The sequence below is a fragment of the Melospiza georgiana genome, chromosome 12 (assembly GCF_028018845.1).
Source record: "Melospiza georgiana isolate bMelGeo1 chromosome 12, bMelGeo1.pri, whole genome shotgun sequence".
NCBI classification, from domain to species: Eukaryota; Metazoa; Chordata; class Aves; order Passeriformes; family Passerellidae; genus Melospiza; species Melospiza georgiana.
In genome coordinates, this window is record NC_080441.1 from 12,137,815 (window position 1) to 12,209,903 (window position 72,089).

Below are 72,089 nucleotides of genomic sequence, written 5' to 3' on the forward strand. Positions count from 1 at the left end.
TTTTCCTGTTATCTCTAGGAAATTAACTTTGTGTCTAGGGATTCTACTACATGAAACAAAATAGACACAGCACAGGACCCACCTAATAGAGCATAATAGGTGTGTTCCCCTTGAAGTCAACATCTTAGGCTTCTGTAACATTCATTTTTTCTGCAATTCTCTTCTTGCACCAAATAAACATCTTTATTTCATAAGTGTAACTCCTAATTTATTCTCCACTGTGAATAAGTTAAAAAAAAAAAGCTAAGCTATTGAGCAGGGCTATATATTTGTTTTAAGCTGTACTCTACACGTGGAATATTAAAGACATTCAAAAGGTGTTCAGCACATGTTGTTCACTGGATCTCATATTGCAGGGTAGGTCTTTATTAAAAGGCAATATTTGTTCCACAAGGTACACATCAGACACTGGAGACCAGGAAGCCAATTGCCCATGTACAAACTAACTTTGCACTTCAAGTACTCTGAGAAGATTCTCCAGTTTACCAGCAGCAACCTGACAAGGGGGCTCTGGATGAGGAAAGGTAACACGGCAGAAACAAAGAGTAAAAACTGATTTGCATTAGTGTGCCATGGTGCATATGCTTGTGCACACCTGGGACTGGGGTGGACAGGACAGGCATGAGGCTTGGGGACATAATTCTCAAGCCACTGAGCACAGATAACCAATTTTTGCCTCATTTATACCTAAGTTTTACACAGACACATGCAGCACCAAAACCACGCCAAGCCCTGTATTAAGCAAAAAACTTCCAAGAAAGGCTAAACTAATACAATAAACTGGAGAATTCAAATTAACAGAATGGCCTCAGGCACAGCAGCTTAACAGCCATCATTAGGGTTAAGAAAATTTGCTTTGCTGGAACTTTAGGAAAAATGTTTTAGCCAGAGATTAAATAGCTTGCTAACAACAGCACAACAGTGGAATGAAATTCATGTTATCTTACAGCACAAAAATCTCACTAAGGTTTGACTACAGAAGTTCTACACAAAACCAAGGAAAAAAAGAAAACAATCAACATATTGTACCATTTCACAGTGTACAAGTAAGTAGTTATGAAGAGAAGTCAATTTTCCATGTGGTCATTTTTGTGTCCTCTGCTTCAAAAAGAACACCATTTGCAGACAACTACAGCTTGTTTTCTCTTGCTCCTTCCCCTACCAGCCATTACAGCAGCTTATAACTGCTACTGACATTGCTTTACCACAGGAAATCCAAGTGCACACTTCAGCAAATATCAAGGAGATACATACCTGTCCAAAGACATACAAAAAAATATGCTATGCCCTTTCCTTTGCATTACCAGGATAAACTGTAGAAAAGGAGAAAGATGAGCAATGTGTAATACCAGTCCTCCCAAAAGGAAATTAAAGACTGAATTTTACACTGCAATAAAAATATATTTGAAAAAAAAATTGTACTTCACATTAAAAAGACATCACCTGAGTTTCTAAACAATTCTGGTTTTGAAATTACTTCTAAATACAGAAATACATTAATTATGCCTATCCCACTGTGTTGGTTTGTGCTGGGATAGAGGTAGTTTTCTTCATAATAGCTACTATGGGGCTATGGTTTGAATTTGTACTGAAAACCAGCACACTTACATGTGCAGCTTTTGTTTTACTTATTAAACTATCTTTATCTTGACCCATGAGTTTTCTCACTTTGCTTTCCTGATTCCTGCACTCATCCCACTGAGGGGTCACAGTGAGTGAGCAGCATGCTGGCTGGAGTTAAATCACAACACATATAAATCAGGAAACTATTCACAGCAAAGTGAAATTCCATCTTTTACACTGTAGCTGCATAGTAAGTAGTGTAGCTTTTTTAAACAGCAGTTTAATTCCTCGAAAATGTAATGCTTGCTTCATGCCAATATTATTTTCAGAGCAAGCCAGAAAAATACTAGGCATGGCAAAAGGAGCTACAGGAGTTTTCAAAAGAATATAATTATTCCACTTTAATTGCAAGTTAAGGCCTCCTCTGCTCAACACAGCAGAAGCTGGCTAAAGAACAACTTCCATCGCCATTACAGAAAACACCAGTACACAGTCAAGATGGGCACAAATCTTATTTTAACCACAACTGAGGCACCAGCCTCCTCTTAGTGCATGTGTATTACACATTTGGAAGTTTGGAAGAATGCTTTTCCTTCAGCTCACAAAAAATCTGCTTTCACAGTCTGTGGACAGCAGACACGGAGGATCTTCACTTCAGTCCTGTTTGCCCTCGCGCCACTGCCGCGAGCCCTCGTTCCAGGCCACATAAACAAAGAGAGCAAGCACCACGTGGACAGTGACCACAGCTACTATGGCAGCATAGAAATAGCTGTCCCTGTCAGACATCCCCAAGGAACCTGAGAAAACAAAGAAAGAATATTAGTTATGAGCTAGGAACTCTGACATGGCAAGTCACAATTCTCCCTAAAGACCAAAGTTTCATTTGCTCCTGTATCAAAAGTCTGAGCTCAAAACGATTCACAGGAAACAATTCATTGGGACAGTTAAAGGCCTTGAAACCATTTCTGGAGGGAGCAAAGCATCACTGCAGTATTCAATATTTAAGATAAAATAACCCATCACCAGCTTAGAGGTCTATAACATTCACTTTTTCTGATAGTACCTTCCAGCACCAAACAAACCTCAACATCCTTTTTTCCTAAATGTAACTCTCTTTGTGGGGCAATAACATGGGGGAGGGAGGTGGGAGGAAGAAGGGGGAGAATTCTGTAGTAATTTGCCACTAAAACAGGAGAAAACAGTAGAAGAACAATTAAATTTAGAAGACTATTACCTTCTGTATTTAGACTGTAAAACAATAATGCCCCACCAGCTAAGATTCATGAATGCCTCTCATATAAAATAAGCTTTCAAATATCGAAAGACCAAACACTGAAATATTGTTTCCCTTAATTAATTTAAAAAACCCAACAAAGTCTCCCCAAAAGCAAACAAAACCTACACATAACAGCACTCCAAAACCATCACCCTGAAAAGACAATCCTTTCAGTGCCAACAGATCTTGCCATTAACTGACACAGCAAAGTTAAAGCTCAGCTTGCTGCACCTCGAATTAAGAAAAAAAAGCTAAAAAGGATCTTGAAAGTTACTTAACTACCTTTGAGCCTTCGTGTACTACACACAGCAGTACACACCAAAGGAGAATCATCTCAGAACAACTTGGTTACACACTCATAAACTGCTCATAAAGCAGCTGCTTTCTCCCTTCCTCCTCCCCACCTCTGAGCTTTCTAGAACTGCAGGAGGTGAGTATTAAAGCCTTGCAGAATCAGGACTACAACATGGCTGCTTGTTCAAACAAACAGCCATAATCTCTCTTCCTTTTTTTTTAATTGAAAGAAAGCTCCAGAAGCAACCACATTCAATATTTGAAATTGCATATAACTTGTTTAAATGCACACGTTTCAAAAACAAAATATAAACCTCAGAAACAACATTATTCTGTCTCAAACGCATGCTTAGTTTGCAATACCTGCAGGAAACATAACTCTGATGATTCTGACAAAAGTCTTCTGCACAGTAGTGTTAAACACCTTTTAGGTAAGGGGAATAATGCACTTCTATGCAATATAAATCACTGTATAACAAACAGCAAATTTTGGATTGCAGACCACAATGCAGGGAAAGATACATTGACCATTTATATAATTTTCTGTTCTAATTAAGACATTACAGGATCTTTTGTATATATATGAAAACAAATATTCAAAACAGGAAGAACAAAGATGCTATTAGAGGACTGTGCTTCTCCTGTTTTTTTGTAATAATAATGTTAATTGGCAGAAACAAAATTACCTTCAAATACATAAGCCTTTGATGAAAAATATAGCCCAACAGGTAATGTAATCATCAGAGCTGTGAAGAATAGAAGTGTTCTTAAAGTTGATGTTAATGAACCCTCATTTCTGAAATAAATAAGAGAAGTTATAGACAAAAGAAAATCACAATATATATGCCTGAAACAGGACAAGAACTTATTCCAAACAGAAGCTGATTACTTTTCAAGAACTGAGCAAGTGCATTGTTTGGAAGCAATAAAGACTGAAGTATGTATTTGTTGGCTGCAATAAAAATGAGAGTATTCAAAACAATGTAATGATTCTGCCAGTCTAAGCTCACAAAAAAAAATAACAACTAAAATTAAAAACTAAATCTTTAGACTTTTCCCTGGTACTGTTTTGCAAGCATTATAACATATAGAGGTTATGTTAATATGTTTATCAGTGCATTACTGCATATTTATTAAATATCTAATATTAGTTACACATGCACATGTCATATGACAGTATCCTGCATTAAAACTTGCCAAGTTCCTTTTTTTTGGTAAAGTAACTACAAGTCCAGGAAAATGACAAATCCTACAGGCCAGGATAGAAAGGGAAGTACACTGAATGAATTTAACAGCTTACTACTCCAAGTTCCTTTTTATTAGGTCTTCTTCCTCTATTTAAAAATAATTTCTCAGCTTTTAACTAAGAAACTGGAATAAGCGTAGTTACAGTCACAACACAGACCCACTACACCAAAACTTTGCCTTCACAGACCTAAACCTGGAAGACCTTTGAAAAGAGAGGGCTTATAAAATTTTATGTACTTGGTAGGGTCTCCTTGAACTTGACCTGCTAGAACAGGTGTTGTGTTTACAAAACACCACACACAGCCTGGTTCTGTGTGTTTCCACCAGTTCTCACTCACTCTGCCTGGCTGACTGCATTATTTTATGGTTAAGTAAACATGTAAGCCAAGCAATACCCTTCTGACTTTCAAAGATATGAGTCCTTAGGGGCGTTGAAACACAAATATATATGTTTTTCTTTGGAGAAAAGGTGAAAATGGGGAAAAAATGGTTTTATCCTCTAACAGTTATGTGCAGCCATGCACAGCTTCTACACTGCAGCCAACAGCCCTGCTGGCTGCTCATGTGCTGCCATACATTTAGGCAGCTTTAAAAAAGAAAAACATCCGAATTCTTTTCCTTTATCAGCGTTTGCCTGAAGGACTGTCGGGGTGGAGGACAAAACCTCATTCAAAACTTCCCTGGGGAAATTAGAAACCATTCTATCAACACTTACCCACAGAAGAGTAAGATGACCTCCAGCTTATTAGCAAAGTTAAAAACTCCACTGCTGACAAATACTTTCCTTACACTGACATACTCTCATCGCTTCCCTACGCGGCAAAAACAAACATTCGTGTATAAGCTCAGCCGAGCTCGGCACGTGTCCCCACGGCCGGCGGCCGCCACGCTCGGCATTGGGGGTGGCCCGGGGTTACACGCAGGCCAACCGGGGCCCTCCTCATCCTCATCTTCCTCCTCCCGCTCCCTCCCGCTCCTCCCCGAGGCTGCAGCCCCAGCGCGGCTGATGGAGCCGGGCGCTCGGCCTTCCCCGCGCCCACCGCCCCCGGGCCCTTGTCCCGCCCTCCCCGAGACTCACGGCCTGAACTCGGCCACGGGCACGGCGCTGACGGGGCCCGGCCCGTACCGCTCCATCGCCGCCGCCGCCGCCGCCTCGGCCCGCCGGAAACACCGGCTACGGGCGCGCATGCGCGCGGAGCGCCGCCGCCGTCGCCATAGCAACCGTGGGGCTGGCGCGGCCTAGCGGTGGGAGGTGAATACTGCAGCGGGACCGAGGGACAGAGAGTGAGGGATGGAGGGACAGAGAGAGTGAGGGATGGAGGGACAGAGAGAGTGAGAGATGGAGGGACAGAGAGTGAGGGATGGAGGCACAGAGAAAGGGAGAGTGAGGGATGGAGGGACAGAGGGACGGGGGCATAGAGAGTGAGGGATGGAGGGTCAGAGGGACGGAGAGACTGAGGGATGGAGGGAAAGAGAAATGGAGTGACTGAGGGATGGAGGGAAAGAGGGGTGGAGGGAAGAAGGGACAAGGAGGATGGAGGGAAGAAGGGACAAAATGCATGGAGGGATGGAGAGACTGAGGGATGGAAGGAAAGAGAGACTGAGAGACTGCGGGATGAAGGGAATGAGGAATGAAAGGACCAGAAAAATGGAGGGTTGGAGGGAAGGAGAGATGAATAGCCTGAGGGATGGAGGAAATGAGGAATGAAGGGACAGAGGAATAGAAGGATGCAGGGATGAAAGGACAGAGGGATGGAGGGATGGAAAGATGGAGGGACTAAGGGATGAAGGGACAGAGGGATGGAAAGATGGAGCCACCGAGGGAAGGAGAGACAGAGGGACTGAGGGATGAAGGAACAGAAGGATAGAATGATGGGGGCAAGAGAGATGTGACAATGGAGGGCAGCCTGGGACCTGGACTGCAGCAGTGGCTTCAGCTGGGCTTGAGCAAAGTCATCATCTCTACAGGGAAACTGCCCTGAGCAGGCTCACTGCCAGCTTGGAACAGTGGTGCTGCCTGTGCTGCTTACAGGTGCTTTCCTTGAGAGAAAGAAACCGAGGGCTTGTGTATGGCAAAACTGCTGTCAGATGTCTTGGGTGAAGGCTGAGGCTTTCCAGGAAATGGCTGTGGTCTCAGAGCCAGCAAAACCTGTGGTATTGATGTTTTGATGAACTCATCAGTACAAAACACTTCAAATGAAATAACACAGGCATTCTCTGAAAGGGACACTGCAAATTGTCTCTATGTCATCCTGTTAGGAGGGAGGCTTGTTCACTTAAAGGTTTTCTGCTCTCCTGGCACTAAATTGAAATTCCTTCTCCAGCCAAAGAAAAACATTCTGATCAAAATCTGAAAGAAACCATCCCCATCATAACTAACAGGTTCTGCAAATGAGAGTCCAAGGACTCCTGCAGAGTTCACTCTCCTCCAGCCTGATGAGCACTAAGCATTTCCAAGGTTATGCTCTGTTCAAGCTATTCATTCACATTCCTGCTGAAGCTACTTTGCTTAAATACTCACCAAAGGATGGACTTGAACCCAGCTTTCCAACAGAAGCCCAGAATATTACAGTCTCTGCTGTGCAATCAGTCTCATTTGCAGGGGAATTAATTGTTGACACTCAATGAACAGCTTTTGCAGGAAATAAAGCTTTGCAAGTTTCCAAACAAACACTCTGGAAGCTGTCTAATTGATGCTGCCATTTCATTGAATCTCATATACTACAGTAATTACATATTTGCCCCTTTTATGGTAAAATCATGTTGATATCTTGCCACAGCCACACCAAACTTTAACTGTGTGAGTCACTAACTCCACAGGACTCCTTCCTCATCTTTTCCAGCAGGGTGCAGCCTTCCGGCATTCCTGCAGCCCTGCCCTGCTCCTGGCTGCAGTGCCAAACTGCCCATGGCACGGCACAGAGGCCTCTTCCTTCCTTCCTGGGCCACCTTGGCACCCTGCTACCCTGGGAGAGAGGAAATGTGAGATGGTTCCTTTCCTTGCTGTCGGTAAGATCAGGAAATAAGCACTTTGGTTCTGGTAGTTCCTGCTGTGATATTGCCTCTCAGGGTTTACTCAGAGTTTGAGTTTCCTTCACCTGGGCTGGAGGACACTACATGGGCACCAGCAGCTGTAGTGCAAGGCAAGGAGCAGCACTGTCTGCAGCACTGATTTTCTACACTCTGGTTACAAATACTGAGGCCTTTTATTTTGTTTTCTCCAACATGCGTGAGAAAGAAGGTGAATTTTGTTAAAATCACATTTTTACCCCCAGCAATGAACACAGCTCAGCTGGCAGCTCCCTTGTGTTTGTGAAGATGCAGCACAGTTCAAGCTGTTCAGCACTTATGGGGTTGGGTCTGGCTCTTGGGGTCATGCTGTCACTGTAAACCAACCAATTTCATGTTCTTTTAAAACAGAGGAGCCCTCCTCGTCTTTGAATCCACTGCTACCCGAGCCAGCAAAGGGACAGCTTGCATGAGAGGGGCAGGAGGGGCTGGCATGGGCCTCCCTTACACACCAAGGAAGGTTTGCTGTGTGACTCAAACTTAAAACTGCCAAAGAGTTCTTCAAAACACCCAAAAAAATTTCAGCTAGCCAATCCCAACATTCAACCTAAATGTGGGAACAGGTTTTGTTTACTTATAAACAATTAAAGCAATTACAAATCATTTTAGCAAATCAATGAAGTTAATTTAGAGTTAATTTAAGACAAAGTTAATTTAAGGTAGAAATTGGATTGCTGAAAAATTATGAATGTGGGTACAGAGAACATCTAAACACTAGAGGATGTTCTTTCCACTTTTGGTGGAAAGTTTTTGACTTTCTTGATAGTTTCCCCAGTAGAGAAAGCAATGACATAAGAAAGTTTAATAACAGAACAACAAAACAAGGAAATATAAAAGTGGAATAAGTCTCACATCATATAAACTTACCATAAAGATGCATATCAAGGATTAGGAAATAACAAATAATTTAGACTGAACAGTCCAAGTCATTAACTTTTAATATAAAGTTACTTCATATCTCACCACACTGATGTTTTTATCTCCTTGAATAATAACAATTTTGCTGAATGACTTCCTGCATATTAGCTGCTTTTCTTTTGTGAGCACATAAAGGAAATACAAAACTGTTGAAAAAATTTTACAATTGTGAAAGAAAAAGAAGCCTTTTATTTGCATTTTTGTATTAGCTAAAAGACTCGGAGGATACAAAGTTTTGTTTGTTTGCTTCAGATTTTATACATCAGGTATTCTGAAATTTCAGGATGAACAAAGAAAGACCTTTCTTACCTTGTGGATTATAGAGCAAATATAAAACTTGTCCTTAAGCAGAAATTGAGCTGCAAGCACAAGAAGCTGCCAGCTGTGGGACTAAATATCTGCTATTCTGTGTCCTCAACATTTGCTAGGAGATGCCTGAAGAACATTAAAAACACAGGCAGCCCCTGCTTTTCTGGGGCCTGTGTCTCAAGGGTGCAGAAGAGGCAGGAAAGTGCCTGTTAAAGCAATACCATCTAGTGGCAGATGCAGAAAGAGAATCCAATCTCCCAACAGGAGCAGAGCTGGAAAGGTGAAAGTTGAAAAAATAATATTTGAAAACAAAACCACTTGCTTGAGAGTATTTTTTTTCATTACTTGTTTCCATGGTAATGTATCAAAAAGGATGATATACAAATAAATATTTATCTGTTCTGTGAACCTCTACGCCCCAGAAAAGATATTTCAAGAAAAATGAGATGATGGATTGGCTAACTCTGGAATTCTCCATGATAGTCCAGGCTGAAAGCCCAACAACCACAGAGCATGTTACACAGCTGGCCACCCATCTTCTGTGGGAATAGAACCACAGGGACATGAATGCTTGGGTTGGCAAAGAGAGCATTTATCTGGGCATTATAGGGCTGTACTCCCTGTTACTGCACAGCCCAAGATAAGTTAGAGCAAAGAGCTCAGACACCTCTATTAGCTAATGGAACTTGGAAGTATCACAGAGTAATTTTCACCTCTCTCTAATATTGCTGTCATTTTGCAATGAAAACATAGAGCTGCCTTCCACATGCATTGTGTAACACCTGTGGCACCTTCAAAAACAAAGTGGGAAAGGCTTCATTCCCTCAGCTGATACAAGTCAACCAGTACTTACCAATTTCAGGTGAAACTCTAGACACTGAAAGGAAACAGATGCTTTTTCTGTAGAGGCAAAAGTAAACAAAGTCTTACAAGTTATATGCAGTTTAACCAGTATGTGACATTCTATACCCCTGCCCAGACAAATGGTGCTGACTACAAAGTGGGTAGAGTCAAATTTTTTTGCAGGTTTGGAGGAGTACTTTTCCAAAAACTAGAGTATGTTAGCACAAATGCATGGAAAGCATATCCCCTTCCCAGTGCTATTTGGGCTGTAGTTAGCTGCAGAAAGTGCAGAAGGTTTTTGTGAGGATGGGGGTGGTGTTTATGGGGATGGTGTTTCTGATGGCCTCATCCTCAACCAGTGATGGGTTCATTTTGTTGCCAGTGACATTGACTTTGTCCGACAAAGGGGAGGCTTCTGGTGTCTTCACCAAAGCCTTGCCACAAAACCCAATACAGTACAGAATTATTTAAACTCCAGTACAGTGGCCATTAAACAATTTAAAAACAGTCATGACAATCAGCTTTGACATTAGCAGGAATATCCAATACATGAAAGGAAAACTCACAGCCTAAAGGAGACCACAACAAAGCTCTTGAAACAGAAGAAATCTTAGTATTGGTAAGGCATGACAGGAGTTTCAGTGGGGTCTTTAACTAGTGGATTCTTTATATTGCATGGCCACAGTTTCTGTTTTTGAGCTCTCTAGACATGACCTCATTCCACTAGTTCATGGGCTGTTTTCATTGCACCCTTTCCCTGAGGGATTGCTCCCATCTGAAGCGCAGAAACATCAAATCAGCACCTGGCCCTGGCTGTGCAGGGACTCAGGTGGTGCCTCTTTTCTCACCAGGAATGTTGTTATGGATCAAAGCATTCTCTTCAAGGATCTTCCAATGGATGGACTAAGGCTCAGCTCATTACCCCCAGCTTCTGGCTATATTTATCCTTTTGCCATAAGTGTAACTCTCTTTGTGGGGCAGAAAAAGGGGGTGGGTGGACTGTGGATAATTCTCTAACTTATTTGCCACCATAGCAGGATAGAAGAGTGCAATGACAAATAAATTTAGAGAAATTCTATCTGTTCATTTACTGAAAGTATATTCCTTGATTGCAAGTTGATCACAAGGGCAAAAATGTCACATCTGACTAATTTCACACTAGATGATTAGATAAAATTTCACATTATTGTTTTAGTTGAGGCAGACCACAAACACTTTCCGCCTTAGCCAAAAGGGTCACAAAAGGGAGATTGTTTTCTAGTTTACAACAGAAATTTTGTAAGAAAAAAAAATTCAATGAAGACAGAACATTGGACTGCCCTTAGAGGAAAACCATAAAAACCTGGGGATGCTTCTACTTTTCTATACCAACACAGAAGCACTAAACTGTTAATCTAGGGTTATGTGGTGTCTTCTGCATTTATTCTATGTTTGGTATTTATTTTCCTTATCTGACTCTCTAAGGAATACTACCTGAACCTATATTAGAAAACCAGTTAGGGTTGAAGCACAGGCATGAGCTCTACCTGCCACCCTGCCCATTCCCCCTTTTCTGGCTTGCTCCTGGAGTGGGTTTGTCCTGTGGCAGCCAGGGCTCTGCAGGCTCTGAGTGGGGACAGCTGGGTAGCACCAGACCCCAGCAGGAGACAGAGAAAAAGCCCTGTTCTCATTCTGAGCTCACAGGCACCACTGGAAGCAAGAGAGCAGCTAGAGCAAATGCAACAAGGCAATAACCTGGGTCAGCAGACCAGGTTTTGGGGTTGGCACAATAACCTCTAGAGCAGGAAGGGCTCAGTGCACTGGGAGTAGCAGGGGAAGAGCAATCCCTCAGCCACAGTAGCAGAGGATTGTGCAACAAACATTGAAAGCATTCCTCAACTCCACCCATACAAATAAACTGGAAAAGCTGTTGTTCCCTGGACAGATCTAAAGAACACATTTTACAGAGTACAGAAACATCCATGGATTTTATGGCTTGCATACTGTCAGCTCATAAAAGGATGCTGTTCAATGCAATGGGAACTGTAATACTTTATGCCTGCTGGCTCTGGGCTGACAGCCCTTTTCCTTCAAAAGATGCCCTCAGCAGCAGAATTGTCCTCAGCAGCAGGATTGTCCTCAGCAGCAGGATTGCCCTCAGCTGTTTCTTGCTTGCAGGTGAGAAGAAGCACAAAGAAACTTGGGTCTCAAATAAGTTCTTCAGTAGGGCCTGGTGTGAAGCATTCCCCTTTGGCTTTCAGATCAATATTTGTGGAGAATAAGAGGGAAAGGGTCCTTTGCAGAGGCAGGGTCATAGCCATGACCATGTGGCTTTCCTTTTGTTGTAGAGGAAAATTCCTGGCAGTCAGGTTGACCAAGTGGTTACATTACCACCTCAGCACTTGGGGTCAGATGAAAACAGGGTGATGCTGTTTGGAGACAGAAAGCAGAAAGTTTTGGTTTAGAAGGAAGATTGATAGATATGAACACATACATACACATGTACTTTAAACCAGCAATAAGAAAGACAGTGCTTGGGAGTAAATAATACTATAGTACAACAATTAGTGATACTACTATATGATTGCATTGTGTGGGAGGATTTAAAAACCTGTCATTTCATTGTTGAAACAGCCCTAAAAGTGAAGAATTTCTGATGAGCTTCATAACATCAGTTACATGAAAATTGCTTCCCCTTCCCACTGCTCCTGAAAACCTCTATTTTATGTTCATTGCAGCTGACACAAGAAATAGTCCCCGTTCATCCTGTGTCCTGGAAAGCATTGCAGAGATCCAGCACATTGGGCCATCCACACAACAAAATTTATACTTTTATAAAATTATCAGTTTTTCCACCATCCTGTTACATACTAAGCCATCCATCAGTATTACAGTGATGTCATTTGCATTCTCCATAAAATTAATGGTAATATGCTTATAGCCATAAAGGATACCAGCAGCTTAGGATGTAAGCAAGACTTAATTAATAGAGTAGCTAATTTTTAACTGACATTGTGGCTTCAGTTTTGTTCTTTGCATTTGGCATCTTCACTAACTAATAAAACTCTCCAAGGTGAGCTACAGTGACAGGAGTTATTTGTTTGGATCCAGTACTCACCCAAAAGACATCTGAATGCAGCCAGAGCCTTAGTTTGGCTTTCAGGTGAATGAACACTGTTTAAAGGACACTATGAATATACAGATTTAATTTACTGAGCAGCATGCTTCATATTTTCTCCACCAAGAAGGATGGAGAGCTGCAAATCAGGCTTTTCTCTTTGCCCAGCTTTCCCACTAGGCACAAGGAGGAGAAAATCACCAGGAGATGCTGCAGAGTGAATCAACAGAGCATCCTCACTCAGGGAAGGCTGTCAGTGAAGAGCTTTGCTTTATCCAAAGCACCATGGCAGCTTTGCTCTGGGAAAATGGGCAGTGCAGCACGTGTCACTGAGCAGCAGTTGCTGTTCAACTGTGTAATCAAATATCTATGAGGATGGTTCATTTCTACACCTTAAAAATGCAAATAGAGATCTGTTTTGTCTTTACCTACAGGAAGGGTGTGGAATATGAAAATCTGGAGCTTTGGAGATTTTCATATCTGAAGATATCAAAAAGACTGGAGAAAGTCACCAGCTCCTCTGCAGACCAAAACTGGTGATCCTCTTCTAAGGCATGTGGAAACCCTGCCTGAAGCTCCTCTGAGACCCCACCAGGGCCACAAGTTACAGCCTTTAAAACTCACATGGGTAAACAGCTGAGGATTTTGAAGGTTTTCAGGACTTAGGCTTATTTTTTTTTCTGATTTTTTACATAAACTAGCAACAAAGAGACAAAAAAACCCTCAAGCCTGCCACTGAAGACCCCTTGGTGAACATAGGGACAGATAGGGATTCTTGTAGGGCTCTCTGGCAGGCAGTGAAGGACCCAGCTTCACAGAGCCTGGCTGGATGGGATGCAGCCACAGGGAGACATGAAGGGTGCAAAGCCCCCTGTGAGCTACAGAGACCAGTGTTTCTCAGCCTTTCCTTTGGACAGGATGGCCCCTGCTTTCAGACTTCTTATTACCTCCAGTCTTTTCAGGAAAACACATCAGTGCTGTTCTAATTAGTCTGCATGTAGGTACTTGTGTGTTGTGAGAAGCTGCTGGAGAACAGGGAGCCTTGGAGGATCTGAAGGTGCAGAAGTCTGGGCAAGGTTCTACTTCTTTCCATTGTCATAACTTTCCATTACCTCATGTCTCTGCCCCATGACTGCTCTCCCCACACATGCACACATTCCTGTTCTCTGTGTGAAAATGAGAAAACACCACTTTCCCTCTGTCAGGCTTTTCACCATTGCACCAAAGGATTGCATTCCCTTCTTCTCCCTCACCCAGAGCTGAACTGGCTGCCCAGCAGCAGTGGCAGGCCCACAGCAGTTATTCATTTCGTGCTGTGTGAAAGGTCTCTGCTCTATCATCCCCTCATGGTGAAATTTATAGACAACTACTAAAGCTGCTAATTAAGCATGTTGGAAAATATAAAACACTTAAAGCTCTGCTTCAAGACTGCAGCAAATGTCATACACTAATTACATGGAGGACAGAATATGGGCATGGGAGCATTAGCTCCAGGCCAGGTGACAGATGTTCCTGTTTTACTGTCATCCACAGTAAATGATGGCAATGATATGGCAATCACTCTTTAAATAAATAATATTCACATTTCATTGAATCATGCTGCGTCTTTATCGCCAGAAGATGTTTCATTTGCTGGTCTTCCCTTTGCTTGTTACTGTTTCTGCTGAGGTTAGTAGAAATTTGGCCTTTAATGAAATGTCATGTTAAGACACGTTGACTGTTGAATACAGAGCAGGAAAAGTCTGGTTTTGTGGCCAATTCTTCTTCAGCTTAGAAGGACCCCCCCTCAAAATGATTCTGATTATTTTGATTCTGATTATTCTGATATTAGAAAATGGCTAAGTATGATGTAACTGTGATTACCTGTAAACTCAGTTAATGATTAGGGTGTACTTTTCACTGCTGTGGCAAAACTGTGATCTTTCCCCTGGGATCATTAACTAGCAAATACTTATGAGACTTGACTTCATGAGCTGGCTCTCTCTGCTGCTGATGTGCTTCTGAATATGCATCAGACGGAGCCAGCAGGTTCCCTGTCAGCTGGCCTGGAGCTGGTTTTCCTCTTATTTGAAGGCAATTAGTGTTTGATCATACATTACCACTCATCAGATCCCCAGCAAGCCTGGAGCAGAGCACCTTCACTCACAGTTTGATTTCCCCTGTCCTTTCCCTATGTTAGGCACTCAGAATCTGCATGCTTTTAGGTTTACCTCTTCTGTAAAGGATAATGCATAATGTACAGGGTCAGCCTTCTTTGTTTACCCTCCTTCATGCCACATGTGAAGGCTGCAATGCCCCAGTCCTTCCCAGAGCACATTGTTCATGTGCTTTCCTCCTTCCTGAGGGGCTTCATGGGATATGAGCCATGCAGATCCTCCTGAGGAGCTGGAAAACAAGGTCCTCCTCAGAGAACCTCACCAAAGTCCTTTCTGTGTAGCTCAACACAGAAAACCATACCAGAAACTTGCCCTGTCAGCATCCCAAGCCTTATTAACTGTAGATCCCATCCCGTCTGATTAACTGTAGGTCACTACTGCCTGCAGAGAGGTGGCCCAGGAGACAGCAGAGCTCCCTCTCATCCTGAGCTCAGAGAGGCACAGTGGTGCCTGGCTGCTGTGCTCTCCCAGCCCAGCTGCTGCTCTTCCCTTCCTCCCTGTGAGCAATGCCTCCACTGAGGGGGAACTGCAAGGGTCCTGAGCCTGCTCCCAGCCCTGGAGTTCACAGCACCTTTCACCGCAGGGATGAGGATCAGTGAACCAGAGTGAATTGCACCAAATTGGGCTTAAATCGAGGTAAGCCTGAGTTGATTCAGAAGTGCAGAATCATTAAGGTTGAAAGAACCCTCTAAGACCAGCAAGTCCAACCATTAACCCAACACTGCCAGGTCCTTGAGTAAACCATGTCCCCACACACCACATCTGCACGTTTTTTAACTTCCAGGCATGGTGATTCCATTACTTTCCTGGCCAGCCTCTTCCAATGTTTGACCACCCTTTCACTGAAGAAATGTAATCAGATTAAGCTCGAGGAGGCACCCGATGAAAAGTGGATGTTTCTAAGAGCCTCGTGTCCAGTGCCATCGCAAACATCGCAAAGAGGACTCACCTCTGCCTGCCCAAGGCACCGAATCCTTTTTGCACTGACCAGGCTCAGTCCCTGCTGGTCCAGGACTTCTCTCCCCGCGCTGCCCAGTAGGGCTGGGAGCAGCTCCGGAGATGGCACAGGCTGGGGCTCCTGCATCCCCGGCATGTCCCTGCTAGGGTCAGCCCATTTCCCGGGATCGTGCCCGGCGATGCCCGGCTCCGGCTGCTCCCGGGCAGGAGCAGCCCCTAGATGGAGCTGCACAGCAGGGAATGGGCACCAGCACCATCCAACGCCATCCCACCCACCCTGTCGCGACCCCCGGCTGCGGGCTCCGCGTTCAGCATCGCTGTGCTGAGCCCCACATCTGCCTCGGGGTGCTGGGAAAGCTCAGCCGACCCCACAGCCCTGGAAGGATGGCTGGCTCTGGAGGTTTTTAAACTCTGTTTCATTAAATCCCATGTTTTAAGCCTTTTCTAGAAGCTGGCTGCACTTTTCTGAAATTATTTCAGTATAGAAGGAATCATAGCTAAGCCCTCATCAAAGAAGTTTATTTCTGGCTTTAAAGGGAGCTGTTATTTTACTTGCATAATATTTTATAACCCAGCATCTATTTCTCATTTCCAGACTGCAGCTTTGTAGTCTTTACTTGCTCTGCTCATCAGTGAGCTGTGAGATACCTGAACAGAGGCTCAAACCACAGCAGCACCTGTGAGGAGCCAGCAGCAGCAGAGCCCCCAGCACATGGCTGTCCTTGCACTGGGACCTCTGGTGCACATCACAGCCCTTTCTGCGGGCCCAGGGGTGCAAAAAAAGGCTGGACATGAGTTCAGAAAGAGCAGGAGCTGGTGATGCTCACACCAATCCAACCCTCACTATAGGTAATTACCCTAAAATTCTACCTAAATTATAATTTTTACTATGTGTTTTGCTGGGATACAAATACTTTTCTTTCATTAAGAAGTCAATGGTATATAGCAGAAATCACAGACTGAGCTCTGGAGAATCTACATTAGCACTTTTTGTCAGGCCAGAGTCTGACCTAAAGGCTATGGAAGCAGAGAAAACTGCTGTAGCCTTGGGTGAACACTGGCAGGTTGCTACAACTACACTGCAGGGAAAAATTGTGCTCTGCATTAGCTATGTGAGGGCAGCCACCCTGAAGGTGACAATTTCCCAAGACAGAACATCTCATCTACCCAGAGGCTGGGTCAGGTGTAAACACCCTTTTCCTTTGATACACAAAAACATAGTTACAGCTCCTGAAACTGCTCTGGGAAGAGCACTGGTAACTTTTCCCTGCTAAGAAAATGAATCTCACAGGAATGTCTTTTTCTTCTCCCTTTCATCCATAAAATGATGGCCAGGAACTCCCTCAGATATATATTTTTTCACTCAGCACATGCCACTTCTGATCAGTTGGGCTAGATCCATCCACAAAAGATGGTGAACAGTTGGTGTTTAGCCCACACAAAATCCCATCCACATCCACAAAACAAGGTTTTCCTTTACTTTCCTCACCTACAGCACTTGATTCAGCTGATATTTACAGAGCATGCAGAAGCCAGAGAAGCAACTATTGTCCTCAGCCCATTTACCCAGTTTCAGTGGTTGTGTGGTCATCCCAGACTGAGGAGAAATGGGCTTTACTTCTGGGATGCACCTTTAAAGTTTAATTCAGGTCTGCCTCCCAGGGTACTGCCCCCAACTATCTAGCATCAGATGAATCTGGGATGGCTACTTTCTTAGTCTGTTGACTTTACACAATGAAAAGTCTTTATTGCTTTCCAACTTTTAGCATATCACAAAACCCAAACTAGTCTCCAACACACTCAAAGATTTTTTTGAGAAATAAGATTCATCTTACAAGTGTGAGTGTCTAAATATCACCCAGAATGCAGAAACATCTTCTCAGCCCTGCTTGGTGCCACAAGCACCCCAGCCCTCCGTAGCCAGCTCCAGGATGAGATCAGAGCAGGGAGTTGTAGGGGATGGTTGCACATCTGGATGGAACACAGCGGAAACCACTCCTGAAAATAGAAAAAGCAGGATGTGTTATCTGCTAGTGAGGGAAATGAACCCTTACTTTTCCCCCCAGTATATGGTGGTTGTGAAATTTTTCACAATCACAAGTAAACAAGGTGGTGTTGTGCCTCACTCCACACACCATGTCCCAAAATACCTTGGATTGCTCCTCTCACAGCAGGCAAAAACCCACAGTGCTCTGCAATTTGGGCTTTAATTCTGCAGCCTTGTATCCCTGTACAAGTCTGGGCTGGTTTTATGAATTCTGATGTGTTGCAGCCTAATGTGGCAGCCTGATAGATGCAGACTGAAGGAAGGGAAGGGAAGGGGGGATTTAATAACCCTGGCCTGGGCACTGAGCTGGTAATGAAGAAGGGTTGTTATTAGTCATTTGCATAACATAAAAGGAGATCCAGATCGAGGCTTAATAAATTCTTCCTCGTATAGAATAACACAGTTATAGCCATTTCTATAAAAATGTCAAAGCCTTTATGTGAAGTAAGTGTTCCTTCAGAGCATAAAATACAGTCCTACAACTCAATAAAATCACTTGTATCACTACACTGATTTCTTTGAAGTGTCACTAAGAAGGGCAGGGTTATGAACTGAAGCATCATTCTTCTTCTCACCTGGGATGTGACAGCACAACGAAAAGGAGAACTCAGGGTGCAAGAGCTAAACTGGGGACACTGAGGAGTAAGCATAGGTAAGCAAGGCCCTGGGTGTGCATCTACTCTAAAATCACACTGTCTTTTCTGTTCAGGTGATGTTTTGGCCCTGAGAAACTCATCACCCCAAATTAGGAGGTAACAATTGGCTCAGAGAGGTGGGTCAAACCCCCAGGCAATGGCAGGTGGATGGACTGGGCAGCAAACAGCAAGCCAGCACTGTGCAGTCTGTTTTGGTACCAGGCACAACTTGCAGAAGGCAGATTCAGGTTCTCAGAGACAACTGGTGATGCTCCATGTGGAAAAAATTACTGCAGCAGTGGGGAAGGTGCAGCTGTGAGCACCTGACTGTGGGGAGATGGAGGTGGGGTTGCAGGAGCCTCAGCCACTTGCTCCATGTATTTTCCTGACTGGCTTTGTCCCCTGGGAGAGCTGCACGTGCCCCATACCTGGATCAGTGCCTGTCTGAGTTGGTACAAAATGCTCTGATCCCTCCAAGCACTGCAATATGGAATCATTTATGGATGTGCAGAGACATGCAGTAAAACATGTATTTACTGCTCCACACAGTCCTGAGTGGAGAACAAGCCTTTCATCCTTACAGAGCAGTGCCTCAGGGCTGTTTGCTTGAAAGCCCTAAACTTGGACTGGTCTAAGAGAGACAGGCTTATTGAAAAGCAGTGGCTAGTAAATTCCTTTCACAACTGTGTGTGTTAGATTTGTGTTCCAGGCAGCCTAAAAAGCATCTGTGCACCTTCATTTTTAAAACTGTGACAGCTCATACCAAGCAAAGCAGTTTTCAGGGCTCACACTGACCACGCTGCACCTCTACAGCCTGGAAGCACTCTGAACTCAACATGTCTGCAGAGAAACATTTGAGGTATCAACTTTGCATCCTCAGCTCTTCCAGTCAGCATTTTCCCCTGAGGGCATCTTCTAAAACCCATGGAGCTTCTGGGCAATAAGCATCCATATTCATTAAAACAATCTTTTATTAACTTTGCTAGAAAAAACTTTTACCAAAGGGAAAAATAGACCACCTGTAATTTTAAAAGTAATTTTCTTAAGTCCCATCAGTTATTCTCAGAGGTATGAATACTCCAATAGCAACAAGATTCTCCTGCACTACTACAGAGCCTTTCCTCCCCAAGTGCTTTTAAACCTGCTTCACTCTTCTCTGTCCCACAGAATTTCAGCAGTTTTAGGCCACACAAGGGGAACATGGTTATCTCATCCAGCTCAGAGCCAAGACCATGGCTAGGATGTGACCAAAAAGTCATGATTTTGTTTGTAAAGGGGCAGACTGAGCCCAGCTGTTTGCCTTGCACAGAGACCTGTTACTACATTCACAAATATTCAGACACCATAGGGGATTTGGGTTGTAGTTCTGCGAGATGTGAGAAATTTGTTTTTAGGCTCAGAGCACTCAATCAAAAACATCACAGTCACACAACCCAGCCAGAGTCAGGTACCACCCCAAGCAACCAACTCAGATCTGCTCCAGGCTTTCCAAGGAGTGACTTTGGGGCAGAAATTTCCACCCCAGATGGAACACCAGATGTGCTCTGGCAGCCAGCATAAAGCACACAAGCTAGCATACTCTAGCATGGCTGTGCCTGTGTGTAGACATTTGACCCATTCAGGCAGATGGAATCACATGGATCCAATGCTTAATTAACTGAAATGGTCCAGCATTCTCAGTTCTGCTCCCATGTGCCCCAGAGGGTATCATGCATTGCTGTCTGCTCATCTGGTTGAGTTTAGGCAACCTGAGGAGTAACAGTCCTCAGGATATTTGACACAAATGATCCCATTCTACAAAATGCTGTGAGTCAATGTGAAGATTTTCAGGCTATCCCAAAGCCTGGGAAAACTTCAAAGGCAAATTGCATGGCTCTGCTGAGATACACACTCCTGATTTGACTGAAGGATGGAGAACCAGCAATCCTCTCTCTTGCATTTTTAGAAAGAATATACTTAAAACCACACAAACACATGCATGTAACATACAGCTGTGATTAGCAGCACAATGATTAGCAGAGATTCTTTGCAAGAAAAGAGCAGAATACAGCCAGTTACATACACACCAACTTCCACATGCATATAAGACATTCTCCTTGAAGGGGAAATTATGGTACATGGGGTGAATAAATCATCCCAGGCATATTTGGGGATGTCCCACACTCCCTCACCACTCCCTCAGGAAACAGAATGTGGAGAAGCTAAAATAAATTGGAGAGATGAGCAGTAATTTATTTTCCCGTCTGGAAAAGATAATTTAACTACTCAATTAAACATTGCCTAAAGCCATACTATTAGAGTTGCATTTCCCATCTGTAATACAGATGGATTTTGCTCTCTTATTACTGGTCTTCATGCTGTCTGGTACTTAAAAATTCTGGTTTAATTAGATGACACCTTCCACAAATGCTGAGCTATTGGCACATAATTCAAGCAGTATCTAGGAATTTTTGTCATCCAAGAAACCTTCTGTAGGAATCTTATGTTCTTATATCTCTGGTACAAAAGAGCAGGTTGCAGGCAATACTGATATATTATTTCTTACTTTGTGTTATTTTGAAACACAGGGCTTCAGTCTGGGCTCTTTCATTTTTTCAGTAGTTGTCATCTAAGACCATCCACAAATCAGATGGTTTTACAATCTATTTTTCATTGATTTTTCTTAAATGTTGATTCAATATTGAAACAGATAATTTTAATACTGAATTAAGAAGTGACTAACCTCATTATGAAGATATTTCATTCATTGCTTCCCTCTGGGCGCTGCTACAAGTGGAGCATTTCAGGAGCCTGGAAATGCCTCCAATCTCCCTGTCACCCCCTCACCCCATCTGAGCCCACAGGCAGTTTCCCTGCAGCAAATGCAAAACCTGCAAGTTTAAGGGGCTCAAAGACACAAAGGCGCTCAGTGGTTCCAGCTGAGAGTGGAAAAAACAAAGATCCACAGACTTTGCATGGGAAACTGAGGGACAGGGTGTGTTGGTGAGCAAGGCAGTGCTGGGTTATCAGCTGAACTTGATCACCTTAGAGCTCTTTTCCAGCCTAAATGATTTATGATTCTGTGACTTCTGCCTTAAAAGTTCTGGGGAATTTACCTGTGATTGAGAATTTTGCACCACAACTTCAACTGAATGAGCTGGACTGTTTTGCTTTCTCATGAAGAGCTCTCTGTGTCCAGAAGCACTTTGTGTCTCAGACCCCTACAGCATCCTTCTAGCTCAGTGGGGAGCTAGACAAATACCACTTTGTTACCCCATATATGGTATTTTCCAAAATCCTTTTTGTCTAACAACTTTTTCCAGTATGGGAGATTCCTTAATTTACTTCACTCCTCTGCTGCTTGCTTGGCAGCAGTGGCTAATGGAAAAGTTTGGGACAACTCACTCAGCCTTCAGACATCCCTGGGGATGGAAGGAGTATTGGTAACTCTTCAACAAACAACTGCAAGCACCTTCTATGTTCACTGCACCCTGCAAGTACCATGAAATCCCACCAAGACAAAACCAGGAGGCTGACTTCCTTCCAAGAGCCTTAGAGATAGTTTTAAAAAATTAATTTAAAAAAAATCCAAAAGATAATTTCTTCACTGTTAGATTTGTAGCAGAAGCTCATCACATATATCAGATCCCTGGGTACATATGCAGATGTTTCAGCCATATGCAGCAGCATATGGCACGTTTCTCTCAATAACTAGTCTTTTTTTTCTGTGCAAGGCTATGAAAACAAACATGAAGTGTCTCAGCCAGCTTAGGACAGAGGGGGTGCCTCTGATGGCTTCATCTCCCCCTGTCAGGCCAATTTCCCCCCAGCCAAACACTGCTTCAACTTCCTCTTATTCTCAAGTCATCCTGGTACAAGTCAAGCTCTGCAGTCACCCCCAAGCTGTACTGGTGGCTGGGGTTATTCCTCCCCAGGTGCAGGACCTGCATTTCCCTTTGCTGAGCTTGGGACAGTTCTCTGCCATCTCTCCAGCCTGTTCAGGTCCCTCTGAAGGGCTGCCCTGCCCTCTGGGCTATTGGCCACTCCTGCCAGCTTTGTGTGGTCAGCAGAGCTGCTGAGGAGGCATCTACCCTTCCTCCAATCTTTATCCACTGATGAACAAGTTAAACAACACCAGGCACAGTACTGAACCTTGGGGACACCAGCAGTGACAGGCCCCCAGCCGGATCCTGTGCCACTGCCCCTCGGGGATCTGCCATTCAGCCTGCTCTCTTTCCATCTCACTGTCCACTCACCCTGAAAACCAGGGGATTCTCCTTTGCCTTCTTCCCACGTCGTGTAGGGTGGGTTTCTCTACCACAATGAGCCCAGCCATGTTGTCAGCAAAGGAAATTAGAAGCAGGTGCCTTTTAACTTGGCCCAAGAGCCGGGTGTTGGATCATGGCATCTGTTGCCTGTGGTGGAAGATCAATAACAGCAAATTAAGTGCTGCTTAAGCTCAACTGATCAATCACCTCCCTGCCCCAGATGCTCCAGCAGCAGCAGAGGCTGGCTGCAAATACCATCTCAGCTCCTTCCTGCTGCCCTTTAACAGCAGTGCACATGTTGGGAGCCACCAGCTTAACGAGTCTCACCAAATGCCAGACGTTTCTCCTGACTGATTAGCAGTGAGTTTTTGCATTTGTGAAAGTTATTTGTAGGGTGAAGAGTTTTTTTTCTGGGTGCTGGAGGAAAAATTGCTAACTCAAATGGAATTCAGTGCAAGCACTTGAGATTGAAAAGGTCATGGCTGTTAGAGTGAGCAAAATTTATTTCTTCGTGGTTATAACAGCCACAAACAGGGAAGGAGAAGCTTGGCAGTTCCAGCCTGACTTGCAATGAAATAAAAACACCCACCTGCAGGATATATTAAGCTAATAAGCAGAAAACCAGATCAGCGTGCTTGATGATATAGGATTACAGAGAGATTCTTCAAATAGTTACAAAATCCCCAAAACACAGAAATTCAGAGCATCTGCTGGGATAGGGAAGGGCCGCATTCAGCATAACCTAAGTGGTGCACAGATCCCATGTATCAGAGAGGATGGAGGACCTTACAGCCAAAAGCCTCTATCAGAAAGGTTCCTCCTCACTACAACAAAACCCTGTGGTGAGTGCAGGAAGCTGCAGTTCCAGAAGGGTGTGGAACACAAGCCTGAGCAGGAGCAGCTAAGGGAGATGGGGGGCTCACAGGAACCTTATTTCAAAGGAGCTTGTAGCCAGGTGATGGTTGGCCTCTTCTCCCAAGTGACAAGCAATAGGACAAGAGGAAATGGCCTCTGGTTGTGCCATTGGAGGTTTAGATTGGACATTAGAGAAAATTTCTTCACCAAAAGGGTTGTAGAGCATTGGAACAGGCTGCCCAGGGCAGTGGTGGAGTCACCATCCCTGGAGGGATTTAAAAGATGTGTAGATGTGGCACTTGGGGATGAGTTAGTGGTGGGCTTGGCAGTGCTGGATCAGTGGTTGGACTCAACAATTTTAAAAGTCTGTTTTGACCTAAATGATTCTATGATTCTGAGCATGGGGCTTCAGTCGGGTAAAAGTGGGTGGTTCTGATGGATGTGCCAATCAAAAAGTGGATTCCTTTGAAATAGAACCTTTCTGGATATTTTGCTTCCCAAACTAGGTAAGTACTTTTACACTTTTCCCACCCCACAACCAATACCAAAACTCTGCCAATTACCCTGTGGTTTAGAGCTTCATTTCCTACTTTCCCTACACAACTTGCAACATCAAAATTTCTCTTGCTATAAACAGTCTGCCAACCCCTTAAACACAGAATTGTAATTTCCAGTAGAAATATGAAAGCAGCATAAGTTCAGCAGTAAAAACACATGAATTTTTGAGAGTCCTAATCTTTGAAACACTGTTTCTTTCACTGTGAAAAGAAGGGGCGCTTTACTCACAGACAATATTGTTTCCTCAATGCCTGTCTGAAGCAGGAATTATTCAAATAATATGACTTTCTGGAGAGACACGGCTATTTCAGACCTCTGCTGGAAGTTTATTGAAGAAAATATTGGTGTTTACATGTAAAAGAGAATGTTTGTTTATGAGGGAAAATAAATCAGATATGAAAGGATAAAACCTGTGTATTTTCAGGTTCTACATCTAAGTTCCTGGTCTGAATGGAAATTCTGCAGCTCTAAAGGAATATGATTGTGAACCCTGAGCCTCTGCTGTCTCTCTCTGACCCTGTGGGAGAAGGAACTGTGGAGGTCCTGGAGCTGTGAGCAGTGCTCTGCTCATCGGAGAGCTGAGGAGGAGCACACTTGGAACCTGGGCCTGTCCAGCTGGCTCCCAGCCCACCCGCCCCATCCACCACAGGACTCAGCCTGGAAGGAGCCCATCCTGCTTGGCTGAGCCTGCCAGCTCCAGCCTTGTTTCCCACCAATCTTTTCAGGGGCCAATTCCTGCTCTGGGTGTTTGTTGGAGAAATGGAGCTCAGGGAGTGCTGGCTCCAGGGCACATGCTGAGATCTCAGAAGCAGGGCTGCAATGCCAGCTCTGGGCCTGCTCTACAAGGATCATTTCATTATTTAAACTATTTATTTTGTTTATGAACTAGAAGCTTAGCAATTTACTGTGCTGGATGAATAATGCCTTCTTGTATTAGAAAACAGAAAAAAACAACCCCCAAACCCATATATTTCACTTTTCTCCTGAGTTCCTCTTGGCAGCTCTACAGCTGCTGCCTCACTGAACATATGTATGAGGGAAAATTAAGTTTATCTCCTTTTTTTCTCCTCAGAAAAAATCTCCCTGGATTCTAGGCCCAAAGTCTGGCCACCTTGTGGGTACCAGCTTGATGCAGGCCACCAAACCATCACCACCCTTCATCCTGGGAGCCAGCATGCCATGGGACAGAGGGCAATGAGAAGGGCAAAAGTGGCTGACTGGCATCCAGGGAAAACATCCAGCCCTCCAGAAGAGGATGATGGCAAACAGAGCAACAGCTGGCAAGAACAGACCAATAAAAATGTGGTGTTGGGGGATGAGACAGGAAAAGATGGATATAACAGTCTGTGTTTTCACAAGTTTGGCAGCTGAACCACATACTTTGGAAAAGATAAGAATACACCCAGGCTTAAAATGTCTCTCTGGGGATCTTATACCTGATGGAATGACAGCAAAGAACTCTCCATCATGGACTCTTCTGAGCACAGTGACAGGAAAAAAATTGAAATACAGGCAAAAAGTAAAAGCTTTTTGTTTACTTTTTTTACTGTGAGGGTAGTCAAACACAAGAATGAGGTTGCCCAGAGAAGTTGTGGACTCTCTGTTCTTGGAGATAGGCAAAGCACAAAGCACTGGACAGCCTGTTCTGGCAGGTTCTGCTGCCAGCAGGGCTGGGCTTTGTGATCTCCAGAGGTGCCTGCTACCCCTGCTGTCCCCTGATGATCAATTAGACAGGAACAGCCAGCCTAAGAACAGCCTGGTGTGTGTGTGCTGTACCACCTTTTGTCAGGGCATGGAGGGCACCCCTCACCTCAAAGAATAAAACAAAGAATAAACTTAGTGAAGGACATAATTTGCATACTAAAAAAGAAACCTTCCACATCTTCTGGGCATACTTTGTTCCTCTCAGTGAGAAAGGCTTCAGAATAACCAGAGCAATCAGGGACCTGATTTCTTCAAACAAAACAGCTCAAATGAGTCATCCCATATTCCTGGCACAAACTGCTGCTAGCTCGGGTGTTAAGTGAGATGGGCAGGATATACCAGGCAGTAGCCTGACTGTACATGAATTGAGAGCTAGATTTCATCATGCCAATTACTTTCAGAGATTAGCCTTTGCAAACACACTTTCTACACAAATCAATCCCTAGCTCTGTTCAGGCACCCTTGTTCTCTCACCTTCTCTGTCACCTACACCCTGCAGCAGAGCCAGGAGCCCCTCTGCATGCTGAGCCACTTCAGCTCTTCTCTCACCTGCAGTTTGGTTTCCATCTGTGTCTTTTTGCAAAACCAGTGCACAGCTAGTGCATAGCTCCTATTTGCTTTTCCATGCTGCTTGCTGTATTTCAATAAACTGAACCCAGAGCACACAAGGGTGAAATCTTCATTCCAGGCAGGACAGAGAAATGACACATTTCTGTGCTTACCATCAACCTTGGCACACTGTTGGTGTAATAATCTGTCATTCTTGAACAAGAACAAAACAAGTCAATGACCCCTGTTTGACTCCAAATTGTTTTCTACATTGTCAAAACACACAGATTTAGAAAGATAATTACCCCAATACCTCTGGGTGACAAACTCAAATTAAACTACAAGAGCTCCATGCTCCATCTCTCTCTTTGCAGCTGAATTCACTCCAGATGAACACAAACCAGAAAGGAAGATTATAAGAAAGGCTTTACAGGCCTTGTGCCTCTGCCTCTCCCTGCAGAGAGAAAGGGCCAAGAAGTGCCCCATTCTCACAGGAGGGTGGGTGTGGAAGCCCCCAGAACAGATTCAGCCTCCCCCAGCTCTGCAGAGCCCACCCACCACAATCAGACCTGTGACAGAGCAGGGAGAGCAAAGCCAAAAAGCAACCCCCTGCGAAGGCCATCTCCATCTGTGGAGGGGAGCTGATTTAACTAGGAGCAATGGGGAATTGGCTGGGTCCCAATTAGGCTAATTGGGGCAGTGGTGTGAGTCAGTGAGGAAGAGCTGGCCAGTTGGAGTCATTTGGGCACCTATCAGAGGCTACTGATGTTGTAATTGAGCATTTGCTTGAAAATCTGTGTGTCTCGCCAGTTCTGTCTTTCCCACAGGGATTTGGGCTGCCCAGAGAACCCAGCCCTTCCTATAAGAACACAGCACAGCTCTTACCATGCCTCTGGCAACACTTACTTACTTGATCCTGCAGTGTCTTTCTGTCGAGTAAAGCCTCTTCAGAGTGGTTTCCACAGTGGGTTTTCACTGAGAACTGTTCATCCAATCGTCCTTTTATCAGTGAGAAATTTGCCCTTGCACTGTTACATGTGGAGCCCAACCTGCACACACTCTGCCTCAGGGTGAGTGCAAGTCCCTGCTAGCCATGGATCCAGCTCAGCATGCCCAAAGCCATGCCCAGATTCCCACCTCCCTGTTTCCTGCACTGCCATGCATCTCACCTGCTGCCCCACTGAAAAGTGCTGAAATTCCAGGTGATAACCCTCCCATGGAACAGCTGTCAGCCCCAAAAGCTGCACCTGACCTGGAGTTCACAGATGTTCAGTGTCATGGTACACTTTTAGCATAGGTATATAGTTATCTTCATTTTTTTTCTACTACAATTACAGAATAACTAAAAAATAATCCAAATATGTTTTATTACATGTAAAAGCCAACAGTTATTAATATGAACAGGTATGATATGCCTTTCAAGGCAAAGCTGATCTTAATTAAGTTTTTTCCAAATCCAAAAATGTATTTAATTTTTTCTGGATCCATGTGGAAACCAATGTGATGTAGTCCTTCCTATTTATGTTCCTAGGTTTAACTTCCACTACTATAATATTAATGTAAGTTGCTACTCAGCCAGGGCCAAGATTTAAGATGTTATTGTGCTCTCCTCAGGATGCTAATTCTTCCCTGAGTGCTCTTGCTGAGTACTGCACAAATCAGGTGGTTAATCACACCTCAGTTAACAGGTCTCAGAGCTCCTAAGGATGAAGCCACTATTTTGTTGTTTTTTGCCCTCATTCCTGTGCTCTTTTTTTATGGTTTAATGTAACATAGCAGAGTTGGAATGTGGGTTACTGCAGAGATAAACTCAGCAATTCACTGTTGGACATGCAGCTAGAGGGAGAACTACTGAAATCCAGCATAATTAACCAGGGGCAATCTCTGGCATAAGATCTGAGACCAAAAGCCAATTCAGGATTTCAGAGAAGGAAGAAATATTTCTCTGACTAATGGGCACAACATTTGTCTGGGCTCTGAAAACATCTGAAGCCCTGTAAGATTTATATTCCAAAAGAAGTATCTGCTCCCAGGTTGTGGAGCAGAAGAGGGCAGAAGGTGAGTCTGTCCCTCTGGTGAGCTGTGCTGGCAGGGCAGGCCATGGGGCAGAGGGGCACTGGGGGCCAGCAGCTCACTGACCCTTCATAGACTGCACCGTGTTTTTTAGTCAGAACATCACTGATATCAGTATTTCCCTGCTGCCCTTAGATAGATAAATAAAACTGTACCTTGCATTATTTTTCTTGGGGTTTTTTTTTTTTGCCATCTCTTAGCTGAAATTTTTTTTGTTGCTGTACAGTGAAACTTTCTGCTTTCTTTCAGTTGCTTCAAAATTGAATTACTTAAACCAGGGAAATGTTTTTGCTTCTCTGTTAAATAATTGGTTGTCTTTGAACCGTGAGGCAATGCAGGAATGCCCTGTGGGGAGCACCAAGAGAGGACAGATCAGATGAAGGCAACAGGTTGTAGTTTTGAGATTTTTTTTCCTGTGATTTGCCCACCATCCTTATCTAAGAGATAAGGACACTGGACAGACCACAGCTCCAGTATCACGTGGGGTTTAGGGACCTTAATGTCACTAACCTTGGAAGTGTTCAAAAAACATTTGGATTTGGCACTTTAGGACATGGTTGAGTGGTGTACATGGTGCTGGGTTGATGGTTGGACTTGATAAATTTAAAGATCTTTTCCAACTTTAATGATTCTGTGATAAGGAATGAGATCCACTTGCTCCTCTAGCAGTACCTGCTGTGCATGCCTTTGTTTTATTTTGGGCTCTAGTTATCTGCTTTGGTTTTACCATTTGTGTTGGTGATGAGTGAAACAAATGTGTGATCATCGTGTTCAAATAAGCTGTCAGCAATTTAGCCCTGATTTAAAAATTCCTGCATTGCAAAACCAGGCTATCACTGAACCAGCATCTCCTTCAGCTCTCAGAAACACAACCAGAAAGTGCCCAAACACAACGGCCCACAGAGAGCCCCTTACCAGCCCAGTAAGGATGAGCATCACCCCCTTGCCCTGGAGCCAGGCATTTAAGCAGTTACTGAACTGCAAATAAAATCCATAATGGCTTTTCAAATGTTGCTCCAATTAGTGCTCAATTATCAACCCTCCTCTGGGAGGTCAGATCTTGTGTTTATTTAACTCATTCCTTCTGCAAGTCTTTGAATGGGCTGGCAGTCCAAGGTTAGTGGGAATTTTGATCTGAGAAAGGGAGGGAGCTGGAACAGGGGTGCCTGGGAGGGGGTGTCCCTCTGTGGCCACCAACCTCCTGGAGGGATTTGGAATCCTCTCCTAGGGAGCCCTGGCCAGGTCTGTCAGGTCCAGCCCTGGCGCCACATCCAGGCACCACAGGATGGGGAAAGGGAGAAATTCCTCTTGTCTTTGCCTGCCTGAGCTGCCTTTTCTGAGAGCTGTGCAGGGCAGCCTCCCTCAGGCCAGTGCTGGCCTTGTCCCTTTCCGGAGGGTGCTGGCCATGCCCCCTTGCTGAGGGTGCTGGCTGTGTCCCCTTGCTGAGGGTGCTGGCCTTGTCCCCTTGCTGAGGGTGCTGGCCATGTCCCTTCCCGAGGGTGCTGGCCGTGTCCCCTTGCTGAGGGTGCTGGCCATGCCCCTTGCTGAGGGTGCTGGCCGTGTCCCCTTGCTGAGGGTGCTGGCCGTGTCCCCTTGCTGAGGGTGCTGGCCTTGTCCCCTTGCTGAGGGTGCTGGCCTTGTCCCTTCCCGAGGGTGCTGGCCATGCCCCTTGCTGAGGGTGCTGGCCGTGTCCCCTTTCCTGAGGGTGCTGGCCGTGTCCCTTTCCTGAGGGTGCTGGCCGTGTCCCCTTCCCGAGGGTGCTGGCTGTGTCCCTTGCTGAGGGTGCTGGCCGTGTCCCTTTCCTGAGGGTGCTGGCCGTGTCCCCTTGCTGAGGGTGCTGGCCATGTCCCTTTCCTGAGGGTGCTGGCCGTGTCCCTTGCTGAGGGTGCTGGCCGTGTCCCCTTGCTGAGGGTGCTGGCCATGTCCCTTTCCTGAGGGTGCTGGCCGTGTCTCTTCCTGAGGGTGCTGGCCGTATCTCTTCCTGAGGGTCCTGGCCATGTCCCCTTGCTGAGGGTGCTGGCTGTGTCCCTTGCTGAGGGTGCTGGCCGTGTCCCTTCCCGAGGGTGCTGGCCATGTCCCTTTCCTGAGGGTGCTGGCCATGTCCCCTTGCTGAGGGTGCTGGCCGTGTCCCTTGCTGAGGGTGCTGGCCATGTCCCCTTGCTGAGGGTGCTGGCCGTGTCCCTTGCTGAGGGTGCTGGCCGTGTCCCTTTCCTGAGGGTGCTGGCCGTGTCCCTTCCTGAGGGTGTGGAAGAGGGTTCTCATGGTCTGCACTTACCCATTCTCACACCTCCTGATCCTCTGTCAGACTCTTCCCCTCCTGGCACCTCTGGAGCTGCTGTGATTCACAGCCAAAGGCAGCGGCTCATCTCCTGGGGTGTCAGCAGAGCAGCCCATGCCTAGGGGACATTCCTTTTGAGGAATATTCTTGAGTTCCCAGCAGAAGTGAAGGAGCTGCAATGCTGTATTAAGCTTCTTGCACCTACCATCAATTCACATTAGATGTAGTCAAGCTATTGACTTAAAACCTCAGTTCCCCTCTTATGAAAGAATGAAGCTGGAATTGGAAGAGGAAAAGAAATTTGCATTTCCATGAGTCAGTGCCTTTGATTTTTCAGTGTGCAGATGAAAATTGAGAGGAATGCAGTGCAATAAACCAGGAGAGGAAAGAGCCCAGACCTGAAGTTGTCACCAGGAAAACCTCAGGCACAAGTTGTGCAGCCTCTACAAATCTGCTGTTACCTCTCCAGTGTGAGACAATTCAAAACAACCCATGAAAAGACTTCAATATGATGACACAGAATTAAAAACAAGTCAGAAAGACTGAGCTAGCTGAGGAAAGAGCTCAGCTGTTCCTGCTGTTGGTGTGTGCCCAGAACCCTGCTCCTGGCAGGGACTCTGCCTGCTCCCTGCCTGGCCTGGCCCTGCTGGGATCCTCAGAGCTCTGAGATGATGGAGTTTCCATGGATGCCAGGACCTGAATCCTTATTCCTCTTTTCTCCAGAATGTGGGAAGTTTTAGTAGTTGTGGCAGCATCTGGGGAATTAATCTTTGGGGAATTATCACCCTGTAGCACTTGCAAAGTCCACCAGAGCTACCCATTCACTTCAATAGATTACTCCTTAAAAAACCCCTTTAAACTGCATTCCTGTTTTATGTTACACCTCTATTGATGTAGCTAAAGTGTCTGCAGAATAACTGCTATCATTATTCCGCATACTGGTTATAGAACGTTATATTTGCTTAATATAAAACTGAAAAATGTTCCAAGAAGAGCTAAGTGGAGATATGTCTCCCAGCAAACTGAGGTGTGACGAAGATTTATTCAAATTGTATAAAGAAATAAAGTCAAGAAAGTAATCAAAAGCATATTTAGTGGACTCTCAGATGATTTAACGAACATGTTCACAGAGCCAAACCTCTGTATCTGTCTTTTTACTGGTTCATTAATTTCTCTTGGCATGAACTAATTTAAAAACATCTAGATGACCTTGACATTTGAGAAAAGTGGATTCTGACAATTCCTTCATTTATATCAGGAAAAGCTTATTTGTCAGGAAGCAGTTTGAAACAGGGATTCAAATACTGTTGCTTTTTCCCCATCTAGAACTAGGATTACAGAATAAAAGCATTACTGTCCTCTTACAGCACATGCTGTACCAAAAAACCAATTAAATTGCTGTGAATTAAAAGAACATTTAATGCAAGGGATTCAAATGGATTAATTTTATTTACTTGCAATGACTTGTTAATTCAGAACTACTTCAATATGAAACTTCACAGTCAGACACAGCACTGACTAAAGAACTCCGAAGTGCATGAGTAACTACTGCTCACTTACAAGCAGGCTCAGAACCTCTCACCTGAATTAATAAGAATGTTGATTGTACCCTGTGCTTGTGACTTACTGAAGTGGTATAATGCTCATTCCTTTCCTTGGCTGAATGACACTTGCTGCTGTTACAACTTCATCTTTCTGTTAAAATTTGAGCTCTCTTTTCACCCACAGTGCAATAAAAATCCACCAGAAATTATGAACTTGAATTAAACCAATTTAACCCAGCCTTGCTCACCCCATTCTTGACATGCATAATCTGCAAATGCTCAGCAGATGAAGCTTCATGAGAATGAATCCAAGCAAAAATTGTGCTTGAATCCATCTCGTATTCAATTTTGCCCTAGATCAAACCCTACCTCACAGAAAACAGAATATTGGGCAGCCTTGAGCAATGCTTAGTAACATTCTTCATGCTTAGGACTTAATGCAGGACAACCTCCCTACCAACAAAAGTGAGTTTTAAAGTGTTTCACAAAATTAGGACCTAAATCCTTCAGCTGCTCAGTTTCTGCTCTCATCACTTCACAGACCTGTCTGATCATCATTCCTTAAATCATCTTGGATTAGTTATATTACTTTGATAATATAAAATTATCTTCTATTAGTTTCTCATAAATATAAATTGCATTAAAAAGCCAACCCCTTCATTGCACTTAAGGTTCCCCTGTGATAGCATTACCCTTCCCTATCTCATAATTTACAAAAATCCAGACACTTACGAGCAAGAAAATTAATAATTAAGGATATAATAAATCATATATGCCAACTTAATAAACACATTAAAAACTAGAAAGCACATTTCATCTCAGTAACAACCCAATTAAAATTTCAAGGGCAGTTTACGGTTGGAGGTGGCATTATTTCTACTCCAGAGTGTGAGTTACCCATGGCTGGGTGGCTGCATGGCCCCATCCAGCCTGGACACTCAGGGGCTTTTCCCCCTTGCCTCAAGGGGATGCAGAGAAAATGCAGGTGATGTGCAGGGAGTGAGAGGGGACAGTGGGGCTTGGTGCCTTTCTTGATGGCAGCATCTCCCCCAGGGCCCTGTGGCAGCTGCCACAGCCCCCAGCTGGCTGTAGGTGAGTCTTGGGGCAGATTTGGGCACATGGAAGTCTTGTGGCAGATTTGGGCACAGAGGAGTCTCGGGGCAGATTTGGGCACAGAGGAGATTTGGGGCAGATTTGGGCACAGAGGAGATTTGGGGCAGACTTGGGCACAGAGAAGATTTGGGGCAGGTTTGGGCACAGAGAAGATTTGGGGCAGGTTTGGGCACAGAGAAGATTTGGGGCAGGTTTGGGCACAGAGGAGTTCTGGAGCAGATCTGGGCACAGAGGACTAGGCAAGGACAGAGCAGGGCAGGCTGGTTTGGGGCACAGAGCTCCTTTCCCCTTCCAGGGAGACACAGCAGCTTTCCCAAGCAGTGGGAGATAAAAGCCTGGTAAGCTTACAAAAGGTCTGGGGCACTGTGAAGAGGAGAAGTTTGGAGACAAATCAGGAGGAAACTCCCTGAAAGGGTGTCTCCTCTAAAGAAAGGTAGGTTTCAGCAGCATCTCCCCCACAGTTTCAAAAATAATTTCTTGGAGGAAAGTAAAAAACCCAGATTATTTCACAAGCAGAGTGCACATAGGAGCAGAAAATTGAAAAAAAAAAAAAAAAAAGAAGAATAATCTTAGATAACAAACCTCATTGTGGAGAAAGCTGGTGGACTTTTGGAGTGCTGCTGGGCTTCTCCTGAGGTCCAGAGCCAGGATGCAGCGTGGGGCTCCCAGTGATGGTCTGGTGTTCTGTACCAGAGCAAAGCTGAATAGTTCCAGAAGAAGAAGCCACAGTCCTGGGAAAAACTTCTTGCCTCAGCTAAAGAACAAGAAGCCAACTAAAAGCAAAGATGTACCCCCTCTGTCTGTGCTAGACAACCCAGCTCAGAGAGAACCAGGGGAGTCTGTGGGAACTGAACACAAATCTGGCACTGAGGAATTCCCCTGGCTGCCCCCTCTTTGAGCTTAAAGTTTCAGGACCCCTGTCTGAGCGCAAAGCAGACAATGGGGCATACAGCATGATAAAGTCACCCCAAGACAAGATGGAATATTGCATTTGAAAGGCCACCAGAAACTGTTTTGAATGTACTGCAGTCCCTCATAAAGCTCATTGCTATTTTTGGACAAAAAATATGTTTCAGACCCTTAGAAGCAAAAATAGTGGCTAAAGAAGCTCCATTTTTTATTTGAGCTATTCCTAGAACTGCAAAACATATAAACTTACCCAGACAAAGCTTTAGGAACTATCATTGACCAACACTTTTTAGGTTTAGCTGAGTTTAATTAAGCCAGATGACTGGTCATTCTCTGAGAGCAGGGAAGCAGGAATTCACAGGAGACCCCTCTGGTCTGAACACCCTGTATGAGTTACAGGACTGCAACACACTCACCCCACAGACAAGAGAAAACACTCCTGCACACTGTGACACCAACTCTGCTGCAATGAACTGCACATTTCCTCTCATAATCTGGGGGAGATTTGCACTTTAACGAGGTGCTGGGGCAGAAAGGCTCCCCCAGGCCAGCTTTGAATCCCCAACTGGGATTCATCCTGACTGTTGAGCACTTATGGACTCAGAGGCAGCTGACATAAATATGACTAAAAATAAGCTGTCTTTTTTTCTCTCTGAGCCAAAAACACGGTTCATGTTGGTCCCTGTGGGATCTGGATCTGGACAACACAGCCAATATCTCTGTACCAGTCCAATGTCCTGCAAAAAGGAAGAGAACAGTAGGAAACCTCTACAGGCTCCAAAAGTTAGATTCATGCAACAGACTTCTTTGTCACTGCCATAATAAATTACAGACTACATTCTCCTTGCACTGATGAAGAGGATTTCTTTTTTAATTTATTACTTCTGGACATTTTTATTTTACTGTAACAAATCACTCCAAGGCAGGCATGGTGAGGACAATCTGCTGGGCAATTTCTGCCTTTCACAGGACTGTTTGGGAAAGGTTTGCACAAGAGTTTCCAGTTTAGCATGATCAAGCATTCAGATCAAATTTAAAGATGAATTGTTTTGATATCACACTTAAGCCTTTTGAAGGAAGTTTGCTATAAAAAGATTGACTGATGTGATCACACCTAGGCAGCACCACCGTGTTCCCACTTAGCAGTACAGGTACAGTTCCAGTAGGCACAAGAAGGGATAGAAATTAAATTTATGGGATAAACCTTGCTTTGTTACCTCAGTTCTCACCATGACAACCCTCCCTCCCAAGGCCCCCTTTGGAAAGGAACCTTGGCCATATATGTGTGCCAGGGTCTACTCCCTATCTCAGAAACATTATTCTGGAAAACCCAAACAAAAAAGCCCAAAGAAAGTCAGATGGGAGCCCCACCTGATTGCACAGTCAGCCATCCTCAGCAGAATCTCCTGTGACACATTCATCTCCCATAAGCCCTTCTCATAAGGAGATGGAAAATGAGAAAGAGAGCCAAGTGTGGCTCTGACAGTGCAGGAGCTTATTAGAAATGATGGGGAGGTTACAAGGAAAAACACCTTATTAAAAAGAAAGGACAAGTCCTTTTGGGAGCCTGGCACTGCTCCTAATTCATCAGCACATTTCCTCTCTCTAAAGCAAAGCTTCCCCAGCACTCCTCAATGGAACACAGTGAGCAGTGATGGCAAAACCTGCTGGACTCATTGCCTGAAGGTGGGGATGAGTCTCATCCTGAGGCTGGCACTGCAAGGGCCATTGGTGAATGAATCTCTGGGTGAACTGCAGCCTGACCTAGGAGACAGCTGCTCAGGGACCATGGCAGCAGCACACGGTGACAGAGGGATGGGAAGGTCCCTGTGCCCTGTCCTCACTGAGTGTGGCTGGGGAAGAACTGAGTCCAAACCCTCAGGCAGCCCCAGCAGCAGAAATGGGACATGCACAGCATCATGGCAGGCTGGAGGAAAAGTGCATAAACTGATTAATAAAGTGCATAAAGTCATTGATACTTCTCCACAGACAGGGCTTGGATTGCTAACATGATCTCCAGAGCATTTTTGAGATGAGTCAAAGTACCTTACACGTGAGCAGGGTGAGAAAGAGGAATGTTCCTCAGCACCAAGCCAAGCCTGTCTATGCCTGGCTGCTGATCCCTTCCTCCTACCATCCCTCCATGCCTGGGATGCCCACATTGCTGATGGCAATCCTCAGACTTTCCAAATGAGACCCAGCCAAGCACATTTCCACTGCCTGGCCACCAGTGAGGGCTCACTCTTCAGCCTTCATGGCCAAAATCCAACAATCCTGCCAAGCAATTTCTCACTTCCCAGAAATTTCAAAGCACTTCAATTAAATTCTGAAAAAAACTGCCTTGGAAATCCCTTGTGGTACCCTTGAACAGGATCACTTTTAAAGGGCTGCTATTTTATCTCCTCATTTGCCTGCATTTTTGCAACCCTGAGCTGGGCACCTTCATTCAACATCTGCTTCCAGCTAGATCTGGAATGGAGCAGCAGCCCAACAATTCAGCAGGGTTCTTGATTACTGCTGCTGGTGCTGTAACACCTCAACCATTTCATCAGCTGCTTTTTGATAACTGCCTTTCAATAACTTTTATCTTTTCCTCCTAAATCTACACTGGGTTTTATTACTTCTTTCTAGTCTCATAATCTGCCACAGGCTAAACACCTTCCACTCAGAATCAGGCTGTAGATCACACAGCAGAGGTAGCAGCAGTTATCAGCTGATGCTCTTGATCAGCTGAACACTGCTCCAACATACGCTCTCTGACAGATTAGCCACCATAAATTCCAATCACTTGGAATTACAATGCTGTGAAGTTGGCCTTGAGCTGTGGCTGTGCCCTGGGAGGGGATGGCTCAAAGCACTGTTTGACTGCTGCTCATGTTTCAGGAGGGCCTTTTGGAAACACAGGAATTACAGCCTTTATCTAAACTCAGAGATGCAATTTCCCAGGTAGGGAGGGCAGGGGCAGGGAGAGGATTTTCCATATAAAATGCAGATTAGGCATGTCATGCAAGCTCAGCACAAAGCCCTGTGGTACTAACCAGTCCTGTGGCACACACCAGCAAAGGGACTGAGAGTTTTGTCTCATCCAGCCACAAGATTCAAGCCTGTTCCAAAACTAATTTACACCTTTTAATCAAAAGAAAAAGCTCCATTTCATTCAGTCCTTGCCTGAACCACTGCAGTAATTTAACACACTGGGTTTTTCAAAAAAACAAATCATACATTCCAATTAAAGGGTACTTGGGATGGTTCCAGGGGCTTCTGTTGGGTGTTGCTCAGGTGAGGAATGTCTGTCAATACCAGAATAACATTGATCCTGAAGCCCCAGAACACAACAGTTGGGTCCCTGCCCAGGAACCAGGAGCTGACCTTCCCACAGCATCACTGCCAACAGGATCCTGAGAAGATCCATAGGTGTAGGCTGTGCAAATATTTCCAGCCCCTGTGCAGCTGCCAGCAGCAGCATTAGTCACCCTCTGGTTAAATTACAATATTGTTTTACCTCACAGTACTGTTTGAGAGCTCACAGGAACCTTTGGCAGATGGCCACTTTGCATTTCTTCAGTGTCCCAAAAATGAAATCCGCCTGTTTGCTCTTGCTGCAGGCATAATCTCAGCACTTTTAATCTCTGTTCCTCTCTCTGGCACTTACATAAACACACTTTCAAAAAACATCAGTTTAGTCTCAGAACATTATATTCAGAGCTTCCAACTCAGTAGGAAGCACTATAACTTCAAGAATATAGAGACCAGGAAACCTCTAAGGAGCCTATATCACATTATTAACTGCTACATAAACCTTACATGGCTCTCAAGTTACCTGAAAACATCTTAAAACCTGGAGTCCTTTATGAAGTGTGCTCTGTCTTTTACTGACTGTGCCCCAGCCAGCTGGATTACTGGGCCTTTCCCAGCCCAATAATCCTTCTGCCAGGGAATTCCCTTTCTGCCAGGAGCACCTCCTGGCAAGGGAAAGCAGAGCAATGGGATGCTTGGTGGCCCAGCAGGAGATGTCCAGGAGCAGCCCTGGGACAAGCAGGGTTCCATCACTCCTCTGGGACACCTTGAACTCAGCCCCTGAGATAAGAGGTTGATCTTTCAGGCTTCCCTGGAGCTGCAGAGAGACAAGATTCCAGACTCGAGAGTAACTGGAAGTGAGTCATTAGTCAAGTCTATAAAATGTCAGAATGCCCCAAACCATCTTCAACAACAAAGGGCAAAAGAAAGCCCATTTCTGCAGAACAGCTGTGATTTTTATCTCACTTCTCTCTGCATGTGCTTGGTCCAAGGGAAAATGTGGCAATCCTAGCACAGTATTGCTTGGTTTAGCATGTATAACAGATTTCTAGTGCAAATGGGGCTTAGAGAAGATTCAAGGAGACCCAAGAAAAACGTGCTCATAAGGCAGGGAAGGGCAGAAAGAGGAGCAGAGCAGTGTGGGACACTGTGCTCATGTCCTGGGACATCTGGATGAGAGGCTCACCAGGAAGGGCTCCTGGTGCTGGGATGGTGCCCATGGTGGTGCCTGTGCAGGCACTGGCAGGGCTCCAGCTATGCTGGGGGATCCTGGACCACATACAGCAGAGGTCCCTAAAGTTTATAAAACCTAATAAAAACCTTAAAACCTTATAAATAATAAATAATAAGAAATAACTAATATAATAGATTATTATAGAACACAACATAATATGTATAGTATTATGTATAGTATAGTATATATTATATATTAATATATACTATAGTATATATAGGATAGTATATATTGTATATTAATATAATATATTATATATCATTACATATATCATTATATAGTAATAATATAATGTATGATAACATATTGTATAATATATAACATAATATATAAATTTATATATAATAGATATAATTTTATATATTATGTGTTATATATTATATACAATATATATATAATATAATATATATTTTATATAATAATATAACTGTATAATTAATGTCATATAGTTATATAATATTATGTAATTGAATAAAAATTAATAAAACCTATAAAACCTTATAAAGTTTATAAACCCTAAAGCTTATACCAGTTTGTGTGACCTGTTCCTGGGGCGGAAGCTCAGTTTCAGGGAGTGTGTTCTGGCTTTGCTGAAGCATTCCCCACAAGGTAGCAGAGCTGTTCATCTCCTCTGCTGGCCCCTGCAGATGCTGCATCTCCTGGTGAGCAGGGGCTGCTTGCAGGCACCCTGTGCCAGTCTCAGACCTGCAGCCCCTGCTGCACTCCTGTGGCAGGGCAATGACAGGCTGCTTGCTTTCTGCAGGATTTCAGTTCAGTTCTGGTACCAGGCACCAAACCAAGGGGGCTCCAACCCTGCAGCCACGCTGGGACTGACTGCCAGCTGCACAGGTGCGTTTACAGTAAATACAGAAGTGTGGCCCCATCTCGATGACGTGCTACTTTCCATATTTGACTTTTTTTTAGGAAAACAGGATGAGGCAAAACAAGGATTTGCCAGATGAAAACCTGTGGCTTTCTTCATCCTGCCTGTTCTTTTGGTTGCTGCCGTGGCCCTGCCTCGGTCGGTTCCTGATGTGGCTCATTCCCAGCCTCTCCCTCTCCCCACAGCTCACCCTCTCTCTGCCCCACACTCACCTGCTCCCAGTCTCCATTCCGAGGCATAAATCACTGATAAAGTCAAATTCTTCTGAGTCTGCCTGCAAGTGCTGAGCAGAGAGGCCCTGGGGAGGGCAGTGCTTTCAGGTATTTGTTTGAAGCAGATCCAAACCAGAGGGAGATTTAAATTCAGACCTTGTGTGCCCCAGAGGCACCACAGGGTTTCCAGCCAGCAGGGGACAGTGTCACTGTGTCTCCTGCTCTTCCATCGAGCCCTCCACTATTTGGATTGGAGGAAAAAGCATTTTCTAAGAGAAAGAATATGGATATGCTGGTTTAGCAAAGCTTCTGTGCTCTGGCAGGGAGCCTGTGTCTTCACCCCCTTCCTTGGAGGTTTTACCAGGGCTGAGTGGAAAAGAATTTTCCAATCATATTGCATTTGAGACTTGGAAAATGTTCTATATTCCAGCACCAAAGACAATCAAAAACTTCTGTGAACTGAAATGTCAAGAATCCTCTTGCAGATTGGGACTGAATCATTCAAACTGGAGCCCTAAAAATTATTGAACATTTTGACTTTGACCTTGAAATTATTCCTTTTTTTACTTCAAAAATCAAAACATTATTATTTCCATTATTTCAGAACAATTCTTTTTAATTTAAAGAGCTTCCATTTTCCCCACCCACTGTCCCAACATCTGAATGATAAAGAAATTTAGGAAATGCCAATAATCCTAATAGCTCACAAGTTTTATTTTTAGTTCACAGAGATTAAACATCCTTCACCTTAATAAATATTCTATGTTTTACTTCAGTTCATATATTTTCCTCTCTTAGTGAATAACAGACCTCTCAGAAATCAACACATCTTGTTAGGAAAAAGACAAAATGCCTATTAAATTATCAAGTGCATTTCTCATCAGAGTGCAGCCATCATTCTCAGCAAAGAAGCACTGTAGCTTAATTGGCTTTCTAGAAAAAGCACAGTTTAGGCAGATGGTACTGAGAATCATCTGAGTGCCATTCTTTAAATTGCCTTGGTGAAGTGGTGGGCACCTTTGGGAGACAGGAGAAGGCAGGAGTGGGCACTGCAGCTCGGGGCACACATCCCCCTCTGGCCACTGTGGGGGCACTGGCAACACAGCCCGGTTGGTTCCCCTGGCACCACACCATGATGGGTTCCCCTGGCATCAGACCCAGATGGATCCTCCCAGGCACCACACCCAGTCTGATTCCCTGGCACCACGCCCAGACCGATCCCCCTGGCACCACGCCCAGATGGATTCCCTGGCACCATGCCCAGATTGATCCCCTGGCACCACGCCCAGACCGATCCCCCTGGAACCACGCCCAGATGGATCCCCTGGCACCACGCCCAGATGGATCCCCCCTGGCACCACGCCCAGACTGATTCCCTGGCACCACACCCAGACTGATTCCCTGGCACCACACCCAGACTGATCCCCCTGGCACCACGCCCAGATGGGTTCCCCCGGCACAGCCCCTGGCACAGCTGGCTGTAGGTCACTGCTTTGGGCAGTGGGTGTCTCTTTGTGCCTGAGCTCAGTGCCCACAGAGTGGCACACACACAGCTGGGCACAGAGCAGGGACTGCTGGGGGTGGTGCAGGGGCAGCCAGGGCTTTGATTAAAAATGGTTGGTGAACCTTTCCAGAAAGGAGAGACAGTCCTGGAAATAAATACACCTCCATTCAGCTATGAAATAATCTGTGACAATAGGAGCCTGTGGGTCCAAGGGGGTACAGAGCTGGCAAGCTGTAACTGAGCCAGGGGAGCACCCTGAGCACCTGCATGTCCAGCTTGGAGCACTCAGGAGTTTGGGTGTTAGGGCAGGGACAGTGTCCCCTTGAGGATGCAGGGTGTCCCTCTGTCACCATGCAGAAATATCAGAAGCATTTCCCAGCAAAGAACAACCTCTTTACTGCTTGTTCACCTCAAAGCTGAACATGCTGCAGAGGTAAATTAAGCTTCAAAGCAGTAGAGTTAAAATAGAAATCTATAAAATACTGAACTTTTCAAAGCCCACTCCTAAAGTGAATATCAATACTCTGCTCATTAACAGGCTTCTATAGAAACAAAGTAATTTTGCTTAAATTCTTCTGAATTTCATTGTCATTATTTTGCTTCTGCATTCAAATTATATATTAAGTAAAAATAAAAATAAATCCTGAACAGTTTTAGGCTTGTGACCTTTGGAGAAATGCTGATATTGGTGATCATCTCCAGAACGTTTTTCTATCATTAAAAAAATGGAAAATGTTCCTTCAAGTTACAAATCTATTAAGAAGCTTTTCAGAGCAGGAAAGATGCCTACCTATAAATGATTTAGACTTAGTCTTGCTGGGAAATCGAGCAGCAGAATCAATGGCAAGCACAGAGGAGCAAGAACATTTCAGGGTCACAGGCCATCCTGCCCTTTTCCAGCCATGTTTCAGTGCTGAAGCTGCCAGCAGAGCTGTCAAACAGCTAAGCACACTGCTCAGGACTGTCTCCCTGCAAAGCAGAGAGGAAATCCTGTAAATGGGATTTTAAGAGCAGTTGGAGTCAGACTGCAGCTGCTGAAGCATTTTTCTGGCAGTGTGACAGCTCCAGTGAGGAGATGCCCCCAGCCAGCACAGGGGCTAAGCTGGGAGCTGCTGCTGCAGGCCTGGCCACTGGGACAAGACAACTGGCTGCCAAACCACCCAAGAGCTTTTATGATGTGCCAAACAAAGCTTATAGAGCTGCTCAGGGAGCAGAATGGAGAGGAACCTGTACAAACTTCACAAACCTTCCTTCCCAATGCAATCCCCAGCAGCTCTGGCTACTCTACAAGTCTGCTCAGGTGAAAGCCACGTGTGCCTTTGCAGTACAAAAGCTCAGCCTGCCTGGCTTGCAAGTTAAGGGCTCAGGACAGATAATTTCAGGACAGATGTGCCCTCAGTGTTAATATCTGGGAAACTGCAGCCAGGTCTGGTGGGTGGTGATGCCAATGAGGAATAGCAGGGGCAAGGCAAGGCTGCCCTGGCTGGATCCCATGGGCTCTGCTGGGATGGATGGACAGGGCTGTGCTCACAGCACTGGGCCCTGCTGGGATGGAGGAACAGGGCTGGGCACACAGCTCTGGGCCCTGCTGGGATGGAGGAATAGCACTGGGCACACAGCACTGGTGGCACACACCCTGCCCTGCAGGTGGAAGGTGCACCACGGCAGGGAAACACTGCAGAAGCTTCCACCACTGAAAAAGCCTCTCTCCCTCACTCTGTAAATCTGCCTGGGCTGGGGTGGAAGACCAGAGGTGTCAAAGAGAAGCACAGAAGGTTCATGGCACTTTCCTCTTAAGCCAGCTTTGCCCTGACCACTGGGGAGGCTTGCAGTGACCATGGGCTCCTGGATGGAGACTGCAGGACCTGACACCCAGGCTGCTCTCCTCATCCCAGCCCCCAGCAGGTAGCACTTGCCAAGCAGGGCTTTCCTCAAGCAGGAGCTCTCCCATCTGTGACAGCAGTAACAAAACACAGGAGAAGCACCATCTGTTCATCTCATGGGTACCAGTGCTATCAATCCTCACCACAGCAGCTACAGACTTTAATAAACACATAGAAATCATTTTTTCTAAACATGGGGAATTGGCCTAACCACAGAATTGCTATGCCAGCAGGGTTTATTGTTGTTTACATTGCACCAACAGCCTGCCTTTGTAACAAACACCCCAGGCTGGCACAACAGTGGTGAGTCCTGTAACAAATGCTTGGTGCTGGGGTGCCCATTCCTCACTCTGTGCCCAGGGAAAGTGGGAGTGTGGGATGTGGTGGAGGTGGCTCCTGCCCCAAACATCCCCAGCAGCAGCCTGGAGAGGAGACAGCTCTCTCCAGAACCCATCCCCTGTGGCTGCACAGGCACAGCCTGGGGCTCACATGCACCCCATGTACCCCTGGCCCTGCATGCACAGCCTTCTCCAGCTCCACCCTCTTTCCTTGAGCCCAGAACTCCCATCACAGAGAATTTGGATTGTCTTCTAGTTTTACAGTTGTCACAAGTGTCACAATTGTCACAATACAGTCCCATCCCAAGCTCTCAGCATCCAGCTTCACAAGATCTGTCCTTATTTCTCTCTGGAGTTTCCACTCACTGATTTTTGACTCCCTGGAGTGTGCTGTAAGACAAGCACTGTTTTAATGCAGCTTTTCCTGGCAATACTCATTTGCCCTAAGCAGGGATGTGGGATTAAGAACCTTGCCTTGCTTCCTGAAAGGAAAAAAAGCACACACCAGAGGTGGACTTGGGTGGCATGAAGAACATCAGGCAGGTTGAGAGCACCACCTCCAAGCATTCCATAGCTCAGAGCAAGTGTGGAACATTACTGAAAGGAACTTTGGGTCCCAGCACCCAAAGCCAGCAACCATGGGACCAGCTGTGCCTTCAGATGCTTTTATTTTCCTTGCTTTGCTAACAGATGGTCCCTTAGGCTCTCAAAATAAATAACATTTTGTTGCCTAAGCTACAAATGCTGGCATGAGCTTTCAGGTAAAAAGAAAATACCCATGTACAGGCCTGTGTTCTGAGGATGCTTTTAAAGACATTGGAATTACCAGGGAAGAGAAGGGCTCTAAGTGTCACCATTCCACTGACAGCAGCAGGGATTGCTGAATCAGGCTCTCCATCTGACAAATGCTGAGCAGGGCTCCAGGAGCACATGGGGCTGTGCCACCCAGCCTGCTCACTAATGACAGACCCAGCAGAGCAGTGTGTAGGCACTGCCTCATTGCTGTTTTAGTCAATAAACCCCACTGGGTGAAATTACCAGCATGTTTATTACAAATAATATTTGACAGGATGAAATTAGCACATAGATGCTCTTATGTTGGTTAATGAGCTCTGAAATCTAATCCTATAAATCATCAACAACTGCCAGCTGGTGACAGACAGATGAAAAGCAGAGAGGGTGGTTACAACACATCCACATCACTGCAGTGACAAGGGTGTAAAAGAGCAGCATACCTTTGTGCAGGACAGAATGACTGGGAGAAGCTGGCTGTGTGCTCAGGTTGTAGGATTTCCTTCCAAGCATCACCATGCTAGGGAGCTGGGGGCGGTTCAGGGCTGCTGAAGCAATCCAACCTTCCACTGTATCCAGGAGCAACTTGGTGGGCAGTCAGCTGTTGGGTGAGAAAGACTTGGTCATGTTGTCCCTCCAACAAAGAAGGAGTTGCATCTGCTGTGGTAGAACAGGCTACATCTGAGTTTGCAGATCAAATGGAAGGAGAAGTGTCTGTGTGCTGTCCAATCCTGGCTGGTAGCAGCCAAAATAAAGGCAAATCATGGCCAGTCTGAAACTGTTGAACATTTATAGGAAATGCATGCTCTAATTTGCAGTATTTAGCATCCAACAGAATCCCACATTCTCAGGATTTAGGAAGCAGTCAGGCTTTCTAAATGCACATGCATTCTTATTCAAGGCCTATAGCAGACAGAACAAGAGTGAGCAAATTACTTTATTACTGCAATTCACATTTACTGTCCAGCATTTTTTATTTAGGAAGTAAATCTCATTGAAAGGCCACCTCAAGTAGGAGGAGGACAGGAAGCCAGAGTGTGTGTGAGGCACCAGAAGCACTCCCACCCCCTGTGCACAGCTGAGGCACAGCTGCAAGCACATCCCTGCACTCAGCTCTCAGAGCTGGGCTTGTTTATGGGCACCCACAGCTCCTGCTTTAGTGCCCAATTCACAACATATTCACTGTTGGAACAAATTCCAGGACTCATTCATTTACAAACTCCAGTCATCACCTGGGGGTGTAACTGCTGGTCCAGACAAACCCCCTCCCTACCCGCCCCTCCTGGCAAGCATTGCAATCTTTGCATAAAGGGTAAATAAGCACATCCCAACCTGTTCTATGACTAGGACAAGCACTTTCCAGAAAAGCAGAATATTCTTCTCTGTAGGCTGAATTCTGGGAGAGAAGTATATTGTAAACATTTAATATATGACTAAATACTGTGCAAAAATTATAGCCCTAAATATTTACTCACTGCTGCTTGCCCTGTGCTTTAAAATACCCTATGATGGAGTTATAAAATATCCATACATGTTTAAGCTTTCTCCTGTTTTGTAACCCACTACAATCTGCTGCATCACTGGTGGTTTCATTTCAGTTTTAACAGTGCTCATTTGGTTTTCCCACCCATGCAAATGTGCTGCTAACACTTCACCTCACCCCTGTCATTTCAGTGTTTAGTAGCATCCTACAGCAGTGTAAGGGAGAGGGAGCTGGAGTTGTTTATCCTGGAGAAAAGGAGGCTTGAGGGGACCCTCCTGCTCTCCACAAGAACCCAAAAGGACGGTGGGACAAGGTGGGATCAGTCTCTTCTCACAAGTATTAGGGCAAGAGGAAATAACCTCAAGCTGTGCCAGGGCAGGTTTGGGTTGGATATTAGGAAGAAATTCTTCACATAAAAGGTTATCCAGCACTGGACAGGCTGCTCAGGGCAGGGGTGGGGTCACCATCCCTGGAGGGGTTTAAAGCACATTGGATGCTGTGCTTGGGGACAACAAGTGGTTTAGTGGTGGCCTTGGCAGTGCTGATGTTTGAACTCAATGATCATTTCCAGTCTAAATGAGTCTATGAGTTTTGACAGCAACAACTGCAATATTTACATATTTCTTATCTTTTCCTCAGTTCTTTGGTATTTCAAGTCATGTCAGCCTCCCACTGGGGATCAGACCCTCTAAGCTGGATGCTGCAAGTATTTCCCTTAGAATCAAACAGGAAATGTAGCAGAATATGTGCGAATTACTCATATTCACCAAGGAAATAACTGTGCTCAGAAAATTTGGGATGAAGAAATACCTCATCTAATAAACAATATTCATTTCTGAAAAAAAAAGAATAGCTCACTGATGCACTGCATAATTTTAGCATAAGGTTACATATGCTATCCCCAGTTTATGAGAAAGAACATAATTTTGAATTTCCAAGAACCAGCACATTACAGTGACACCTGTGAATATTCCTCCTACTCTGTGAACTGGGAATTAGCTCAGAAGGAAACCAAACTGCACTGCATGTGTAAGAGACTTGGCCTGTGCTCTGGGTATTTTTCGGAGCATATTTTCTTGCACGCTGCTCACTGGAAAGATTTGTGTATGACTATTATATTGCAGGGGAAAATGAGGCTTGTGGAAAACCAGTACGAGAACCTGGAAATAGTCAATGGTATCATGAGAGGCAAAGCAGGAAGCTCCGTTACTTGTCATTAATAGGAATAAAGAAACTGAATTAGTACCAGCAGTTACAGTGATCCTCAGAGGCTCTGACCCCGGAGCTGATCTGAGGATGAGGATGCCAGGAAATGCCTGGGCTCCTCATGGCAAATGAACTGTCAGCAGTAAAAGAAAACAACTTTGAAAAGCTGGGCACTAATTCCAAGAATGAGGCACAGAGCAAAGCATGATCTGGTTGCATGGCTTTTTATGTTTCAATATCAAACTGCCTTCCAACCCACAAACAATAGGTTTTGCTCAGTTGCTTGCTCTGCTGATACAGCCTTATCTCTCCCAACACACAAAGTGCAGTGATGGCTTTGCTGCTGCAGTCACCCTCCATTACAGCCACACTCACCTGCTGTCACACAGAGGTAAAACCTGACAAACATGTAAACATGGTTAGAGAGAAAAGTTTTGATGAACATCTACACCATTGCCAACCAATGGAATGAGTTACAAGGGGTTGCTGAGCAATTGGAATTAAACATGGTGCCCTCTGATAACCATATAAATATAATAATCACATAAATAATCATATAAAAAATCATCTAAACAATCATATATATATAAGCTGTCTGTAATAAAGATTCTGCTTTTGCCACTTGAACTTTGGAGTGTTGTGTCCATCTTTGGCCATTCCCACAGTGACAATATGTTGTAATATTAATCTGCAAACATTCATTGTGAATCTCTTAATGCAAATAACCCACTTTTTGTAGTCATTCCATGAAAAAGATGACATTTGCAGAAGGATACAGGGCTTTAAAACGTTGTCACATCTTGCAGCCTATGAATGCAATGCATTTCTAAGTCTGCCTTGTCATAGGAAGCAGACCATTCAAAAAACACCATTCAAAAAAACAGCAGCCTTCCTCTCTTAGTTTTAGAGGTAACAAAAACAGGAGAACTTTTCTTGAATGTCAGACTGGGGAGGAGCACAATTCTGCTCAAACACTGTTACTGTGCACACAGCAATGCTGATGAATGGCAATAAATAATAAATAAAGGTGTACCCTGACTTACCAAGCAGAGCCCTGCAGTGATCACCCGACTGACACAGGGAGGGTCCTTGCCTGGCATGAGGAATGTGGGAGAGGACTCAACTCCCACCCTGCAGAGGCAGCCCTGGGGATGTGGCAGGCACAGCCTCGGTTGTGGGGACACCACTCTGCAGCAGGGGCTGTGGCTCAGGGATCCCCTCTCCCATCCAGGGTTTGGGAGGGGCTCTGACATCCCTGCTCCCTGCAGAAATCCAGGACTCAATTCCTCCTTCTGGCCTTCACTGGCCTTTCCGTGGGCTCCATCCCCCAGAGCTGACACTGCTGCTCTGCAAGAGCCACACCTCGAGGTATTTGATCACCTTAAAACAGCCTCAAGACCCCAGCAATGCTGAAAGCTGCAATGACTGCCTCTGCTGGCAATGAAAAAGCAATTACTCAAACCCACTGATGAAAGAATATTCAAGATGAATATTTAAGGAGTTTCAGAAGCTTATCAGCGATCTCAATTTTGTGACTTGATTTCAAATTTCCTCTGTAAGTCATGTGTCAGAAAAAGAATGCAAATAAACAATGAAAAAAGATATTGAAAATATTATTTCAGACAGCATTAAAATGAAACAATGCAATGGAAGATTATTTTCTCCTCTGCACGTGCTGAGTGATGACACAAATTCTCATTTCAAAAGATACAAAAGGCATTGTGCCCCAAAACACAGAGCATGATTACAAGCTTAATGGGTTGTTTAATTTGATAAAGTGCCGGTTTCTAAATAAAAATTATGCTTTAAATATTTAATCAAATTTTGAACAGTCTTCCATTTTTTTCTCCTTCTCTAAAAAAAAGACACCAAAAACCTACATTTTTCTTTAAGCATCCAAAAATATTGACAGAGAAATTAGGCAGAAGAAGGAAGATTTAGGTAAATTTGAATCCATTTAGGTTCCTTCTAATCAAAGCAGTGAAGCTTCAGTGCAGATCCCAGCTCCCTTGTCAAACACATCACCCAACAGAGATCTGCCTGTGCCTTTTCCAGTGGTTTACACAGCCACAAGTGGCACAAGGAGGGGGATTCTTCTCGTGCATGCCCATGGCCCCTCACACCAAGCAGTGTGGCACCACCACCACCATCACAGCCTGGAGTCCTCTCACCAACATGCCCAGAGGACTGAGAGCCCTGGCATGAGGCTGGCATGACAACAAACACACTGCGCACTAACCACAGGCAGCCTCTGCCTCTCATCAAACCTTCTGCATTGCTGCCCTCTCCCACCTGCTTTGGTCTCCCCTAAATATTGATGGAGCCCCTGAGCAGTTCAGGACATCCCCTGGTTGTCTTCCCTTCTGCCACACGGACTTGAAAAACCTATAGATTTCCATCAAAAGATACAGCAAACATTTAAAAGAGCTAGAAAAGGGATGTCAAACAGTCCTGTTGGAGCCCAGCCCAAGGCCATTGTCTGCTATTTTGCCACGTTGAATATGACAAGGCAAAAGAAGGGGTAAATCAGTTTCTGGGGGCCCCTCTGAGCCAGAGGATCCCCAGCCTGCCCCCGAAGGAGCAGGGTGTGCCCAGACACTGTGGGAGCAGCGAGCTGGTGCCACAGCAGCCCTGGTGGCTTTAGCTTGGAGCCCAGCAGGGCTGGATCACCCACACCCAAGTGCCACACTGCCAACGTCACTGCTGTCCCCTGGCCAAGGACCAGAGCACATCACACAGCCCAGCTCCAAAACCCCAAGGGGCTTTTTCCTTTCCAAACACTCCCATGTGCCCTCTCCAGTTGTCACCTCCCATGAGAGAGAAAAGCTGCTGTCCCTCTTTTTGCCCAGGCCACAGCACTGGACTCTGAGAGAAGGAAACGTGTTTGTGGCCAGAGGTGTCACAGCCCAGTGCCACACTGCTCCCTGAGTGCAGCAAGCCACTGTCACCTGGCTCCTGCCCCATGGAGCAGGGATGGAACAAGCCCTTCAGCAGGCACAGGGCTCAGCTCCTTGCAGAAATGGGTCTCAGGCAGCTGGGAGCAAATTAACATTCAAGTGAGTCTGCTTGGATGGCAGAAAAAGCAGAATCTCTGCGTGGCAAGTGCTCCCTTTTAGAGCAGCATTACAAGGCTGGCAGCTGTCCAGCTGGCACAGGAGCTCTCACACAGTGAGCACACACCATTTAGCTGGTGATGTGTAAAGGGCACCCCTCAACCATTTCTGCCTTGGAAACTGTCTTGTGAAATGTTTGAACTTGGGTTGTATTCATGCACCACCCAGATCAGCTGTGTATCATTCAGCACAGCTCCTTGTTCCAGGCTCTAAACAAACCCAGCATCGGTGTCACTCACCAGCAGTAACAACTTTTTTCAATTTGCCTGTTTTCCCTTTTTTTTTTTTTTTTTTCTGGCACAGATGGTGGGGTGATGAAGTCATGGGTACTTCTTAAAGTGGCTGTTTTTACACCATTCATTGTTTTAGCTAGCAGGGGCTCACTGTGTTTGGAGCTGTAAAACCCACTGCTCCCCCAGCTACAGCTTAAACTTCCCTGAGAGCTCCCTTTTTCACTGATGCCCTCACTGGATCAAACATCACAGTCAGCTGCCCAAGGTGTGCTGCTCCTTTGTTTTACCACAGAATATTTTAGCCAAGCCACATGTTCCTCACAGCCCAGTCTGGCTTTTCTAGAAGGGACCTGTTGGGATCATGTCTCTCCTCCACTGAGCATCACGGGCACAAAGGGGCACATCCAGAAGGAAGAATCCTCACAGCAGCTGCCTGGAAGCATTTCTGCTTCCTCAGGTGCCAGAGCACTGCCCATGGCCCTGGAGAAGGGAGCAAACACTCATGCTGATGCAACCCCCAAGAGCCCCCTGCCATTTACAGAGGGATGAGAGCTGATATGCACAGGCAGGGATATCACTCACCCAGCACAGTCACAGGGAGCAGCTCTGGAGACTTCAAACCCCTGACATACTGACAGAGGGAATCACCATACTCAGAAAGGCTTCTGGAAGCCAAGGAACTCCAAACAATGAAAGTAGAAGCATGTTCTTCTCTAGGTCAGCTTATACCCACAGTAGAAGCATGTTCTTCTCTAGGTCAGCTCACACCCACCATACTCCCTCCATTGATACCAGCAAGGTTTCCTGCAGGATAAATTCATGATCAGCAGTGAGATAATAATAAAATCTGCCCTTCGTGGGGTTTTTGCCACTGTTTGTCTTGCTGGGATCATTTTACTTCTGATCTCGTTATTTCTGTTCTGGAACTCATTACTTTCACTTGGTCTGAAGCTATCCTGACAACAGCCAATTTACAAGATTAAAAATTTAATGTTAAAAAAACCATCTCAAAACTAAAGACTAGCAATCTGAGCAAAAAAGGTCTAATGAAGTAATTATATGCAAACAAGCAGATTGCATAGGTAGCTGACAGGGAGACAGAATATTAAGAAAAGAAGCGGTAATAGGAAAAGCTGCTTTGGTAACTTAGGTAGGAAAACAGAAAACTTTTTACCTGATATGTATTTAGAGGCCAGTTGGACAGGAGAGGTTTTGGAACATGAGGATTTTGCCACTGTCATGAGTGAGGCCCATAAGAAAACCCCACTTCAAGATCTGACTTTGTGAACACAATTTCTGCAGCAAATCCTCAATGTTCCTTGCTCAGTCTAAGTCACCAAGAGCCAGGTGAAGGGAAGGATGAGGGAGGGATGAGGCTGCTCCAGGCATTGCATGGAAGGGCATCCAGGCAGCCTGGCCATACACCTCCCTTCAGCCCTGCAGCACACTGGGATGTTTCTGATGCCTCCTCCTACCCAAAGTGTTTTTGAAGTGTTTGGAGCTTCCCAAAGCCACCTGCAGGGACTGGCTGAGCACAGCTCAGCCCTGACTTACAGATGGTTTTCCCTTGGGACTGGATTCATGTTTGAATTTCACTAAAAGCAGGCAGTTCTGCACAGCCCTTTGTGGGATCACTGCCTCAAGCCAGTCTGGTCATGTCTGAGATGTTGAGCCCCCAGGGTCGTAGCTTTTCATGCCCTATCATTGCTGCATGCCACATTCACCCCAAAAAGCAGCTGGGTTTGCAGAGTTCAGCCCCCCACAGGACACAGGCTCAGCTAAAGCTGCAGCTTTTTCTGCAGGCCACCTTCCCCAGACAGACTGACAGACAGCAGCTGCTCAGCTCCGTGCAGAGGGACCCTACTACCCTTTTACTCCTTCTTTCTGCCACACTATTGCAGCAGTCCAGGTTTCCTTCCCAGACCCAAATGACCTGGGCACATGCCAGCCCATCAGCAGGTGAGTGTCTCACCTGCAGAACTCCTTTGGTTTTGCTCAGGAGGTGAAATATCAGAACCACCCCATTGTGCTGCCTGACCAAGGCTCACCAGAGCCTTTGAGAGCAGCCAGGGCCATTTGTGTTTGCAGCCATTCAAGCACAGGGGGAAAGTCTATTACAAGGGCTATTCAGGAGTCCATTTAGAGCACAGGGGAGAGGGGACACCCAGGGTGGTGGCAGCAAGGGGACAGACACACAGACCCTGCTGGACACATGAGCAATGCAGAACTCTGCTGGCCTGGGGAAGACTGGGCTGCCTGCACAGCATGATCCCAAGCTGCGCCACCTCCCAGAGCTGCATTTCCTCCTGGGAGCATATTTGAGCTTATTTAGCATCAAAAGTAAAAAATAATAGAGGAAAAACATCAAGAAATGCAAGACAAAATTAGCTAGGATAAAACCTGTGTGATGGGTGGCATTATAAATGCCTAGGAATAATCACAGCCCACCCAAGATTATTTTCAAAGGAAAGTAGCTCAGCTTTGATGCCTTTGGAGTCCAAGGACTTTGGCTTTTTGCTTAAACTCCTTGCATTGTGTTTCATGTTTTCTCAGGGGAAAACACAGGCATCAGAAAAACACCCTTAAGTAGGCTGCAGCTGAAGAAATGGCTTCATTTCTTGTGAAGAGATAAGAAGTGCTTTGCTTTTCAAGAGGTTGAAGTAAACAAAAATCAGCAATCAAGGGAATCAAAGTGCCCAAAGATTCTTTGCTCACTGCTTCTCAGTGCTGAACAAGTTTTATTAAAACCAAAAATCCAAACCAAGCCACAACCCAGAATCAAACAGATGTTCAGGCACTCACACTTCCCTGCCTGGCTACAAGAGGAAGAAGTCACATAGCAAGAAGAGATGCTGAAGTGTACTTTCCTCCAGGAAAATAAAAATAAAAGCTCTGTGAGAGACCCATTCAAGACCTGCACCCTTTGCAGCACAGGAGGGGCATTGCTTGTCCCGTGTGATGATGCACCAGGAGCCCCAGGGCTTTGCCTCCTGCTCTGAGGGCTGATGTTTGCCTCCCTCCCCGTGCTCCCTGCTCCCTCTGCCTCCTGCAGCACCCCTGGCAGCTGTGACATTGCTCAACCCTCTGTCCTCCTCTCCAGGTGGTGGTGGAGTCCTGCCCCAGCCTTCCAGGGTCACTGTGCTCTCCCAGACCCTCTGATCACCCCCACAGCCCAGCCAGGGCATGGCAGGGCATGGCAGAGCCAGCAGGGCCACAGGTGTCACCCTGCCTTAGAACACTTGGACAATTCCCTGCAGCCCTCCCAGAACTACTGGGGTGAGGTTGGGGGCCATGCATGTGAGGGGACAGGGTGGTGGCACTCCAGGGCTGAGTGGCAGCACTCAAACACTCAGGCAAGGGGCAGATGGTGTCTCAGAAAGCTCCTCATGCACCTGGCCAGGAGCCAGAGACACACACTGGCCACCACACCAACTTAGCAGCAGCAGCCACCCCAGCAGCCAGCCTGCAGGCAAGTTCTGAGTAATCCAAGAGCCTCAGACAGGGGAGGAACCCCATCCACAGAGCCCAGGGCAGGGAAATGCTGTTTGCCAGGCAGGGCTGGGGTGCTGACAGCAGCACAGGGCACTGGGTGCAGCACAGCCCCAGGAGCAGCAGGGCAGAGCAGGACGAGGCATCTCAGAGCCTGCTTGCCCCTTCTGCTGCTGGCACACATGGAACTCTGCCTGCTGGAGTCCAGCAATCCTGTTTTAGCTTTGCATTTTCCTTAGGCTGGCCTTGTTCTTGTTTCCCTCACGAAAACACAGCTCCAAGGTTTGTCCCACATCCCCACAGTGCTTCCACATCCCAAACAACTTCATTATCCCCTGTGCGGCCCTCAGCCACTGCTGCAGACTGAGTCACTGTCCCAGCTGGTCATGGAAGGCAGCAGATGGGTACAAACCCTCAGTGCTGGAGCACAAAGGCTCCTCAACAGGACAAGCCCAACCTCATTGCCCACCACAGGATCCACCTCCCCATCTTCAGACAATGTGGATTTCAGGTTTCTGCCACAGTCAGATGGACTTGGATGCTTTTTATGATCAAATACCTGTGTCAAGCAGGGCCCCTCTAGATAAAGTGGTTTCAATGAAAATATCTGTTTCGAGTCCTGTAAATGATGACATTTTTTGAAACAGGAAAGTTGTTAACAAGCCCTTGCCAATCAGCATTTAATGAACCAGAATATGAGAAAACTACTACCATAATTATCTGCCATGGTAATTTAGCATTTTCTTTTATTAAGTGAATGAAAAATAAAGTGACCACAATTATCTGAGATTCCTAGTGAAGTCTCCCAGCCCACTTGACTATGTGACACTATAGTGATTCCTCCAACTGCACAGATGTAAGAAGAGGCCACCCTGGGGTGCAGCACCATGCGCAATGTATACATGCAAACACAAAAGAGAGGCAGTTTTACCTACCACAGGATGAGGATGCAGCTATTTCACAGGCAAGGACCAGATCTTGTCTTCACCAACATCAATGAGCCCCAGTGAAGTGCCATAAGGCCAAACCTGGTGTCAGCCAGAAGAAAAGGAGCAGGTTCATTAGTTACAGGTGCTCAATGCCAGTCCCTGGGTGGCTCAGAAACACTGGAACGCCCCCAAAACCCCAGAGGAACAAGGACATCCCCTTCCAGCATCCTGCCACTCTGCTAAGCTGGGAAAGGGTCAGTGAAGGGCATCTCCTGCTGGAGTGTGGTGCGACATGGATGTGACATGGATGAAAGGTGACCCTGCTGCTGCCTCCACCACGGCCACCAAGGCTGTGCTGCTGCAGCCAGGAGGGCACTGGAGCACTCCAGACTCCTGCTCTGCAGTGAACCCAGTGACCTGAGGAGACACCCAGCACATTGGAGCTGTCAGCAAGAGCCAGGGACAACAAACAGTGTCGTGCTAGGAAATTAAATTGAAATGCAATAGAACTCTCACATGGGAAAATATGCAGATCATCCTGAACTTTGTCACTTTGCTGAATTCCAGCACGTTTGGTGACAGGGATTGCTTTTCAACTGGAAAGTAACAGATTTTTTTCTCTCTGATGTTGCTGAAATCTGGACATAAAAAGCAGTTTGCTTAGGAAGTGACAGCAGAAATACAATAGAACTTCTAGAGGATGTTGCTTCCTTTCATCCAAAGGGATATCGGTTTTAAGGAGAATTGAAGTTTTAATCAAAGATCTTTCTCATGTTTGTCAAAAGCAGGGGAAAATGACAACTGCTTGTTGGCTGCTGGCTCGTGCTGAGCCAACCCTTTGAATATTATTCCAGTTGATTAAATTTGCATTGCTAATAGAGGAGAAGCCATATGCCTTGCACACCTGTAGAATACAGCTCTGGGTTTTGAAAGGCTGTTAAAGCACCATTGTGTTGTGGGGAGGGAGGATGTGGTCAGAGCAGGGTGAGGAGCTGCTGGGGGTGCACAGGATGCCCTGCCACTGCTCCTCTCCATGCTGAGCCTGTGCTCCCTGCACAGCTCACCCAGGGCTGGTACACAAGGTTAGCACCAGGGGAGGGGAGAAACCTGCCTCTTCCTGGGCAAAAACCCCGCAGATTTAACAGGGGTGTGTCGTCACGGCAGCATGAAGTCTCACTTTGAAATAGAAAAAAAAAAAAAAGAGCATGCAAGAGATTTAAATCTTACGGAATGGCTTATAAAGATAGTGGAATTGGTGTTCTCTGTATGCCTTCAGCTGAATTTTAAATGTCTTGGGTAAAACTGAAAGGTTTCTTTTTCCTGTTGTCCAGTTAAGAAATTTGTCATCACTAGAGATTGTTGAAATTATTGCTTTCTCCTTCAGGTCATATTAAAAAAATTAAACAGACTACTCCTACTCCCCCTTAAGACTTCGTAGAGGGATTTTATCCTGATTAAAGCATTAAAAATTAATGCCACTCAGAACAAGTCCCTTTGGATTCTGCAGACTGCAGCTATTGCCTGTCTCCTCCAGGTATTTCAGCTGACATTATCTGTAATTAACACTGCGTGTCTTAGCCAGTGGCTTTTTGACAGAGAATGTTCAGCAGTGTGAATGGGAGCCAGCTCTGCCTGCTGTGAGAACCTGCCTCAAACGCCAGGCAGATCCAGTCTTGTCCTCTGCCTGGCACGCAGCAGTGAAACAAACACCACATTGAGACAATTCAGTGTGCATTTAACTCTCCAGGTTGAGGATCCTGGCAGGAATCACTTCCCAGCCCTCACTCCCACCCCTGCCACGCTCAGGCTCTGTCACCATTTGCCTTTTCCATTTAAAAGCTTTGTCTGGGGAGAGGAAAATGCATTCAGGCAACTCAGCTCAGCTCACTCTGTGCCTGATACAGGTGGGAAAGTGTTTGGAGTCAGGATGAAAAATGACTGCCAGGAACTCCCATCACCACCAAAAGAGCCCTGTGCAAGCATTACTGTCACCAGTCCCATTAACCAGCCCCAGTATCTGGGAATCACAGGTCTCACTCTCCTCTGAATTTCCAAAATTTTATTGACTAATTGAGAGCCCTTGAAGGACAGAGGACAGTCAGACAGAAGTTCTGCACAGCAGTGGTGCAGAGAGTGTGATAAAGGGACAGAAACATGGGCTGGTATTTGTCAGAAACTTTTGTTTGGATTCATTAGCAATTTGTCCTTTTTAATTGCAAATAATTTAAATTTGATAAAACTTGTTGTCAGTTTCCCAGAAATGTCTGGGGTGATAATTGCCATTTAAAAAATATTCTTCAGAAAAACTTTCATTTAAATTTGTCAAATTATGAGATGTTTTTAAAACCAGCAACTACCTTTTTTTATGTTTTCAAACAAAAAATATCTGGTATAACCGACAGAATGAAGGAGGCAGTGGTGGCATGAAATTACTTCAAAAATTTCATGTTCTTGACCTTAACACAAGGCAGAAATGTCAAACCCTGAGAACTGGGTTTGACAAGAAATCAAACCACCCACAGGAATCTGTGCTGATGCCTTAATGGCCATGCAGGGCTGGCTGTAACTCAGCCATGGCCAGGACGCTGCTGTTGAAAATCTGCTTTGCCCAAAGTTCCAGCGACTCCACTCCAGCACAAAGAGGGTGCCCTCTCTGTGACAGCCCCCCCAGCATCCAGCAGGGCTCTGGAGCCTGGCATGGATGCACAAACTGCTCCTGCTGCCTTTCCAGAGCTGTGAAAGGGCCCCTGTGGCTGGACAAGGCTGGCTCCAGCAGGGGCAGCTCTGCTCAGCTCTGAGAAGGGCACAGAGCACAGATTCCTGTGGCAGGCTTTCTCTAAGCTTCCAGTGTTCACTCCTTCCCAGACAAGAGAACAACAACCAAGGAAAGCAACAACTGCCACATAATTGCAATATTCTGAAAATAATCCCCTCCCTTTGATAGAGGAGCGTGTTACTAACAAACATACAGGGGGAAGATTGAAATTAAGCTGCAAGGCAATGAAAAATGTGCAAGGACTCGAAATAATTCCCAGCAGAAGAACCCAGCCCGTGCCAGGCTCAGCAGTGCCATCCCACAGCTCACTGAAAACACCCTCGGTGCAGAGCAGAGCCTGGCCAGGGATGGAGCAGGAGGGAGCAGGGATGGAGCAGGAGCCATGGGAAGAGGAGAGGTCACAGCCCTGTCCAAGGTGAGCCAAGGTGAGCCGATGGGGAATGAGCTGAACCACGGGCACAGCCAGCCTCAGGAGACAGCCAACAAGGCACAAACACATCCTGGCAGAACAAAGGCAGCCCTCCCCAGCCACGCTGTGTGCTCAGCCCAAGGACGTGGTGTGTCAGCACACAGAGCTCCACTCCCCAGCCTGCAAAGGGCCCTGAATGCTCTGCTGAAATTTAATTTATAGACAAGAAACCCAAAGTTTCTTAAAAGAGCATATCAATAAATTAGCATCACATTTTGCTGCCTTGTCAAGGATTAGCAGTTTTAATCCATTTCAAGTATGAATTGGGAATTAGAAAATAGTGCTGAGATATTAATAACAAGTAGTTCAGTGTGTGCCCTTAATTCCCCTAAATTTAAAAGGGCTGGTAGGAATTTTAATGCAGTGGAGATAGAGCTGAGCAGATAGAATAAAAATGTCTTAATAGCACAACATACCTAGAGTTTGGGACTAAAGCTCTGTTTTTCTATTACATTCTTCACCAGGTATTTTCTGGCTGTCTGAGGTCGTCTGCTAAATCCGCCTGTCACTGATGGTTGCTGTCTCCAGCCATTCAGCTCCCCTTTCCCCCAGCAGCTGGGAAGGCAACTGAAGATGAGCTTGAACAAGCAGAAGTTGCCTTTTAGAGCCTGCAGCTGGGAATAATATCAGAGTCAGGCCATGCTCACACCCTCCCATCATCTCTGGACACAGTACCTGCACACCCTGGAGCCTCCAGCCAAAGCACTGCCCTTCCAAAACCAGAACAGAGGGGGATAAAGAAGGTAAGATACACCAAAGGGATTTTTAACTGATTGTCAGCACCGCGGGGATAAAATTTACATACCCCAAGGTGTTTGGAGAAAGCCTCCTCTCCAGCACAGCCCCATAAATCATCAATTTAATGGGTGTTAATGGGCTGGTGCCTTCAAAGGGTTGCAGTCAGCACAGATGTTTCTTCTTTGACAAACCACTTTGATCATTTATGCTACTAGTAATTTTTAATTCAGAAAATGTCATAATAATTGTTTGAAATGCGCTGTACAGCAGGTCATGGTATTGCTGATTGCCTTCCCTTAACTCCTGCAAAACAAACAGCAAAAGTTTGGTCCAGACACATAAGAAGGAAATGCAATTAATATAAATTGAGCTGTAAGCTAAGGTTCTGTTTCTCCTCCCAGATAACAGCAGATGCCATTAGGATAAGTTGTGCAAAGAAGTTGAGACAAGACTGTGATATTGTGGTTATAAATCACAGTGTCTTGACATAATCTCACTTAAAAAATGCCTCTCATTTGCATGGCCCTTGCCACTACACAGGAAAAGAGAGGTGCTCCAAAACCAAGAAGAGATTGCAGAACTGAAATGAAGAGAGCAGAGACCATGCTCACCAATAGTTACATTCCAGTAGCAGAAAACAGTCCTGAGGCAGAATGACAGCAGTAGAAATCTCATGTCACACAGTCACTGTACATCACATCTCTAATCTTGTCTGTCCAAGGTTTTTCAGCAGCTCAGAACTGCTGTATCTGGAGCATAACAAGCAGGGTGACAAAAACCCCAAAGCTAAACCCAACAGCTGTGGATCAGCCAAACCACTGGCACTGGTGACACATCCATGCAGAGGGGACAGATGTCCTGCCAGGTGCTCCATCAGCAGCACTGAATGCTGGTCAGGTAATGAGGTCCCACCATGGCATGGGCAGCACTACTGACTGGTTCCAAATGGTTTGCACTTACTGAACTGTTCCTAAATAAAATTTTCCTGATAACATGAGAAAATCCTTTTTTTTTTTTTTTCTGATAAAATTTAAGCTATTTAGTAGTATTTCCTATCAACCACTCTATAACTTTTGCTAGGATCTCCTAAGCTAAGGTGAAGGAAATCACAAAAACATTAAGAAACAGAAAGAAAATGGCTAAGATGGTATTTGTCCTAAGTTTGACCTTATTTTGGAGCAGGCCATAACAAAATGAAAGTAAATCTTTCAAAACAGAGGTACAGGTTTAAATTGTTCCTAATTAAAAAATAGCTGTACACAATCTAAGGGAGGAGGTGCATCCCACCTCCTCCCTTCATTTGAAACAGGCCAAATCAGCTTTCTGCACTTCCAGGTTGTTGACAGTATTCCAGAAGTAATCATGTTGCTGTCTAGCCAGGGAAGATTGATGCCTATCTGTGCTGACATACCTGCTGATGCCTCTTCTCCTCAGGTTTCCATGATTATGGTTTGACAGTCAGTTTAAAAGTTCTCTCTTCCCTGACAAACTGTTGGGGTCCACTTCCTCCTGCCCCTTCCCTGCTGATAAAACACCTTCACATTGTCCCCTTCAGCACAGGGGTTTTATGAGCTCCCTCTCTCAGCAGCCTGTTTTGGGAGGAGCTTTCTGAAGGAGCTTTGTGGGCGCTGTGGTGCTCCTCATGGTGCAGAAGGGTTTTCTCCAAGCTCTTTGTGGGTGCTGTGGTGCTCCCCATGGGACAGAAGAGCTTTCTCCAAGCTCTTTGTGGGTGCTGTGGTGCTCCCCATGGTACAGAAGAGCTTTCTCCAAGCTCTTTGTGGGTGCTGTGGTGCTCCCCATGGTGCAGAAGGGTTTTCTCCAAGCTCTTTGTGGGCGCTGTGGTGCTCCTCATGGTGCAGAAGGGTTTTCTCCAAGCTCTTTGTGGGTGCTGTGGTGCTCCCCATGGTGCAGCAGAGCTTTCTCCAAGCTCTTTGTGGGTGCTGTGGTGCTCCCCATGGTGCAGAAGGGTTTTCTCCAAGCTCTTTGTGGGTGCTGTGGTGCTCCCCATGGTGCAGAAGGGTTTTCTCCAAGCTCTTTGTGGGTGCTGTGGTGCTCCCCATGGTGCAGAAGGGTTTTCTCCAAGCTCTTTGTGGGTGCTGTGGTGCTCCCCATGGTGCAGAAGGGTTTTCTCCAAGCTCCCCTGAACCATGGAGCAGCACCACAGCTGGGCACTGCTCACACCTCCTGCCAAGGTGACACAGGGACATGGGTGCCACAGCTGCTCTCACTCACACAGGAGGCTCAGCCATGCACAAAGTCGCTGTTTCCCTGCTGCCCCTGCCAGAGGAGGACGGAGGGGTCTGTCCCCAGAGCCCTGTCCTTGCCTGTCCCTGCATGGCAGAGCTCATGGCCACCTCAGCAGGAGCCAAGAGAGCAAACCTGGAGCAGGGGGGATGCCGGAGCTGCACATTGCCAGCTTCATTCTTCTACCTGTAGATGGCATGGATATACCTTGCTATCTCCAGCAGCTCTGCCCTCCTGCTCACGTGCTTGGCAGGCAGCGTTCTGGAGATCAGCACTTTTCAACATGCAGTACTATCTAGTGGGTGAAATTACCTCCCACTGACGATCCAGGACACCTAAATAAAGTGTCTCTGTGGAACACCAATGCTTTTAAGGGCAGTGAAGGTATTACTCAAGTGAGAAACAGCTGTAGAGACTTTAGTGCAGTGACATCTTTATGCAGTGATTTCCCATGGCACATGGAGTTGTCTGCAGAGTGAAAAACAAAACCTGACACACTTGCAAAGAAGCAAACAACCAGAGAAAGCCATCTGAGCAGAATCCAAGCTACACAAAGTGTAGGACAGTGTGCCTGTGAACATCACCCACCAAGACATCCCTCAGCAAATACTACTGCTGAGACAAGCTGTAGGAGGCTGCTCTCAGCAGGAGCTGCCTAGCTGGCTGAATTTGCTACTGTGCCTGTGGAGCTTTGGGCTGCTGCTGCTGCAGAAAGGATTTCAGTCCCTCAAGGGTCACAGCAGTGCTTAGTAAGAATGACAGGGAAAAGTCAAAACATCCCAGCAAGTGTGACTGCCAGGAGAAGGAAGCGCCTTTGCACTTTTGTAACTCTCACCCTCCCCCTCCCTAATTTAACCAGTTCAGCACCTTTGTAAATCAAACCCACGGCATATCCCTTTAGGCACTCCTGAAAAGTTTATTCTTAACTAAAAAATGCTCAGATTTATTTTTTTCCCCCAAAATGTTTTGACGTTTTTGGCATTTGATTAAAACAAGGGATTTACTCCCTGCAGAAAGCAAATCTCAAACAGAACTTAAAACCTTCAGTGAGAACGCCCACAAAAGTGATTCAGTGTCTGCAGGGAGCTGGGGGTTATCTGTACAAACCGGCTTGCTGCAATGCCCGTCCTCTACAGAAAAACAATAATGATAATTATTTGGGGCATTTTAGCTGCAGTGCTCAGAAGCCATTCCTGCAAAGGCTTCTCTCTCACATGGTGCCATCAGCACCTGCTTGCAATGCACCACTGTGAGTGTGTGGGCAGGACTGTGGAGAAGAGAAGGCAGAGGAATTTGTGTGTGCAGCTACCTAGGACACTGCTTAAAAGACACAACAGAAACCCTGCACATAACTTAGTACTTCTCACAGGCATTTCATTAAAACTCCAACATTTTCTCCTGTACTAAGAGCACCAAGCAGCTTCTGATCCTCCCAGCTGCTGACTTGGACAAGCAACCTGCCCTTACAGCAACAGCTGTCTGCTGGGAGTGTATCCTCATTTTACCTCTCCCAGACCTGAGCCTAGCTCTGCTAGCCATTGTTGGGCATATAAATCACACACCCTTTTGGAAATGAAAAAGCATTTGGAATCTGGACTGACTTCACACTCTGGACATGCCAAAAGTTAGAGGAATTAAGTTGGCATAAGAAACAATAAGCATTAAATCATGCCTGCATTAGGGACAAGGGTTCACTCTGAAAGAACTACTGCTCTGTTATTTTATTTTCTCATTCTTTTTAGAGTTGAGGAAGGGAGGGATGACAGATTTAAAAAAATTACATTGAGGACAATATTTTAATTGCAGCTTTTAAATTTTGAGCTTTGCAAACACACCCATATTCTTCAATGGGTTTGAGAAATGCTGACCTTCATTCTTAAGTGACTAAGATATCTTGTTCACATTCATAAAAATCCTGATTCACTCTGTAGTGTGAGCCACAATGGACTGTGTTTATCCTTTAAAAAGATCAAATGAAGCAACTGGCAATGCAATTAACTTTCTTTTAATGCATAAGAAAATATAGAGGCAGTTTCCCTGAGTGTGCAGTGATACCACACATATTTAGTACCCTGCACCGAAATTCAACCTTGTTTAAAATAGAAAGCCACATGAAGAAATGAGAGTGGAGCACAACACTCTGTTACAGACCTGTCAAATATTCAGCGTGGTTTTTTCAGTCAAAATGTTTCAGTTCAAATCAGAACACTAAAGGACAGTGCCAGAAGCAAAGTTTCATCTTTTGTACTTAGATTTCGTATCGATTTAATCAAGATAAATTAGCACTGCCTGATAATTTACTACATCTGAGGGTTCCATGAACACCTCCAGCTTGTGTTGTGCTATGCAAATTATTAAATGAAGATAGAAATGAAGGCAAACCTCTCCAAGTTCTAAGTACTGAAAAGAATAAATTTGATCTTAGCTCTGTATTTTGGTGCTTGATTTCTCAACTTTTACTATCAAAATAATCTTCCCCTCCATATTTAAAAATCACACCAATTCTCCAATTCTGTCCCTCCTAGAGGTAAGTGATTGCACAATCTGTCCTCTGCATTTATTTAGCTGAGAACATATTCACTGAGGGAACTGGCAGAGGGAGTGCCTAAGCCACTGTCCCTCATATTGGAGAGGCTGTGGCACTCCACTGAAGCTCCCAGTATTTATAAAAGGGAAACATAACCCCCATTTTCAGAAAGGTAAAAAATAAAAAGACACAGGGAACTACAGGAACAGTGAGTGTCACCTTGGTGTGCCTCAAGACCATGGAGCAGGTGCTCCTTTCTGTGCCAAGGCACATGGAAAATAAGGAGGTGATTGGTGACAGCCAACACAGCATCACCAATGGCAAATCATGCCTGACAAATTGTGGCCTTCTAGGATGGGGTTACAGCACTGGTGCACAAAGGAAGAGCAGCTGGCATCTACCTGGACTTGTGCAAAGTGTTTGACACTGTCCTGCACAGCATCTTGGTTTCTAAATTGGAGAAATATGGATTTGCTGGGTGTGATTGGTCTGCTGGAAGGTGTCCCTGCCCATGGCAAGGAGTGTGGGACTGTATTATTCTTAAGGTCCCTCCAAACACAAGCCATTCTGTGGTTCTGTGATTATTTATGCCAAGTCTTCATCTGGATCCACTGCAACCAGGAACAAGGTGCCTTCTGTCCTTCAGCCCCATCCCAAAACCCACATTTCAAACATGTTTGGTCAAGTTGTCCTATCATTCCCTTAACAGAACTGCAAAAATACAGGGTTTTTGATCAATGAGCTGTTTTTAGTAAGGTACAGAGAGTCCTTTGGGTTCAGCCATTCCCCATTGCTGCACATTCTCTACCCTCAATGCAGTTATACCAAAACAACACAAACTGTTGTGCTAAGGGCACAGAAGGTCTTGAGTGCTTGGGGTGAGCCAAGCAATCACTCATTTGCCTCTTAGTCACACTCAGTTATTTGGTTGTTTACAGCTGTATACACAGGGCCAGCCTGGGACTCCTGAGGAGCTGAATAGGATGGGCAAGGCTGATATTTCTGTTATCAGGACCTGCACAAGGAGGGCAGCTCACTCCTGACCTCTAACACCTAGCCATAGCCAAAGGGATGCCAGCATCTCAGCCTAAATAAATCTGTGGGCAGCCAGGGACAGGCATTGTCTCCTCAACTACCACACATGAGTCAAAGTCTTCCCTAAAAGTAATGATCTAAAAAATCTACACTCAGCTTCAGGCTGCTGTGAAGAAATAACATTAATCCATGGAAAATAAGTGTCAAACTTGGAACACAAGCACCCTTACAAAGTTGATAAGCTAGAGTTGCAAGAAAAATAGAAGCTTAAAAAAACTGCCTTGGGAAAGTTGACATTGGCATTGATCACCAATGCCCCAAATCAAGAGAGAGCTGTGAAGTCCATGAGCCTCTGAAGAGCTCTCTTTGCACAAGGGTCTGTAAAACAGGACTTTGCAAACAGCACTTTTTACTGCACCTGATCATTCCTGGGTCCCACAGCAGAAAAATGTGGCTGGAGAGAAACCACCAGGCAACAGTTTCTGTTCCACTTTCCCTGACACCCACAGCATCATTCAGTGCTGACTTCTGACAAATGGAATGCCATGGGTGTTCCAGAGGACTGGAAGAAAATAGATGGCCAGAATAAGCAGATGAACATCAAACCATAATCTTGCATGAACCCAAGCAAAAACATAGATAGGCTAATGTGCCACATAAACACAAAAGAATGAAGATTATAACATAACAGAATGTCCCATCAAGATAACTGTGCTGTGAAAGTCTCAGCTCTGGCTGATGGAGATGACCCTGCTGGTTCAACATGCTTCTGTAAGGTTTTCTACTCAAGGGAGTGACTTTAAGCCTGCTGGTGTTGCAGGACAATATGGCCTAAAGTCAGCCCTATGGATACACCAATGTAGATCACAGTTACCTGAAAGACCATTAACTGATGAACCCCAACCAGCAGTTGTAAGATTATAAACCCACTCACACTGCAAGGGGAGCTCAGGCAAGTCCCTCTTGATTTCCCAGCAATGAGAAGATTCACAGGGACACCAACAGCTGCAGGTAGCTGGAGCCTCGTTAGGTCTGTGAACCTCTGGCCAAAGAATCACATTAGAGCTGAATTTAAGATAACATGTTTAAAAAGTGATACTTGATCCAATCCTTCTGCAGGAAAAGGACATTCATCTGTCCCTCCCAGCTTTGTTGCCAATGGAGGAACTTCTACAGAGAGTTACTGGCTGGCTTCTCTTCCTAGAGATGTGTTGGACAAAGGGCTGAGTGGGTTCTCTCCTTGCCAAGCCCATTTTTTCACCTCCTCTCCTTTTACCAGAATATACAAAACCCCACTGGGACCAGTCACCCTTCTAATTGGTGATATTACAGCCCTTTATGAAATTCCTGTGTTCTCACAGTCAAACTGTGCTTGAATCCTGCAAACTCTTTCAGGATAAACTCAATGCACAGACTCTTCTCCACCTTCATCTACCCAACATTGTCATCTGGGTGGTTGTTCCATGTCTGGATCACTAACACTGACTTCCTTCTAGCTTGCAAAATATGATCTTGCCCTGCATACTTCTGCAGAATAGGATCTGACAAGGGTTGTTAACTTCTACACATATTCCTACTCTCATTTCCAGGTTTATAAACTAGGGGGGAGAAAGGTAAAAAATTTCCCAGTCATACCCAAATGTCCTCCTCTACTCACATAAGCCTGGCCTACATCAAAGTCCCACTGGAAGCTGAGAGCAAATTCAAAGGAAGAACCAGTTTTACCAAAAGAAGAAGGTGGCCAGTTAAATCTAGTTAACATTTTTTAAAGTAGCAATTCTTGGCCTGGAGCAATTTTATGCCTAGCCTGGAGGCTCCTGTCCTTATCACAGCAGGACAGCACAATGGTAGTGTTTTAGAAAACACAGCAAGAAACAAAGATGAGCCATGTAAATACAATGTCCTGGACACCAACCAGTGCTCCACACACACCTGTCCCTGGCACCTCCCTTATGGCAGCATTCCCCTGTGCCCACCTTCCTCAGGCAAATGACTTTTTCCAAGAAGTCCTGATGAATTTGCACCTGCAAACCTGCACTACATCTTCAAATCTGGAAGATTATATTTCCCTTATGCATAGTCCTGGTAGCAACAAAACACATTTTATTTACCCACAGCAAGCCAAGAGGCAGAATTCAGACCCACTACTGTGGAAGAAAGCAAATTCAGCACACAATTTCAATTACTTGGGTTAGACAACTGATTTCCATTACTGCTAATGGGATTTATGCATCCATTCAACTGAGCATGGTACTGAAAATCTGCTCCTCGTTCTGACCCCAGACGTTTCTCTTCCCATATAGCTTGAAAAGAATAGGATAAAATGCAAATAAAATGAATGCTGTGTTAACCACTGTCTTAGCTTTGGGCCATTAGCAACGCCTCTGCCTCTCTGGAGTGCTCATTTTATTTTCAATACACATCTCTCCCACAGCAGTGATGAAGCTGTTGTCCCAGGTAGTCTGTCTGCCCTGGGTTTATGTGCTGCCTGTACTGGCAAGTTCTGGTTTCACTCCTCTTCTTAGAGCTATGAAAGCTCAACTGCTCTGAGATCCTTGGCATTGTCAGACATCTTCCAGAACTTGATCTTTCATTCCTGTTGAATTAACCCTGCATGGGGAATCTCTCCCCTCATCTGTTTCCTACAGAGAAGGCACAGGTCTGGAGGAACAGTCACCCCCAGGAAGTGCTTGGATGAAAAATCTGCTCAGTAACACTGTGCTGTCCCTAATGCTAAAAAAGCACACAGTCTCATTTTTTCAGTGGTAAGAAACAGTTAAAACCTGAATTGCAGCAATGAAAATAAGAATGTCAACACCTCTTTGTCTCTTGGATGATTTCCAGACTCGCTCGGTTTATTTAATAAGAAACCATGACATGGCCACCTGTTTAACCAAGTCTCTGCAAGCCTCTTGCTAACCTTTGCTTTTCATTTTTCTTAAACTGTTTATAGACACAGGAGGGCTCTGTCCTAACCAAAGTCTTGGGGCTTCCTGGTAGTTTAAATGAAAAGGTCAACATGAGGAAGGAGTGATTGTGTGCTGAAGCAGGAGGTAAAGCTTGCAGGAGCTGCATCCTGCACGGGATGAAGCACGGAGGGACGACACCAAGGAAATTCTGGAGATTTTATTCTTTTTGCTCAGTTTGGTTGTGTTTTCACAGCAAGGACTCTGTGAAGCAGGTACTCTGGTAATGGAGTACAAGGGGATGTTAGAATTTATGTGTTGGACACAATGGTTACAGGTGAAATTGCATGGAATAACAGATCCCTACAAGAGTCTCCTGTGGGGATGGACTCCCACATCCCTGCTGCTGACAGGAAAATGAAAAAATGTCACCATCCCTTTCTAGTTTGACTTGTCCCTCTCAGACACAGCCTTTCCCCCCTTCCAGACAGTTTGGTCACTCCAAGACCATTCTGATACCTTCAATCTCTTAAAGGCATTAAAAACTGTTTCCATTTAAATGTCACCTAAATGTCACCCAGATTAAATTTGGATGTGCAGGACACAATGTCACTGCCCACTGTAGCGAGCCCACTGTTGATGGGAGCTGTCCCCAGTGACACACATGTCAGGGAGATGATCCTCCTGAGCTGGGACATCTCTGCAGTGTTGACCATCCTACATCTCCTCGTGGGATCTCCAGAGGACACGCAGAGACTTTCCCAGTGTCTTACAAATAACAAACTAGTGCAACCCAGCCTTAGTGCAACAACCACAGCGGGTCAACATTAATACAACACTTTAGCTGACAGTCACATCCCAGCCTGAATGAACCTGAAATACAGTAGGCAAAGTTTAACAGCTTAAAAAGTGCGGAGAAATGAAATATTTCCTGCATAAGCTTGTACTTCAGGTGAAATTATATTTCCAGGGCAGCCAAAAAACCAGAAACCATATCTTTGGACATGGCATTGAGAGGAGAGGTCCCTTGCCCATATCCCAAATGTAAATGGGGTCTGGGCCCCTTGGAGAACCAACTCAGCAGCAAACACTGCAGGGCCCAAAGGAACCCCTTCACATCCAGGCTGAGCAGCTGAGCTCCCTCTGTATAAAGGATATAATATAAATACAGGGAATTATTTAAGCCCAAAGCTGGACAAGGAGTCACTATAGGTGGCTGAAGCAGAGGCTAAGAAGGTTTTGCCTCAAATCCAGCTCCCCTTTGGATACTTCCAGCCCAGCAGTTTTGCTGTAGCAGAGCAGGACCCCCCACACAACAACAGCAGGACAGCTGATGGGAGCCTTGCTCTGCTCATTTACCTTCCCTTCATCCTTCACAAACAGTCTGTGGGTCTTGGCAGCTTTGTGACCAAGTAATAAAATAAATAAAATAATAATTGCAATAAAAAAAAAAAAAAAGAGCTGAAAGGCTGAAGGACATGGCTGAAACCAGGCCGGGGAACCTGCCTAATGTGGAGTTTGGTTTGGGAATGGCAGAGACATCCGTGAGAGCAAGGTGTAACAGGTAGAGATCAAAAGAGAATAGACAAGCACAGCAAGTACAGGCATCAGATCATATTTAAGGATTAGTTCCAGGGATGTAAAGGACTATTGTTATTGGTTTCATGCAGGTGTTAGAGATACCTTCTGCACTCCAAAACAGATTCTGTAGCAAGGGCTTTAAAAGTCTTTAGTCCTCCTCACACTCATGTCCTTTAGGTCACAGAAATCACTTTCAAGTCAGCAAGGAAAAATCACCCTGCTGTCTTCCAACAACTAAATGGGGCATACCCTAGGGCTGTCAGCAAGATTGAATGTAGCCTCTGTGCTCTGAGAGACCATAAATCCCTTTATTGGCACAGATTACCAACCTGATTGCTTGCATACAGATTAATGCAGCAGCATGAGTCCTCTGGGTGACTGCTGAGCAGGGAAAGAGGAGGGGGGAATTTATTTGCTGGGAAGCTTGTGATATGGATCTATCAATCACCAAAGAAAAAACCATTTCATGAACTTAATTCCAAAAATATCTTTGTATACAGAGAACAGAGAGCTGAGAAATCTACCCAGATTAAAAGAGGGAAGGAAACAGCTCTGTAGTTGCACTCATGAAAACCCAAGGTTGTGCCAGGGTCCACATGTTGTGACACCACCACACCTGAGGTCTCCCCTCCAGCTCTGGGATTTCCCACCCTACATCACTCCAGCAGTAAGTACCAATAAAAGGGAGAGCATGGCTGAAAGAGGAGAGCTAACACATGAAACAATCATCCATCTTCTTGAGAGCCCCAGCAAATTCTTTCCATTTCCATTTTTAATTCACCACTAAATACGGCGAGTTGCAGAGAGGTTGTGAAACCTTTCTCACGGCAGGGAGGATGAAGGGGCAGCCCCTTCACAATCTGAATTAAGGGTGATGACAATTGATGGCTCATCACCTCTATTTCCTGCTCCTTACCCCATCCCTGCCTTGCTGGTGTGACCAGCCACAGGTGGCACAGTGAAAGCCCCTCAGCCCAGGGAGGGGTGGCACAGACATTTTCTGAAAAATGCTTTTGCGAAGATCTTTCTCCTGAGAAGCCTCAGAAAAGAACTGTAAACAATAACTCTCTGATGGCTGTGGAATGTGGTCTGGAGATGGTTTACCAACAGCTGCATCTTTGATTGGTTGCATGTGAATTGTTTTTAATTAATGGCCAATCACAGCCAGCTGTGTCAAGGCTGTGAGCAGTCACAGGACTTTATTAGCTTTCTTTTCTAGCTTTCTGATGTCTCCTTTCCCTTTCTTTATTATAGTTTTAATATGTAATTTTCTTTTAATATAATATATCATAGAATAATAAATCAACCTTCTGAAACATGGAGTCAAAATTCTCATCTCTTCCCTTGCTGGGGCTGCCTGTAAATGCCAAGGGCTCCATCCTCCCCTGCCCCAAACCCCAGAGGTGCTGCTGCTGGCAGAGCACTGGGCACAGCAGTTTTGGTGCTGGGGGAGCCAGTCCAGCCTGTGGCCCTCTGCACCTGGAACACAGGGATACACCAGGAAGGTTCAGGGACCCACAGAGAGCCAAGGCAGCAGCTCAGGCTTTTCCTTCTTCTCCAAGAGGCTTCCAGGAACCAGGGACCAACTGCTCAACCAACCCACCCAGTGCAAAGACCTGTCTGATTGGTGGAACATTCCTCTGATGCTCAAGAGCAGCTCTGTGCCTGCTGGCACACAATTCAGCTTGCAGTCCCAGACCTGACCTGCCTCATGCCAACATGTTTTTGGCAGCTGCATGTACCAGCCTGGCACTCCTGGGAAACAGTCCCCACATTTGAAAACTGGCCTCAGACATCAAAAATGTGACTTAAAATGTTAGACACGCAAACTGTGTTAAATTAAGACAGCAGCACTTATTTTTAATTTTTTTTTTCCTGAGCTTGGCTCTCCCTGAAATTTCTTACTAATGAAATTACTTGAGCAAATTTCTCAGGAGACAATAAACATTACAGACTCATTTAGCAAAAGGGAATTCTTCTAAGCTGAATTGACTCTCATATATTGAGATTGAGACCTGCTGCTAAATGCTTTGTCTCCCCCCCAAAGAGAAGACTATAAAGCCAATAATTAATATGATGATATATTTACCAAAGAACTAGAGGGAAGAAAAATTGACATTATCTGTTCCTAAATAAATTTCAGTGTTGGGAAAACAGTCTGCTTCTTTTTCTGAAGTAAATACTGCCACTTGCACCATCTGTGTTTTACCAGTGGATCACAGAACCAGAATTGTTTGGGTTGGAACAGAACTTTGGAGCTCCCAGTCCAGCCCCCTGCAATGATCAGGGACATCTCCACCCAGAACACCTCGGAGCCAGAGCCAGCCTGACCTTGAATATTCCCAGTACAATTCATTGATGCAGCTTTCTAAACACAACAGGAACAATAACAACAACAAAAATCCCAGTCATCAGCACAAAAATATTTCCAGCCATCACTTGATTGTTTTTTGTTAATTATACTTTGGACTGCTGACAATATTTATCTTCTGACTTGCTACAGTTACTCTGTCTGAGCCATAAAAAAGTGACTTTTACTTGGGAGAAAAGGAAATACTATCTGTGGGAAGTGTTTTTGCCAAAAAACCAAAAATTCTTCCAAAGTAACTTCAGAATATTTGTGTTCAGGCAACAGGCCACCATTTAAAAGTAATTTGATTTAAAGAAAAAAAATGACAACATCATTACAGCACTATCTGGACACAACCCAGTAAAGTGGATTTGATTCAGGACTTGGATGCAAAATTGGGTAGAAAGCTTGAAAGGAAAAGTATTGAGGTGCAGCATTTGCAATTATTTTACTTTTTAAGTTTTCAGAAGTTCCATGCTGAGGATGGGTTAGCACAACCTATGGGGGATGCACCAATCCCCCAAAGTGATTAGCAACATCATTCTGAGGATGGAACCTTCTCCACACTGGTCCACACAAGGGAAACACATCAGGAGGTTGATACAAGATGAAAGTAAGAGGGAGG

General features: G+C 45.3%; 1 protein-coding gene and 1 long non-coding RNA gene across 2 annotated transcripts; both read right to left on the bottom strand.

Annotated features, from left to right (window-relative positions):
* Positions 1–343: 343 nt before the first annotated feature.
* Positions 344–5,569, bottom strand: VMA21 (vacuolar ATPase assembly factor VMA21). The gene is made up of 3 exons (XM_058032558.1): positions 5,460–5,569; positions 3,820–3,929; positions 344–2,360 (listed from the first exon to the last, which is right to left on the bottom strand). The coding sequence occupies exons 1-3, from the start codon at positions 5,567–5,569 to the stop codon at positions 2,218–2,220; spliced, it is 363 nt and encodes a 120-aa protein (XP_057888541.1). The 3' UTR covers positions 344–2,217.
* A 2,734-nt stretch (positions 5,570–8,303) lies between these two features.
* LOC131088460 (uncharacterized) lies at positions 8,304–45,073 on the bottom strand. The gene is made up of 4 exons (XR_009115111.1): positions 44,829–45,073; positions 22,648–22,806; positions 17,566–17,728; positions 8,304–11,928 (listed from the first exon to the last, which is right to left on the bottom strand). It is a non-coding gene; the product is annotated as an uncharacterized LOC131088460 (long non-coding RNA).
* Between the last annotated feature and the right edge of the window lie 27,016 nt (positions 45,074–72,089).

Excerpts from the sequence above, each read along its gene's own strand:
- VMA21 (XM_058032558.1), bottom strand. The coding sequence starts at position 5,569 with ATGCGCGCCCGTAGCCGGTGTTTCCGGCGGGCCGAGGCGGCGGCGGCG. Across the intron at positions 3,930-5,459 it reads CCCGTGGCCGAGTTCAGGCC|AAATGAGGGTTCATTAACAT; the intron begins GTGAGTCTCGGG and ends TATTTATTTCAG. Across the intron at positions 2,361-3,819 it reads AAAGGCTTATGTATTTGAAG|GTTCCTTGGGGATGTCTGAC; the intron begins GTAATTTTGTTT and ends TTGTTTTCTCAG.